This window comes from Coturnix japonica, chromosome 3 (assembly GCF_054131305.1).
Source record: "Coturnix japonica strain WE chromosome 3, WE-NBRP24, whole genome shotgun sequence".
NCBI lineage: Eukaryota > Metazoa > Chordata > Aves > Galliformes > Phasianidae > Coturnix > Coturnix japonica.
Genome location: NC_140665.1, coordinates 67,618,943 through 67,691,031, shown reverse-complemented (window position 1 = coordinate 67,691,031; position 72,089 = coordinate 67,618,943). Strand labels below are relative to the sequence as shown.

General features: G+C 37.4%; 1 long non-coding RNA gene across 3 annotated transcripts; it reads left to right on the top strand.

The window, feature by feature from the left end:
• The first annotated feature begins 13,926 nt into the window (after positions 1 to 13,926).
• Positions 13,927 to 60,877, top strand: LOC146761444 (uncharacterized). 3 transcript variants are annotated; one of them, XR_014944143.1, is made up of 4 exons: positions 13,927 to 13,982; positions 26,926 to 46,752; positions 47,612 to 47,767; positions 60,277 to 60,877. It is a non-coding gene; the product is annotated as an uncharacterized LOC146761444 (long non-coding RNA). The 3 variants fall into 3 exon arrangements; XR_014944144.1 differs by lacking the exon at positions 13,927 to 13,982 and having other exon boundaries at positions 19,186 to 44,787; positions 46,667 to 46,752; XR_014944142.1 differs by lacking the exon at positions 13,927 to 13,982 and having other exon boundaries at positions 19,187 to 46,752.
• Positions 60,878 to 72,089: the final 11,212 nt, after the last annotated feature.

The following is a 72,089-nucleotide window of genomic DNA, read 5'->3' as shown; positions in this document are numbered from 1 at the left end:
ATTTTGTAGCAGAGATGACTGTAGGATGTTTAAAATTGTTCTTTTTTGAAGTATTTGCTATATAAGTAAAATAAAGAAAAAGGAGTAGAAAAGAATCTTGAAGTTTCTAGTTCAAAAATAGAAGCTGTTATTCCATTACTACCTACTCTCTCTGGTTCAGAATGTATAGCTTCGTTCAGTTTTGCATCAGTACTTTTCAGTTTGGCTAAAACTTCAGTGGATATGATGCTGTCTGATACTGAGAGAGCGTAAGAGGATCAAAAATTGGCCTAAGGAGCCAAATTGGATTTGAGATGTTGATTCTTAATCATTTCAATCTCTTCAATCTCACTTCACTTCTAAGTCTTCTGGGGATCTCCAGAGCTGTGATCCATCACCTTCAGAACCTTAGCAATAAGAGCTCACTGAGCTCCTCACAGTTCTTTGCTTGTGGTGCAGCTTTTTTTTGGTATGGCCTTGTTTGGGGTACGTAATGATGTTTCACTGATGGGCTGAGGTGGGAAGGGCCCTCTGGGTCTATCTGGTCCAAACCTTGACCAAGTAGGAATACCCAGGGAAAAGTGTCCTGCCCATATCTGGGTGTCTTTTGAAGCCCTCTAAAGAGGGGATTCTGCCACCCCTCTGGGTAGTTTGTGTTATTGGCTCTGTAACTTGCATAACATAGAAGTGCTGCTTGGTGTTAGGAGGGAACTTCCCGTGTTCCAGTTTGCACCTGTTTCTCTGGTCCAGGCACTGGGTACCACTAATAAGAGCCTTCTCCATTTACATTAATGTTTTTATTTGGATCAGGAGTGTAGTCTTGAACTGAAGCTCTTACTCATGCCTCATTCCCAGCCCTTGTAGAGTATCGTCAAGATGTTCTGTCTGTTTTATTTTGCAAGAAACAAAATCTGAAGCTGAGTTCCTGAAGAACTGCTGGCACGTTCTGGTACTGCAGTGTTCAGCCCATCACAGACTGAGATGCTCTGAAGTAAATCCCTCTAAATTCATGCTCTGCTGGGTTTCCGGCACCAACAGCTCTGAATTGCAGTTCAGCTCCCATTGGGCAGCACTACTTGTCAATGTAAATGCTGCCTAAATGGGCCTGCTTATCCTGTAGATGGGCTAAGGGACTGGAAATAATTTTAAGGGGCAGGTGCTTTGAAGTTGAGCATTGTAGAACTTGGAGTCAGACCACTTCAATTCTTTTTAGATACAGCTCTAAACGCGTGTCTATTGGCATCTACTCATTTGATTCAGTTACTGAGTTTACCAAGCAGAGACATTTGTGATAAGCATGTGGAAGAGAGAAAGGGATTTACAGACTACATTAAAATCTTTCATCAGAGAAAGCATGCTCATTAGTGCAATATTCAATTTAATCTCATCTTTTTCTTCTGCTACTGTACACTGCACTTCTTTCAACACTGATTAGCAGCGAGAAACCTGGCCTGTTTTTTCTTATTTGAGCATCCTGTGTATGGGGGTTGGATCTTAGCTGTGGGTAGACTGGCAGCAAAGCTCTCTGTATTATGTTAATGTTCTCTCTCACAATGTTTTCATTATGAGCATCATTGTTTAGCGTTAATTTCCTGGCTGTTACAAATTATGTCAGAATAAACTGTAACACAAAAGCTTGTCTACTTGATTTCCTTTCCTCAAGAGGGTGCAAAACTGTTCTCAGTTCTGTGTTTTTTTTTCTTTGTGTGTGTGTGAGTGAATTTTCAGATACTACTTCACTGGTCATTTGTATCTAAACAGAATTCTAATTACAAGGGAAAAAAGAATATAATTTTTTATGCTGGCTGTTTGTCCTCAGTCTTCCAAGTGCTGTGCTTATGCTTCTAGAGCTCTCAGTATAAATACGTGGGAGACTTGGGAAGCCACTTGCCAGTTCTAAACAGAGCTGCTAATTTTCCGTATGCGTACCAATAACATATATTTATCTTTATATATATTTCCCAGAAGAAAGCATATTCCTTGCTCTTATAGGTAGCAAAACCACAGAGATCATCACGGCTAAATTGCAAAGGTCATCAGCTCTTGAGCACATAGTAAATGCAGACTCTTGTCTTGCTAAAGATGTTCAATAGGCATTTGGGAAAAGTAGCTGTTAAACACAGAGTTTTTCACAGCTTCAGAGTGCTTACTCATCCATGAATGCAAACATAGTAACAGACAATAAAACAGGGTCTGAGAAGGACTGCTGCATGTTTTTACAGAATAATAGGGAAAGTGGAGTTGAAAGCTCTCAGTTTCCAAGCTGTCATGAAAAGGTATGGCTCTTTTATTACTTCCTTTTTTTTTTTTTTTGGTAGTATAAGCCAAGATTCATCCCCAAACTTAGTTCTACTCCATTGATTTAGTAACTCGGAAGTTATTTTATAAAAGCTATTTTGTTAGATATATATCTATTTTTTTTTCCCGTGCCTTGACCCTTTTGTTTATTCAAGGAGATATTTCAGTTCTTATCTTTTAATACCTTCAGAGCAAAGTACAGTTATAAAGAGCAGCAAGTCGACTGATTGCTACAGAATTCTGTAAGGTAGCTTAATACCATTTTTCCCCAACTTGTGCCTGAATCTTGGACACAGTAATGCACAAATGAATTCTGTCCACACTGACACAAGATGCGGAACATGCCTACCTTACTTTGAAACCTGAATGTTCTTTTATGTGAAGACTCTGGTGTCTTTATTGAGGTCATCAAGCTGTAGCATATTTCTTAGCATGCAACCCTTTTTTTCTTTTACTGTGGCTTTCAAAACCCAAATGTAAGAATATACACAGAATTAACTGGCAGCTGATAGGCTGTTGTGTATACCACATTTTGGACTGCAGTTGAGTATAGTGTTCTGGGAGAGAAGAAAGATTTCCAGTTTTGGCTACTGCTGGGTACAGCTCTGTCTGCCTTGCTGATGTTGCTGTGTATCTGTCAGACATATCAGTCCTGGATGGCAGCACCTCTAGTCTCCCATCCCTGAAGCAGCACGGAGCTGATGCTACAGTTTGCAAATGGCCTTGAGGTAGGCAAACAAAAAGGAGGGGAAAATCAACTTTCTGCTGTTATTTAGCTGACTGAAAGCCTGTTTCCCTTCTGCCCTGACCCCAGGGAAGAGGAGGAGACCTTCATGTCAACAGCTACATTTTAATAGATAGTAGTATGCCTGTTACAATCAATTTGTTTTGCAGAGAGTTCTGTCCTAGCTTGCTAGAACCACTGGATTAAAAACTCTCCATAAAAATAGGCTCTGTGCTGTTCACAATACTTTTATGACTAATAACACCAAATTCACCAATGAGGATCCTCATCTGACTAAAGGTGAAAGAATTTAGCTTATGATATTGGAATAGAATAACGTATTTTCAGAGAGATTGTTATTTAATAGAGATCAGCGGTGATGTGTCACAATACAAATTGGTTGTTTTTGTATTTTTCTATTTAAGTAATTGAGGATTCCAACTGAGCTCTGCAGTCTAAGTGCAGAACAGGGCTTTACTTGTTCATTGATGTCCCTAGCCTGTTGCTCATCTGGGTGGTATCCTCACTGTTCTGTATCTCTGTGTATGTCTGCAATGACTAGGTAAAACTGGTTGAACTAAAATTTCAGTGCAACACATCTAAAAATTATGTTCATATGTGAAGGGAGGGACCAATGGGGAGTGAGTAATGTGGTTTGGCATAAGAGCAGTACATTGCCATGGATGTGTGCCACTTTGATACCTGAAAGTGTGAACAATGTGGTGGGTAAGTATATGACTTAAGTAAAAAAAATGGTGTGTTAGGCTGTTATTGAGCTGGTGTAGACTATTGATCAATTAGTCATTTAACAAAACTATGCCTGAAGTGCTTAAACTATGCCTTAAGAGCTTTTAGCTCATAGCCATGGAAAAAAAAATACTTGGCTGCGCATAACTTCATAGTGCAAAACTACCTTACAGTTTATTATCCAAATCTTGGTGCACTGAAGAAATGATAGAGGGAATCATTTAAAAATAAGACAGGGGAGGTTTAGGTTAGAAATTAGGAGGAAGTTTTTCATACAGAGGGTGGTGATGCACTGGAACAGGTTGCCCAAGGAGGTTGTGGATGCCCCCTCCCCGGAGCAACCTGGTCTGGAGGCTGGTGACCCTGCACATGGCAGAGAGGTTGAAAATGGATGATCACTGTGGTCCTTTTCAACCCAGGCCATTCTATGATTCTGTGACTCAGGGCATTCAGGCAAGAATGTCAGATTTACTGGCTCCTTCTAATTTGTCATCCAAGGAGGCTCGGTGAATACACTAAAGCCAGCTTGGAGAAAGCAGAAAAATTGCTACACACCATCTTCTTTTTCATACGAGAAACTGAGAGGAAGATTTCAATTAAGGGTGAAGAGAGGTGCATGTGGAAGTTTCTCTGTTAGTCTGTGGTTGATAAGTTTTCCTCTTCAGTGGCTTACCTGAAAACAGAGGTACAACATGAGCTGAAATTCTAAAAACATTAGTGCTACAAGTCATGGTTTTCCTTTAAAGAAGGGATGTCATGTTGCAGTACTGTGCGTGCTGTCCATCCTTGCTGGCACCTGTGTCCTAGTGAAGCAGGCCGACTGACTTGTGAGCAGGCACACAGCCAGCAGAACAGATGGGGGTGAGTGAAGTCAGCCAAGAGACCATGCACTAGCTCTGCATCAAGTGTGATAGCTGACGGCAGGATTCCCAGACAGAAATGTCCAAATGTCTCCTACTAATCTCTTATTCACATGCAAGTACAAGGCAAAGATCAAAACAAATTTCTTTACTGAGACCAGGAAAGTAGAAATAGAAAGCTGTGAGAAGTTTTTTCTATGTGGTTTAGATCAGCAGTGTAGCTGTAGTGTGTGAATTAATGTGTTGAAAAATGAGCCATCACTGCCTTTTCTAACACCACCGGCAAAATTAGGCAGGCAGAGGAAGGGCAAACAGTCGTTGAGGAGATGTAGTCAAGGTCAGAGGGTACCACTTGTGCTGTAATAATTTATAGAGCCTGGTTTCCTGGTTCTCTGTCTTTTGCCTTGGGTATATACCAGCGAAACAAGAGCAATCTCTTAGCACTCCTCTTAATAAGATGATCTTTATTTAATGCCTTCAGCAACGAGGACAGAGTTGTGTTTGTAACAATGATTTTAAACCAATTTGATAACTAAACAGCAGTGTAAACCAGTTGAATTATCACACAAATTGTTGAAAATGAGGATCTGGATAAATTACCACCATGAATGAAAAATAGAAGCGCAGTCTATATTAAGGGTTTCTAGTAACTTGTCAGACTTGCTTGATGTATCCTACCATAGTAGTGTCATTTGAAGAGTAACATAATAAAGACATAACAGGCATAAAGAAAAATCTTATTTACCTCTTGGAAAACTACACAAATGGTGGTCAGCATTTCTTCTCTGATTGTCTTTCCAAGGGCTAAAGCAGAGACATTAAAAGCTCCTCAAATACAAAATGGGTTTCTGGGAACTGGGATCTTGCCCCTGTGTTTTTGTATATTCTTGTAAATGTGTCAATTGTGTAAAAGTCGGAGTAAGAGGGCAGACTGAGGCATGCCTGACAAACAACACAGTCAGGGCTATGAAGCTTCAGAGCAGCTGTGGCTCCCCCTGCATCACGTACTGGGGAATGGCTGGAGAGATGACTAGTACCAGTACTTCACCAGGCAGATGGTCAGGCAAAGGCCAGAGCCCTCTGTCCCTCACTCCCCTGCTTCTTCCAGCTCCCAGATGCAAGTTGAATTGGCAAGGGAGCTGCTATAATTTGCTGCTGGTATAGACCAGCAACAAATTACTTCCCTGAGGAACAAGCAGGAGTAGGGAAGAGCATCTCTGAGGCATAAGGCCTCCAGGATGATTTCTCTTGCATCACCTATCTCTCAGGGCTGTGCTCAGAGGCACAAACTTCACTGTGGAGGATACATCTGAGGCCACCAGAGAGTAAAAAACCTCTCTCCCACCTCCAGAATTTCCTCTTCTGAAGGGTAATCAGTGTAGATAGATGTCAACTTGATTACACTTGAAAACCCAAACCGTATTGGTATGTGTCTTTGACCTCAGTTACATAGAGAGACACTCACGATACCTTTAGCTAAGGAGACTTGCTTCTGCTTGCTTGTCTCTTTTTTGCATTTCTATGTTTTCAGGAACTGTGGATGTTAGGGGCCGTCTTCCAACAGTGCCGTCTATGTGACTAATGGCAAAGTAAAGTGTTACTCAACATGAATACCACGGGCAAGTCAGAGGGGCTGTATTCAGATAGGCAGCCAAAATTCCAAAGACCCTAATAGTGAGCCCTTTACTCACAATGTAGACTTATCTTTGTGCCATATATTTCACAGGAAATCCTTTTGCCTACAACTATCTGGAAGATACTTTCATTTGTACTTTAACACAGCTGGACTTAAGGATAGAAGAGCACATTTTCCCACAGTATCACCAAGGTATCTGGAATTTCTCTGTTACAGAATCACTGATTAATTTATGCATCCATGGTGTATTTGTATCCCCATTGGGAAAGAGCATTCAAAAATTCCCAACTGAATGGACAACAGGCAGTGGTATTAGTCTAAGAAAACATAGGGAACCCACAGTGTAGTTATCCAAATCCCAGATAGGCACCCTACACTTTTCAGAGTCAGTGGAGAGAAATATGAACTTCTAGGTATGATTTATTTTGTCTTGCTTGAGATATCAAAATTATATCAGATGAATCTCTTCTTTAAAGTGACATCGATAGCAAAAAAAGTTTAGAGAGATGAGCTTAGATATTCACACTGTAGATGTTTAAACAGGAATTCTGTGTGAGGACATTAAGGGCTGCAGAAGGATGTAAGTGTTTACAGCATTAACGTGGATACTGAGAATGCTTTTTTTAGTTGCCACTTCTCCTTGGAGATACCAAGAGTTGCCAGGGACCAGATCTGCAGACTTGCTGGAGGCAGGCATGTCTGTCTGTGAGGCACCTTGACTCCCAGTGACATCCTCTGCCCAAGGCTTTCCCTGTTCAAATGAGGAAAAACAAAAAACATCAGCCAAGAAGGAGTGCAGATCCAAAACATTACAAAGTATAAACAAAACCACAAAAACTGCCTCAAAATTGAGAAAGAGGATGTTTTTTAAAATTAAAAAAATTTATGGATTGACTGAAAATTCCTCAAAAGTAGCACTTTTGGATGATCCTTTAATAAAAAAAAATATTTTCCCTTTGTAAGGCAAAGTTAATAATTTCTACATATACTGACCATACTGTATCACTGCTACAATGGTTTTTGATGCTTGAACACACATCTGTGTCTGTATGCTTATCTGTATAAATATATCTGTATAAATATATTAGCATACAGTATTTGCAGATATTTCCAATTTCTAAACACATTATAAATGATAAGAAGGACAGTAATGTTTTATTGTTTGAGGCCAGCAATTCCAATTAATCATAGACAAATACCAAAGCTTGGAGAGGCATGTTTAATGGTCTTATCTTTCCCACTGGTAAAGTATGGAACAGAGAAAAAAGGAAAAATATGTTACAATATCTTGACCATGTGGCTATTGCTGTTTCCAGTCTCCAGATCTTTTCTTAACAATCCTCCTGAAACCTTCCTGAAGCTTTTGCTGGCTTTTAATTAAAAATACCGTCAAATGGATGGTAGGACTCAGATTCACAGTAGTAATGTGATGTATAATTCCTTTTAGAATCCATTCAATCTTTTAGACACTCAGCAGAGAGTCTAAGCGATATGTTCCTTATATATGTTTCAGCTGCAATATAATTTCTCCTTTTTATTTGTCTGTTTGAGAGCTATGCTGATGGGGGACGATAAGGGAATGTTTTTGAGCTCTGGCTGAACTTGCTTTTGTCTTTGGAAGCACGTATTGTCCATGTTGGCACAATTGCCTTTCCAGATAGCGCTCCCTGTGGAATGAGATGCATACTTCAAGCATTGGGAGGCAGATGCGGTCCTCAAATTTCATCATTTGAAGAACTGTCTTGAGTGGATCTGCCTGAAAGTTGCTTTCTTACAACAAGTCGGAAGGAAGCTGAGGCTTCTGGGTCTTTTTCTTCCCCAGGTCACAGGAGCAAACACAATACAGAAATGGAATCAAACCCACAATTCCTGAAACTCGTCTTTTCCATGTGTGGGTGACTTCCTCCTTCTCCCCGTGAATTTGCTAGGCCAAGCAAATCTTTACTTGAGATGGATGAAGCAAAATCCTCGTGGGTTTGGTGCTTCCTGACCAGTGTTTCAGGGAAGGAAAACTTTCTGTCTGCTTCTTTTTTCCTTTTTTTTTAAAGTCCTGATTGAATATTTAGCCAGACTAGGAAAAAAAAACACATGTATTTTTTTTTCAACAGTTCTGATTTAAAGATGAAATTCTCATGAGAAAACTGATAGAAGTTTTTAAGAATTTCCGTAAAAACCTAACTTTGGTGGAAATCTTATTGTACAGAGATTTTCTATGTGAAATCTCAAGAGCAGCTTGAGCTAGTGAGAAAATAATTTCATTAATGCTGTTTTAAGGCATTTACATTATATTTATTAATGTATTTACATTATAAAAATATATTATTATAAATATTTATATTTATATTGTATTATTCAAATGTATTAATACTGCATTTTTATGTCTTAATTACCAAAATCTTTACCTACTAGACTCCAAATGCTGCTGTTGTGCATAATGTACTTGGTGAGGTACAACCATATGTTGCTGAAGTAGCAGTAACGTGTGCAGTGATTTTGATCCAGTGGAAGCCTAGGGGTTCTTCTCTTCCCTCTTGTATGCTGATTATTTCTGCCAGGCCTAGAGTAATCTGTGCAAGAGCGTGGGGGCCATGGCTTGGTGACAGGCTGTACATGCAAATAGATGGCTTGCATGATGCTTAGAAAGCTTTTTTCCTGAAGGTGCTGTGCAGCAGTGTCTTTGAGTTGTAGGGGAAGACAGCATGGGGCAGATGGGAAGGGCACAGCCCCATAACACTGTGACTGTGACTGGTTGGTGCACAGCACCCTGTTAATATGGGACTCAGAAATGCTCCTCCATCCCTGTATGCAAGCACATCAAACATGAATTGTGCAAAATATGCCAGAAAAAATGATATTTTCATGGTTTTGTTCTGGAAATGGGCAAGGAATTGTCATGACTCTTGTGAGGAAGAGATACAGTGTGATATCAAATATTGACTTAAAATATTGGCTTTGCCTCCTCTTTTACTACACTTACTTTTTACTACACTTCAAGGTAAAGCATGATTTTTCTGTCTGCCTTCTAACACTGTATAATACGATATAACAGAATTTTCTTCATCTTGAAAAAATATTCCTCTTTCCCTATTCAAATACAGATTACAAACATTAAAATTATCTTCATTGTCATTTCATTGTTAAGCCTATTACATGATTAATTCAAACTATGAAGGTTTGGAGTACAGATGCCTGAAAACCTAACCAGAAAATGAAAAAAAAAAAGAGTCATGTGAAAGTTATATTCAAAGGGACTTGGTAATGTGCTAAGAAATGATACCTGTATAGTCACATGTCTAAAAATATGGAAAAGTGAAATACAGTAATAAGTACAGTACTTACTGGTGGGATCAGTGAGATGCTATTTATATTAATAATTGAAGGATATCTTCTGCTTTGCACTGAAAATTGTATATTTAAGCTGACAGTGAATGACTTCTCACACTAACTATCCTATGTAATAATGTGTTAAAATGGGAAATGAGTTTGTCATGGTCTAGCCAGAAATGAGTGGAATGTAGCACAGGGGAAGCTAGTATTTTATTGAGCGAACTGGGTGGTCATACTGAGTTACTAGGATTTATTCAAAATAACACATCTGAAATGCAGACACACATTATTCTAGTTAATGTACAACACTGAATGCATTCCCATGTAAGATATCTTTGCGTTTCAATGGTTTCTGCTACTCACTTGATTTTAAAGTGATAGCTATTGTTATGTAGAACAGTTCCCAGCTGAGAAAAATGTTCTTTCTCAGCTGTGATGATCATGTACTACGCAACCTTTTGATTTTACCTGAACTAAAATATTAGGTCTTGGAGCTATGTATATGTTCCTTGTGAGCACATATGTGCACACGCATGCATGGGTACTGGCACTGTGACCCAATGCAAACACCACAGGCGCACGCACATACATAAGAAGAGAAAATTATTTTCCTTGTGCTTATTTTCTTGGCACTTGCAGTTTGGTTAGATGTGAGATAGATGAAACATTTGCATCTTCTATCTGCATAATGAGTTCTACACAAAATGATTGCAGCTAATGCAAAAGACAGGGTGGCATGTTTTCAGTTTTAATGGGGACACTCAGAAAACTTCCAATCTTTCTTGACATTTCTTATAGCAAAATAAATGTGGTCTAGGTTGGAGTGTCTATTATGAAAATAAGAGAAGAGCGAGTCAATTATATTTCAATGACTGAATAGCCAGGGGTCCTCATTAAAATGATCAGAAAGGCTGCAGTGTTGCTTTCCTGTATGTAGTCACTGATTAAGTTGTATAAGAATGACATGGCCTTTTTGGGAGAAAAGCAGAGTATGCTGTGGTATCTAGCCAGCCAGCCAGAAACCGTTGACACTTACAAAAGTGAGATGCGCGCTCCATCAAGAAAGGGAAGTTACTACTTATGGGGTCATGGACTCCTGATGTATTTAAAAATAGTTGTGGCTGTTTTACTGGGCGCAGCCGTAGAAAGCTTTGAATTTGCACTAGGTTGTATGAAAATGCCTGCGGTATGGTGGTGATATGGTATGTTTTCCTTTCCGCTGGCTTCGATGAAGTATACTTAGCTTAACAGAATAGTATTATTATTGCAATCTTTGTGCACTCGAACCTTTAAGCAATATTTTAGTTATCAGTTCATTACTATTCATTTCTCAGAATTTAAATTCTTCTTATTTGCCAATTATTTTTTTGGTATAAAATGTTAGGAGAAAAAGGCTCAGTAATTTTTTTCCCAGAAGAGACTGTATCCTGAAACAGTAAAACAAATGTATATATTTGCTTAATCCTCCTGAGGGTCTGCAGTCCAAGGAAATGTAGTATTGCCTGAGATCTGCTAATCCTGGATCAAATAGCCATGGATTTTTAAAAAATATATTTTCCATTTCATATTAGACATTGTGTAATCACTTTGAAATAATCCTTGTGCTATAAAAATAATTATTTAGTACAATTTCATCCCAAAAAGGATAATTGTCAGGAGTACTGTTATAAAAAGATATACCCCATTTTATTTACTGGAAAATGATGTGGAATGTTAATGTTTTCTATTTAATCGCAATACTCAGCAGAACATCACACGTGTTAATTAAGCAGTCACTATTTAAGTCTTCTCTCCATTTAAATAAATTACATCACTAGTAGTTTCTGATTTCAGATGTCATAATGATCTTTTTGTTATTATTACAGTGAAACAGTTTGATGCTGTGGTGTTTACTTTCTTACATAAAATGAGGTGGAAGTATACCTCAACATTATCTTTTTACTGTCTGGTCCATGTAAATAACTCTAATGTAATAAATTGAACCAAACATAAAATCTCTGCTATTGTATAACTGCAAGTACTAGTTAATCTAAGCTTGTATTTTAAGTCAAATCACATTACAGAGTCCTCCGTCATTAGTAATGATGTTTCATTGTGAATTAGGACAATTTTAGTTTTCTATTACAATCCAATTGTATTTTGATGAAAGGATTTTCAGTCTCAAGAAGGCCAATAGTCAGAGACACTGTAAGCAAAATATAGTAATGTACTGGATGCTTAAATCTAATGTACTTTACTAAATTTAGCAAATAGAGAAGATAAATAATGATGCTTTTAATTTGCAGTTCAGGGAGTTGGTGACGGGCAAGGGGAAACTGCAAGTGTTTACAGTATGTAATAAAATAAAGTGTAATTTTGCCAATTATTGTGTACAAGAGGCATCTTCTTTAAGAGTTTTTCATTGTTTATATACATACATAGAATCTGAGCAGGAATCAGTGTCTCTGCCTCATTCGGTACTTATGAACATAGGAATTTTATTATCTTCCATACAGTCTCTGTTGTATTCTGACAGAAAGTTTAAAGTGCTGTGGAATTTACCCAGTCATTATTTTTTTCTTGGTAGATGCAGAATCTCATTGAATTAAAAACAATTTGATTTATTTTTCTTCTTACCAATTATGAGTATATATTTGATTTTTCTAAATCGTTTGTAACAGAAATAAGATTAATAAACATGAACTAATTGATACTGCTGCTTGTTTTTAAGAAGAGATTATTATTGGTGTTAGTACTGTGAGTAAGGATGCAGCAATGTGATGCTAAATACTTGAATTTGGTCCAAAACATTCAGATTTCTTTTTTCTCAGTGTTTTAGAAGCTAGTCTAATTTATCTTCTCAGCAATAGGTAACAGTGAAGTTGTATAGTGTTTCTTTAGAAACTAAGTAGAACTATTTTTTCTGTAGTAGTATACCTTAAGAAAAAAAACCAACAAAAACCAACAAAAACCCCAATATAAATACTCCCAAATCAAACCTTCAGAAAGTTCTGAAAGGAGTAAAATTTGAGATTTCTTAAGGTACTTTGGTTTTGTGCATAGTATGTGCAGATGAGAGTAAATTAAAATTATTCTTTAAAGTGGTCAGGGAGATATTTTTGAAACCCTGCCATTGTTCTAATTCACTTCAATAGATTTATGATGGATGTTTCAACAACAACAAAAACCTCCCACGAAACACTTAAAAAAAAAAAAAAGTAAACAAGTTAGGTAATATGGGTCTTGAAAAATAATATAGTGACTGTCCTCTGTAAGTAAATCAAGAGTGGTAGATAATATCAGGCTTTTCAGCTGACTAATACATTCTTCCAGACTACTTCCATTCATCTGAAACAGCATCTCAGAGTTGATGTTTCTGACAGGAAGCATCTTCCGTGAGGATAGGTATGACTGTACTCTGGATGTAGAAGTTTTAAGAGCGATTCACTGTCTTTTGGAGTCAGAATTTCTTATGTACCTACTCAGCTCTCTGTCGTCATGTATGAAAGAAAGAGATATTTGTGGGAAAAATTTTGTGTTGTTATGTGCATCTTTACTTAAACCTTGTCTTTTTCTAGTAAGATAAATGTTACAAAGAATGTCCAGCATAGAAAGTGTGCATTTCATATTTGAGGGTTTAAACAGATTAAGAGATTAGGGGACAAGTTGTTGTATATGAATTCAAATGTAAAATATCCTTACTACAATAATTCACAGGAAAAAAAAAGGCATAAACAGAACAGAAAACCTGTTGTAGATTCAGAATTTGCCAAACATGACCAAATGCCAACAATGAACTCTACTTTAACCAGCCTTTCAACATGTGCATCATCAGAGTAATTGGTCTTTTAGTTGATTTGACTAACTGACAGCTAAGTGACTAATAATTACCTATGGCAGCATTTATATTTTTTGTTTTACACTACAGCATCACATCAATGAATTTATTTTATATATTAACGGCATTTGAATCTTTAGATTGTCATTTAAACAATTATTTATGAAAATATGATTACACATCTGTGTCTGCAATAGAGAGACTTTTAAATTCAATTAAAGTGAGAACAACAGTACAGCTGCCCATTTAATTTTATGGTTAAACTATTCATGAATTATAATAATATATTAATTTTGTCAATTTGTTAGGATATCATTTCTACTTTTTGACAAGCTTTCATCTTTATTTAGCTGAATTTGGGTTCAAGACAGTGCTCACTTAATAACTTATGCTTTATGAACCTCTTCAGGAACATGGTGTTCTCATTACCATCGCAATTTTCTTACGCTGTTATGTTGAGGATCTTTAATACAATGTATTTCCGTATGAATGATATAAATAAAGCAAGGGCATATGTATATATGGTCTTAGCTGAGTAGAAGTGTACTACAAAACCATCTGAGAAGAACATGAACTGGAGAGCTCATTCCAGAGGTAAGCTAAAAAAGAAAGGACTCAGTAAAAGCTAAATCAGTGCAATTGTTTGTTGCTTTGCAAAGTACTTGTTTGGGTACTGTGTTGTGATCTTTACTAAGAAGATGTATTTGTTTATGGAGATAAGGAATACTTCAGTTATGACTGAATTGGAAATAATTATGTGGATAATTGTAAGCAATGTACTCAAATGTCAGCTATTTTGAATTATTTGCTTTAAAACTTCAGATTTCAGTTAAGAAACTAGAAATATTTCACATTAAATATAATATTTTAGTTTCTAATAACAATTATGGCATGTGCCTTTACCTTTCTTAAGCTAGGTATAATATACATTCCACAGAAAAAAAACATAGATTTTTTGCTCTACAGTATAGTGTTACTCCTCTACTCTGACTATTGTCATTCATGGAACTAACGAAACATAACCTTAGCAGTTTCTGGACAACACATCTGAGTGAAAACTCAAATTATTTCTTTCTAAAGACTGATTAAAAAGAATGGTAAACATATTCAAAATTCTGTGCTGCAGCTCTACGACCAATACATATTTTTCATGTTTTTGTAGGTATTTAAGAATGTTATCAGAAGTTTATCATTAGTATTTCATTATACTTGAGATTAAATTATGTTTTAAATACAAATATTATTTAGCTGATGATATTAAAGAAGACAAATGTATTGAAAAGTTGAATCAGTTATTTGGCATAAATGAGAACTATTAGTTATCATGTGTTTCAGTATTACAAGAAAATATGTTAATAAATAGTTGACTGATGAAATTTAGAACATATTAGACCTATAGAAGTATTAAATAAAGGACAAAGACTGTTAAAAGTTGCAGTTACTTAAAGAAGCACTAAAATACATTTATTACATTAAAAATACATACATTTGTATAGTAGTAGACTTGATATATATTCATTCTTTCTCATCTATCCGTAGCTGTTTACTCAAAATTAGAGGAACACTGCTGCTTGAATAAGAGCTTTTCAGACATTAATGTTTTATTTTTCTTTCAAAGCATTTCTAAAGAAGTTTTACTACACTGCTTTTCAAATAAATATTTCTAAAGTCTTATTATACTAAGAATAATGATGATTAATTCCTTTTATATGTAAGCGTAACAGTAGAGAAATATCTCTGATTTTTATTTGGTTAACACATTCACTTGGCCCAATTTGGCATTACTATGTATTTCAGCTCGAGTGAAAACCTCAAGTGTATGTGAATGCAAGCATGTGATTTTTCAATTTATTTCAGGTTAAAAAAAAAAATAAATAAATTCAATATTTCCCACAGATTTGTATAGAAGAGAAATATTATTACACTTTAACCTTCTTTAAGTATTTTCAAAGAAAAACTCATTATAAGATTGCATGAATTAAGGCTAGAGGGAAATGCAGTTTTTGTTGTGTTACCCCATATATGGAATGAGAGAAAAGTGTTCTCCTGTAAGTATACACACATATTTTGGTGGTAAATAATTATCATAACATGTATAAAGCTAGTACAGATAGATAAATCATAAGAAAAAAATCATATGCATTTTTTAAAATGTTATCTTATTGTCCCTAAAATATGAACTACTGGGTATAAATGTATAAATTTTATGTTTTGATAGTCTGAAGGTCAGGAAATTTGATCATGAAATACGTATATTTCTTTCAAGTAATTAATGAAAATATGCTTTTAATGAAGAGATAACAAAAAATGTATCACAGCAAATGGTACCTGACAGCTTAAATTCACTCAGAAAAAACAAACAAACAAAAAAAGGATTGCTGTTGGCTGAAGAGACCATTATAGTAAAAGAAAATCAAATATATAAAATAAAAGTGAGAGATAATATTTGAAATGACACTCAAATAGCTCAGATAATAATGCTTGCTGAAAGTAAGGACACATTTCTGCAGATTTAAAATTTACATTTCTAAGCATATTTATTAATTTTATATTAAAAATCTCATATAGTTTTTTAATCTAGATATATCAACTGCCTTGTTATGGTTCTCATAAAGCTTCCTGGGATAATCAGCAGTCAGATATTTATCTCAGTTTATCTGCTAGCTCCCAGCTGCTTACACAAACACTTCGTGCAAAAATAAGAGAAACATTCAGGATTCCACATTTATATTGAAACAGTATTTACTGAAAATTATGTCACATGTTAATAACATTTCTTTCTCTTCTGCTTCGCATGTATGGAGGACATAAAATAGTTGGATGTATATGGATGTTAAAATGATATATTAGTACTCAGTTCTATGGCTCAGTCTTGCTAAAATTCCTTATAAAATCTCCTACACCTACAAAATAAAGTATAGACTCTGAATTGCAGATCTTGAATATTAATAAATTTGAGGCACCATGAGCAAATGGGTGAGGCAGAATGAAGTGACTAAGAAAGCCTGTGGACATGAAATTCTGCTGTGAAACTTACCTCACGCTGATGTGAACCTTTTAATAGCATCTTGATTAAAAAATAAGAAAGTTTTAAGTGTAATGTAAATGGGCTTTCATCTTGTACACAACTTCAGTGTTAAAAAGTTTTGTCTTTTAAAATGAGATTCTTTAGGGAAGTAGCTGTCTGTTTAGCCTTGAGAAAAGAAGAATGAGAGGGGACCTGATCCAAGTGTATAAATATCTGAAGTGTGGGGGCGAAGTGGTGAAGCCAGACTCTTTTCAGCAGTGTGTGGAGAAAGGACAAGGGGAAATGACCAGAAACTGGAGCATAGGAAGTTCTGCACGAATGTGCACAAGAACTTCTTTATTGTGAGGGTGATGGAGCACTGGAACAGGCTGCCCAGGTGGCTTGTGGAGTCTCCTTCTCTGGAGATATTCAAGACCTGCCTGGATGCCTACCTGTGCGACCTGGTGTAGGGAACCTGCTTTAGCAGGGGGGTTGGACTTCCAACCCCTAAAATTCTGTGATTCTGTGATTTTGTGAACCTCAGAGTGTTTGGCTAAAGGTTGGATTACAGAGGGAATAAGAACACTGCTTTAAAAGAGTTGCAGTTTAAAAGGACCTCACAGGACCAGGTGGTTGAAAACTAGCTGTATGTCCCTGCCTCTTCTTTTTGAAGATCCTTATGTTCAGATTTCTGCAGAGATTTGTTTTATCTTGTTGTTTCTTCACCATCCCAGAAGAAAGCAGGAACTATAATCTAGGTAGGAACCACAGTCTAGGTACCATCTGCAGCATGCCTGTAAAATTCATTCACTGCTAATGCAACTGCTGCTGGTTTGTAGTAGAGAGAAGTGTTCTGAAGAATAAGCTGTGCCTCAGTCCTCAGCTTTTTAACAGTTTCTTTAGTTTTTACTTTTAACACCCTTTTGTGTGAAGCATGTTTGACAATTTGTTAAATGTGACCAGATAAAATGGAAAACTCCCCATGAGAGCAGTTGTTTCTTTAGTCAGCATTTTGTTTATGGGAGTAACCAAGAGCAGGTACAACAGGAAGAGTGTAAGTACAGGGTGATGCTTTTCTCCACATGTTCTCTCAGCTTCAGGAAGCAGATGAAAACCTTCCTTTTTTTTTTCTGACAGCAAGCTAGTAGACGTGCGATCTTCTCTACTTTAGATATAGCAGTATCTGTTATCACAGGGCTAGATTGTTCTAACTGCATCTACAGCTCAACTTGAAGACAAGGCAGAAATCCTGGGGAGTCCAGAAGTTGTTTTCTGCCTTCTGTGTGGCTGAAACCACGGGGAAACTTCTGCTACAGCATGTGCACTGGCTCCAATGTCTGTTGCAGATGCTGCCTGAACTCTGGCTCTGGCTTTCTGTGCAGGCCCTGATCTGAACTCCGAACAATTGGTGCACTTGAAGAACAAGAGGTGCACTTGAAGGTGGCCAAGGAGCTGCACTGTTCTATAGCAGCTCCAAAACTTCTTCATGCAAAGCAGTGGAGCCTCAAAAAAACTTGCTGTCTGAGCTGCAAATCTCTAATGCATGTCTCAACTCATCTGCTGTTTAGGGCATAACAATTCTCTATCAGATCCAAGCAAATATCCATTTAACACTGTTTACTTCAGTCAGATTGTGCCTAGCTGAGAGGATAAGAACAAAGGATATAGCGATACTGCCCCGGGGTATTCTTTCTGCAATTATTTGTAGTCCAGAAAATTCCAGAAACATGGGAATAATGTTTAAGAATAAATGTTAATAGCTCTAAACTGATTTTATTCATGGATTTTTTTCTGGATTATTTTTATTTTTTTAAATTCAAATTCTTGCAGCAGATTTCCGTATCTCAAAGGTACATTGTGTATTACAGCCTTTATTTATTTATTTATTTGATTTTGAATCTACTACTTTTAGTTTCAAAGAAAGAGAAAGAAACACTGCTACAGTCACTTAGACTGTTGGTAATTGAAAAGACTCCAGTCACATTTCTATTTTCTCTTTTTGAGAAGGAAGATCCATCTGTATGTTTATCTGTGCATTTAATATCCTTCTCCGCACCTTCACTTCTGTGCTCTTTCAGCCTGGGACACCATTTATTTAGTGGAAGGATCACGTCTGTTCTGTTTTCTAATCCTTTCTTAATATTTCTCATCTCTCAAACTCCCTTTTTTGAACTGTACTCAGCATTATGCTTCTTTTTCCACAAAACTTTCTGCTATAGCCCAAAGATTCTGCTTTAAAAGTTGTTATCAAGCTTATAACTCATTGCTTTATAAATGAATTTAGATATTTTTTCCCCAGGTTACCCTTGATTTAAACATAACCTCCCTTCTATTTGACTTTCTAGCCTCAAACTATCATAACATCCACACAGTCAAAACTCTCTTTTACACCCCTATACACCTTTGTCATTCAGTAAACACCATCACACCAGAATTGCCCTTTTAAAATATCATACCTGAATATACTAACAACACGGTACTGAACTTTGTTTTAAACACTGGCAGCACTGGCTGAAATTATCTTCTGGATGGCTCCTGGAAGATCTCTACTTACCATGTTCCCTAAATTACTCATTTGATTGAAATCTGTAAAGGCTGGATGAAAAATTGAAACCCTTCATTTTGAATGTGTTCATTCAACAAAGCTTTTAGAACACACTAAACACACTAAGAATCTGGTTACTAGTTTACATACTAATATATACTGAATTATCTAAGTAAAATCTCTAATGTAAAGATTTCTTTGCATAACATATCTTTTAGATTAAGAATTGCTGGAATAAAGGGGAGTATCAAACACTTCTTATTTTTTCATAATTCCCATTAGATTAATAATTTATTTTAAAAAATATTATGTAATTTATATAGCTGAGAAACTTAGCTCAACATTTATAAGGTTATGGTATTGTCTGAATAATCTGTATTCTACATTTCTAAAAGTAGTTTATTCCCTTGCTTTTACATTTGTGATGTGAAAACCATTGTACTTAGCCTTCTTTTATGAAACTAGAAGGCAAAGTGTTTGAATGAAGACTGTATCAAGAAAAAAGAAAACCATGGAAAACTTGAGAGCCATGGAGAAACTTAAGGTAAACCTGAAGCTCTGTGTCTGTGATAACATTATCCTTGTCTGTACAGTGTGTATTACTGGAAATTTTATTCTGTCAAAGAACAGAATGCTTCTGATAAAGCAGTAATCACAAAGCAAAAGAGTAAAATATCCTCCTTCCTGAATTAGGCTAGAGTCAGTTTGTTTAAGACTACTGAACAAAAAGAATGAGAATACTGTTTGGGAAAGCAGCTGTTCTTTCAGTACATCCAGTTGGTACTGCTCTTCCAAAGTATGTCTTACCAGCTATTGCAAAGAAGACTTTTTCCCTTGCACACAGACCCTGTGTCTGAGGTAGTAAGCAAGGTGTGAACAGGTAGTAGTTGAGGTTAGCCCTGGGATGGGCATACATTTGATGTGAGCTTATTTCTCCTGGGCCCCTTGCTATTTGCATCTTTCTGTTGATGCTTGCTTCTAAGTAGAAGCATAAAAAGAGAAACTCAGCTGGTAAAGGTAGTTCAAAGCATGTGGGTTTGCTGATGGAATTCCTGTTCCTGCCAACCATGTGGGAATGAGAGAGAATTGCTCTGTGCACTCTAAGGCTCTTAGCAGCAAAAGAAAAGGACTCTTTGGAAAATAAGATGGCTGAGGTGCATCAACTATGCTATGAAAATATTGGATTTAGACCTTTCCCTAAAGGTCTCGGTTCTCTGTGATTTTCTTCTATATGTTTGTGTGGCTCAAGAGGCTGTATTTATATCTTATTGACACTGCCTACAAAGTGCTCAGTTCTATCAGAAGAAACATTATCTATATGAAAGCATATTCAGTTTCATCCTTTGTAGAACTTCGCGGAGGTACTGAGGAGTCTTTTATATAATTGTGGCAACAACTTCAAAGCTTCCCTGGGGACAGATATTACACTCTTCATGGTATCATGAGTTTCTTCGTTTGCAGTCTCTTGTTTAAAAAAAAAAATAAATACATACTCCTATGTAGCAATCAAATGATTAAGAATTCAGGTAAAAACATCTTATTTGTACTTCTTGATTGCAGCTTCTATTTCAGGATTTTAAACAACCTCACAAACACTGATGGACTGGATTGAATATCAGACTGAATATTATTTTCAGTGTAGTGTTGCCAGGGCTGATTTTTCTAAAAGGAGCATTTGGAAAGCACTCCTGGAAATCTAAAAGTTTTCTGCCAGACCAGCTATGCTGATTCATCTGATAACCAAACCTGATTGCAAAATCAAACAACCCTACACAACCTCAAATTAGATGTGGGTGTTACAGGGGACTCATCACTGAGAAAACTGAGAAAGTGATGCTATATCACACCAAAATTGCTTGAACAGTACCTAGTTGCTCTGACTGTGAATTTTATATTTCAGCTGTGTAAAGATCCTTCCTTTATCCTGTATTTCTGTGAAATAATAGGAACATGTGGTAATACTGAAATTATTCAGAGAAACATTATCTTGGAAAGGCTGGTATTTCCCTGAGGTTAATATAAGGAGATACATCCCTCAGCAGAGAAGTCCTGTGTTGGATACTACTGTCTTCTGCAACTTCTAGCATCAGATGCCGTGTGGGTCCTACAGTCACAGCTCCATGTATTCCATGTTTCACTGGCCCTCAGATAACTGCCAGGTTACTGCAGATATCTGTTAACATGATGCAAAACATCACACATAAAGGGCAGATAAACGAAATTGGCATGTTCTATTGAAAAACCAAGGTGGAATAAATACGACTAAATTGAGTTATCTGGAAGCCAGTGTCTAAGTTAACCTACCTAGCTGGCTCTCCAGTGTCAGACTCTGAATGTCTGCTTCTGTTTAATCAGCCTGTGAAAGTGTCTTTGATATTTGCTCCTGCTTTCTGTATGAAAAGGCTTATATGTAGAAAGAGTCAAGTGGATTTTTTGGAGTCTCAGACAAGTCTCCCTCATTTTGGATGGATTCTGATTCTGTACTTTGTTCTCTTTAAAAAAAAAGTTTTATTTGAAGAGATACTGGGTTTAGGGTCTCCGTTAATGCAGAAAGTTCCATTGTACTCTTGCGGCATAGTCCATTGCAAAACACCTACTATCACTGAAATATTTACAGTATTTTACTTCTTAGTTTGCAGTGATTGTACTCTTTGTGCATTTTCTTTAGTGAACTAGTTGACATCATGCAGTTACCACTACTGTTTTGTCAGAAGCCATGATGCAGAGCATAGACAGAAGAATTCTGTGCTCCAGTTGATCTGACTTAATCAGAACAGGCAAGGAGAAATACCTGACTAAAGGAAACAGGTTGTCAGAAGTGTTCAAGACTCAGGAATATCCATCAGTTTGTGTTGGTACCCAAATGTGGGATACAGCATGTGCAGCTCTTCTGCACATTCTGGCTTTTGTATGTTTATTTCTGTTTAGAAAAAGTTTTAATTTACTTTCTTTTGCTTGTTATCTTTCTTTCCAGATGTCTTTTCTTTAAGATGCTTTAAAATAGCTTTTAAATCTAATTTCCATTCTGGTATAACACTACCTCAGCCAAGAAACAATCTCTGCTTAATTACTCCAGTACTCTAGAGTTGTAAATACTAATACTAAATTTTAAGGATTCAAATTTTTATCCTTGAGGCATGATGACTTTCTCTATCCTGTACACTGTTTTAGGTAGAGAAAGATGAAAGCATTTCCTACAAAGCACTTCAAATAGTAGGTATTGCTCAGACATCATGGTAATTGTCACTTATGTTCTAAGAAATACAAGGAGAAACATATAGGAGTTTTACTCAAATTTCCAGTTACATTTGCTTTGGCCCTCCTTGCAGACATACGCTGTGAAAATAGTAGCTCAGACATCACTGTTTCTCAGTTGAAGTGTGCTTTAATGAATTCTAATTTTTTTTTTTTGTACCAACTTAACTATTTTAGGTCAAAATGAATATGGGAATATTACTGAACATGAGACAAACACATGCCCAGAAAACTAATGAAGTCTGTTCTCAGATTTGCAAGCTATTATTCTCAATTTGCATTTGACTATGATAATACAGTTCCAACTATATCAATGCCTGTCAAGCCATCTTGCTTTACAGTTGATAAAACACTAGCTCCATGTTAAACAAACAGTTAATATAGCCTGGATAATAAGGATTTTTTCTCTGCTTTCCTAAGATGTCCCATCAATGCTTTTCATGGCTGTTTAGCTTGACTAATGACTTCCAAATGACCACAGAAGACAGAAGTCTTCCTGGGTGTCGTGAAGTGTGGGGGATTAATTTCAAAAAGCCTGTCTGAATTGCATTAATGTAACTGTTTGACCTGTGTATATCCCTGGGGCAAAATGTAGTCAAGCAAATGGTAGTAACAATAAACAGGATTTCAGACAGCAATTTTTTTTCCTCTGAAATGAAGTACTGTTAAATTACTTGTTTTATTTCCAAATTCAGAGGTGGAAATTTTGGTTTTGGTTAGGTACAATTTTCTTTCCAAAGCTTCCTGAGAGGGAACACTTTGCAATGTGTTTAGTTGTTGTGTGCATGTAGCACAAGCTCTGTTGACAGCTCTGTTTCATGTGTTCACCTTTATTCTGATGTTTAAACTCTGATTTAATTATTTTTGCATTTAATCTGCTTTATTTTTGGTTATGAAAATAGAGGAAATACAGCCTGAAGGAAGGATTACTATCAGTGTACCAATTTTACACAGAAAGCAAACAAAATCTGTGATTCTAGTGCGTGGCCCTGGAAGTACCACATTAAAGCTCAACATTGTCTGTACTAATTGCCAAGGCATCCCGCAACTTGGCTACAATTGTTTATAATCAAGCTAGGAATGAGAGAAGACATTATGGAGATCTTTGTTATAGTAGATAAAGTTTCAGATGAAGTATACATGCAGTTAAAGCACTGTGAAAATGCAGTATAGTAATTTTCTAGACTGACATTGTAGCATAGAATCACAAAGGTTGGAAAAGACCTCTAAGATCACTCCATCAAACCTATCACCAATATTTCCCACTAAACCATGTCCCTCAGTACAACATCTAAATGCTTCTTGAATGCCTTCAGGGATGGTGAGTCCACCACCTTCTTCAAGAGAGTGGTCAGGCAATGGAATGGGCTGCCAGGGAGACATATTTCCTGGCATCCAAGTTGAATTTTCCCTGGTGCAACTTGGAGCCATTCCCTCTAGTCCTGTTTCTAGTTACACGGGAGAAGAGGTCTTACCCCACCTCTCTACAGCCTCCCTTGTAGAGAGTGATAAGATCATCCATGAGCCTCCTCCAGAATATGGTGAAAAAGTGCAATTTTTTTTTCCCTCTTATTGGTATACCTGAGCTTCAGTAACTTTTTTTTTTTTTTTTTTGGTAATTGTCTGTTTTTTTCCTAGAGTATTAGGCCTAAAATATACTCTTATTTAAATATGGGCTTGAAAAATTGATGTGTTGTTATATACTGGACACTTAAATCTGGTTACTTTGGACTTCCTTTCTAAGGCTGTGTTCTTAATGTCAAGTTTTCAATATTAAATATAGATTAATTTTGTCAATTGTGATGTTGACAAATTTAATTGACCGTAATTGTCAAAATTGCTGGTCATTAATTTATTCTCAGATTTTCTGTGTGAAAATAAAAACCTGCAAATGTGCCATTGTCAATTATGGTCCATTTGAAGTGACCTAATTAGCGTTGTGTGATGAACCAACACATGGAAAAGCAAATGGGGGGGGGAGACACAGTAGGGGGATAATTGAATGTGACATAAATGCTAATATTGACTTTATACCATTTGAGTAATTAAAATACTAGGCAATATGAAGAGCTTAATTTTGTTTTGTGTTTCTCATTTGCTAGAATGTATTAGAAGAATATTCTATTTGGGGGGGAAAAAAAGTATGAATCAAAATGCTAAAACAGAAGTGGTACCCTGCTATCACTTGGCAACGGGTAATCTGGCCCATGTTCTCCATCATTCTGAATGACTTTCTTATCTTGTGGTTGGTCACACCACTACTTAAGATCATCATGTAGTTTCTGGAAAGAAGATGGATGCAGACCTATTTTGCACAAGTGAGTAGACATCAAGAGAGCATGAAAACCAAAAGCTGTGTCATGCTACCACATCATCTTAAAATTAATGCTATGATCCTTATGATTTTATACCGGTAGACAGTGGTAAATTCTCAAAATCTTTAAAGTTTATCATTAAGTCTTGGAGCACTGTCACTGGGTGTGCCAGACAATCTTTGGTTTCTTCTCATTCTGTGAAGCAGGCAAAGCAGGAAGTCTTTATGGAAACCATTCTGCTAAAAGAAAAAAAAATCCAGATTATTTTCATCATGTTTGTATGAAATCAGGCAAAAATTCCTTAAGATCCTTTTCAATATAAGTATTCACAGCAAAATATCACTGTTATCCTTCAATGTTTTGGTGATGAACTTGCATCTTATGTTTGAGACTTGGTATGCATATGTGGTGTCATCTAAAAGGATCCATCAGTTTGTGGACTTAAATGATTTGATGTACAAAATCACATGCTCATGTAACTGGTCTTTTTTTCTGCACCTTTATCCCTGCTACAAATTTTGAAGACTAAATTGTTTCTTCTGCCTAACACACATAGTTGTCATATCTCTGATACTACAAAGCTGGAATCATTTATTCTGCAAAAGGTTTTTCAGATAACTAATTATAACATCAAGTGGGGTGGTGCTCAAAATAGAATGAATGAGAAATAATGAGGAAAATGAATCCAGTAATTATTTAAAGTAGTGGGTGTTAGCTTCTCCTCTGATCCTATGGTGGCAGTTGCCATGAGTATCTTCAAAGTAACAATACGCATCCAGACATTGAGGACATTTTTATTCTCCTATTCACGTTTTACTGCATTACAAAAATCCAGTAGATTTGGTCTGTTTTTCAATTATACTAGCCTCTTATGAGTAGTGTAGAGCTCTCTGTACTGTTGTACTGGTCAACAAAAGACAATGATTAAATTCTAAAAAAGCATTAGATGAAACTGCTACTACAATGGGCATCGGTAATCAGAGGCATAATCACTTTCTGCTGGGAATCTGTAGCTGTAAAATGAACAGAAATACATGTTCAGCTTTGAAGTCCATTTTCATGCGAGGATCAAATAGCTTTGTCAGATTTATTCCTCAGAGTTTTGAAGTGTAAATGTAAATCCATTCAATGACAAGAAATTGTTTACTGTATCTCTATGGAGTGGGCATGTGTTTGGAAAAAGTATGCTTAACAAAATTATTTCTGATGATTACAACTAGAATTTTGGGTGTGCACCTTTTTAATATGAAGAAAAGGGCACAAAGATGATTGCTTTGCAGTTATTTGGTAGGATGGCATTGCACTGTTGCTCCCAGGATTTCCAGTGCAGCAGTATGTATTTGATTTGTTGACTTCATTGGAAGATAGAGTGTGCCTTTATAAGTTCAGGTCCCAGCACCCTGTGGATTATTGCACTGTGGACTCCTACAACTTTCTCAGCTCCCTAGCTTGAATGAAGGGCGTGTATTTCCAGCATAGTCCTTCATATGCAGTATATGTAAGTAGCTTTCATGAAGCCAGAACAGGAGACAAAGCCATGGTGGTGAAACAGAACTATTAGAAAGTTGCAGTGGACACTTGTTACTTGAAGTCAATGGAAAAAAACTGGGTTTGGTGAATTTATGTTTGTTTTCTTTTCCCCTTAAATTGCCAAATATTCATGTTTGCATTTTCAAAATGTGACATGTTTCTTGGTTTGGAATATTTTCTCATTTTAAGAATAAAATTTCAGCAATAAAAAGGCTGTTAAAACATTTTTGAAGTAAAGGTACTTCAGTTTATGCTAGCCAATATTTCATAATATTTTATCTGTGAAAACAATAATTTGGAATTTTTTAATGCTTAAAATGGGAAATTATTTTCTGATTCATGAAGTGGTTTTGTCAAGAGGACAGTCACAGTGTCGGGTAACATTTTTTATGTCTGTGTCTAGTGACAAAATGTAGGCACATAAGATGTTTTAATGTGAAAACAAATTGAAAATGAATTTACAGTGGAGATGGAGAATGCTTGGTGGTGGAGTGGGTATACCAATATGGAGTTTAGGCACATAAATTGCAACTGTTCTTGACGTCTTATTTATGTTATATCCCTCCATATCAAAGAGATATCATATACCTCCTTAAGGATTAAAAAAGAATTTCCCACTCAACCATCTTAATAAAAATCCCCTCCTCCCCATTATGAACAGATAAAAACACTGGACTTGCTTGCAGGTGTTTCCATGAAAGGGTTACTGTGTTACGCGTTCTGAATAAAATGATCATGAAAATGACTGTGTAGCATGGAAGGGAATAGTAAAACGCTGTTAACTTCTTACCAAATAAACTCTGTTGCAAACAATTATAGAGCAGGCAAATGTTCATAGATTTGTTTTCAGTTGCTGTTTTTTTTTTACATTGTTGTCCTGAACAGCAATGGAGCAGAATGGCCAATTTGCAGGATATCACTTGCTGAACTGAGGAGTGTAATTTCAGTGGAAGCTTTTGCAATATGCTTTTGAATCTAGATATTCAACAAACGATGACTCTGCTAATGATAAAGCAAAGTAAGTACTTTGCCCTCTTACATTTACTATTAATCCTCACTGTTGTGCAATCAAAACATTTTTAGTCAATTTTAGACTCTTGTTTCAACCAGGCAAAGACGTAATCCTGAATTTATTCAAACCATCGTTGCCTAACAAAAATCAACATGAAAACTTTAAAAATAATGAGTTCAAAAAGAATTCCAATTGCTTTCATTCCATGTTTTCAAATGATAAAAACTAACTGCGATGGGAGTTCTAGATACTAATGTAATATAAATAGAAAGATGGACTAGATAAAACCAGCTGAACACTAGTCTGTCCTCAAGACCTAACAGGGAAGTAATAACATGCTTTTGAATGTGTAGCAATGACTTTTGGCAGATATGCCTTATACAATTCCATAACACAGAAAACCATTGAACTTGATTGACTATTTAATCCATTTCTGAAAGAGCATCACTAAGGGGATGCTTATAGTATTAATAGTATTTCTTTTAGGCAGAATGACGCAGTGTTGTCAAAATACTAGTTCTTGCAATGTTGATCACTAGATAGCCTACTCTGCCTAGCTGCACTAGGTATTTTAAAAGTAAAAGCATATGGTAGACCTAGACTGCAGTTTTGCCTTTATTACGTCTGAATTCCCTTTGGTGTTAGTTCAGTCACTTAAATAAAACAACAAAAACATGATTTTACTCTGCTGTGGTTCTTCACTTCCTGAGATTGATATAACTAATTACACTGAAGTCTTATATAAACAACACACGTTAAAACATGTTTGCACATGATCTGTATCTCACCTGAGAAACTATCTTTTTTTAAACAATATATGGCAAAGAAAGACTTACAAAGGGAAGTAGGGATATAGTCAATATATAATGCAAGGTACATTTCGTGTGCCCAAATTCAGTATTGGTTTACCCATACCAGACTGATAAAGTGTCTTGGACATGCTAAAATGCATTTGCAATTCTTTTCCATGTTATAATGTTGGCTCAATCCAACAGATTTTTCTGACCTTTCATACTGGAATTGTGTTGAATTATAGTATCATGCAATTGGCTGAGTTGGAAGGGACCTTTAAAAGTCATCTATTCTAAGTACCCTGTAATGAACAGGAACATCTACAGCTAGGTCAGGTTGAAGCACACAAGCAGAAATCTTGAGATGTTGGAGTAGAAGATCCTTCTCTACAGAGATGTGAATTTATTTCTCTTAGAGATATGCAAATTTGGAAGAGCTTCACCACATTGAATTTCTCCACTTTGCATCTTTTCTAGCAAACAAATATGATCCTAGGCATGGGCCAGCCTGCAGATACTTCAGGAATCTTATCAAAATGCTTTTCAATAGTGAATGGCCTAATTCCTTGCGAGGACTATGAAGCATGGAACATGCCTTTGAAGGACTCAGAATGTGAGAAATCCATTCACTTATTCTCATTCCCAGACTAGTCGCAGATTGGATCCTCTATGTTTGAGGCCTTATAATATCTATGTTATTCTCCATAATTCATTTAGGTTACTTACTATACATCTAAAGCCTTAAAGTTAGGATCTTGGAAAGTAAGAACTGCATTTTGCCTTGTAAAGAGAGAAAGAAGGGCCTGGTACTATGAGTGCTGACTAGAGGGAACTGTGACAGATCAGATTAATCTGCTTGAATTCCAAAGAGAAGTGTGGTTAAGATGTGCTCTTTGTATTTTTCACTGAATTAGAGTGCAAGAACTTGTGGGCTGGGATAAAAATTTGCTAGATAAAACAAAAGCTGTGTGAGTAAGCAAAGCAATGCCGGGAATTCATCCACTGTTTCTCATTGGCAGCCACATCCAGGAAAGTGGGGCTTATAATATGTAATGATTTTTTGGAAAGACAAATGCCATCACTCTGAATGTCCTGTCCTTCCTCCATCTTTCCCCCAAATTTCATTGCTGATCACCATATCATATGCTACAGAACATCCCTTTAAGTCTCTCTGGGTCAGCTGTCCTGGTTGTGTGCACTCACAGCGCTTTCTGCCCCACTCCAGATCCTTGCTATCAGAGCAACAAGAGGATCTGAATCGTCCTTGGTTCTGTGTAAGTACTGCTATGAAGCAGATGAAACATCAGTGCTATATCACCACTGTTTTCATGAAAAAATGTAAAATAAAACACCACATAAGCCTCTGCAAAGAAAATAAACTCCATCTTATCCAAAACCATGACAGACATAAACTTGAAAACTGAGATAAATAGTGCATTGTAATGGCCTTTCAATCACTGATCAAGACTGGCTTGTCTAGAAGAAATATATTTCAGAATGTTGTTGTAGTCTGTAACATGATATGTGCACAGAAAGAGCGTAAATTAAAAGCATGTGGAAAATCTTAACTCTGAATATGTAGTATTTTGAATGACCTTGTGAAGACGCTTTGAGGTGATGCTACTTTATAAACAATATCAGCATCCTTGTAACCTAATTGTCATCTACATTTGCTTCAAAGAAGGGATTTGAGTATTACAGAAGCAAAAATATAAATTTGTTATTCATTTTGTATGATTTAAAAGTCATGTTTCATTTATTCATCCCATTGCTCTGGCATGTTGCTAAGATTTTTTTAAAGACTCAGTGCTATGTGACACTGTCAGTTTTGTCAGTACCCAAGACAAATTGTTCTTTTCTGATCTGCTTGTATCCTTTCATATTAGTTTAGTGGTGTTACATATCTTAGGAACAGCCGCTGATCAAAAATGTCACAAGACACATTCACATGGTGCCCGGGATTAATGAAGTTACTTCCCTAAATAACAGCCATGTGTAATTGATTATTTATATATTTCTTATTTTTCTTTTTCCTTTTTTTCACCTGAGAGGTGACAGCTAAGTGCAGAAAAGGAATGTGAGTCCTTCCAGGAACCTGTCTAACAGGGAGTGATGGGATTCCTCAGCGCCATCAGTGAGGCTGGCACCTCATCAGTTAGTTCATAATTCAGACTTCTTTGATAATGCTAAACACTTCTCTAGTAGCTTTAGTGATACCTTCTTCTATTTCAGGTTAGCTAGGAGAGACCATCTATCCAGTCAGGAAATGAGAGGGCCATTTAGAAAATAGCAATGCAATATAACTGAACAAAATGCTCTTTTTCCCAGGCTCAATGCAGTACTGGTACGGAGTCCTGCAGTGTCTTTCTGATTGGCTACTACAGGGAAATTACACCTGTACATGGTTACATTACCTTCTTGTAGCATATCAGATCTGTTTCTAGGTCTGGTCTTACATTCCTACTGGCCTTCAATGGTCTAGAATACCTGCAGGTCTGGGATAAAGATGCAGCTGAACAACTTCACTGCTCTGGTGCAGTGGGTCATTTACACTAAACTCTGGTGAGCTATGAAAATCATCTCAAACATCACCATACTCTGCTCCAAATGCAGAAGCAACAACTGTCTTTGATTTGCCTTCTCAGCTGTATGGATTCTTCTGTCTGTGTATACCTGTATGACCAAAAGAGACAGAGAAAAAATATGTCTACATTGCACACACTTCTGATCTCCATATGAGGACAACAGGGCTGGGTGGTACCTATTTTTTTCATAAACCTCCAAAATTTTACAAAGTGGCTTTTGTGCTTCAGTCTGCATGCAGGCCTTTGAGCAGATTCCTTAATGCATTCAGCAGAATGACTGCCAAAATATGAAGAAACAGAAGCTCTCTATTTAATTTTCGTAGCATCTCTTTATCTGTACAGACTCCTAGAAGATAATATTAACTTTAAGCAGTGACACCAAACATTTTTCTGCCTTTAGGATGTTTCTTCGTGATTCACTGCTCTTAGTCTCCGTAGCAGCTCAGATAACACAAGTCTTGTGTTTTGCCCTTCCTATTCTTGTATAATATCAACGTATCTATCTATTCCTACCCTAAAGATTTTGAAAGGACCTTCTGTATCTTCCCTTCCAATATTTGGAACTGGAATCTGAAATGTAAGCATGTATGTCTTTAGTATACAAGACATGAAATGTATGAAGGTTGGGATGACCCAGATGATTAGCAGAATATGAAGCATGTGTCCCTGATGGATGGTTATGATATTAATGTTCAGTCAGGCTGCATCCATTCCAGCAAATTTCCCCAGTGCAGGGAGCGAGGTCTCTCAGTGATCCACCACCTTCCCCCTGAAGTTCTGCATCCTCTTATACTGCTTCCGTTTCTGTTAATATCCACGTTGGTGCCCTCCTGCGGGGATGTTTTCCCTGGTTTTCAGCTGGATTATGAGATAGAGACGTGTTGAATAGGACTTCATCCTTTGTCTGCAAGAGTTTGACTGAAAATGCTGAAATAAAAAGAGATGCAGAACACAGCACTATCCTCAAATACACACATCCATAAATAAATACACTTTGAAAAGAAACTGTGGCTCTAATTTTATGATCCTTAACTTACAACTCAAAAGAAGATGACAAGTTTGAAGCAATTTGGAGGAAGGTACATTTCATCTGATACAGCTACATTTTTTTTTTGTGAAATTGTGAACAAAATTCCCAGAAACTACTTTTATCTTAATAAAAGTGGCTATTGTTGACAAGTGGAGCATGTGGTGGAATGAGATTGTTGTCAGTGCAAATGGTGGTTACTGGAGTAGAGCTGTCACTGAGATAAAAATGAGGTGGAAAGGCTTCAGTTGGTGAAAAATGACATTGGTTCAATTGGTTCATTTCAGTGGAAGGGTTGTAGTGGTAGTCCCTAGCTGTCAGTACACACTATTCAGTAGAGTGTGATATAAGATATACTTTTTGTTTGTTGAATATTCTGTTAAGGGTATGGATATTAGCATTAAACTTTTATCCTTCCAGCATTACTAGAGCGTTACTTATTGGACAGTGAAAATAGAGTCTGCAAGTGCTTTAGTTTCTTTGGAATTAGAAATATGAGACATCACTGGAATCCAAGTAATTATTAATGTAGAGATGAAAGGAGTGTGGCACCTTAGAAAACCTTTCAGGCTTATTCTGAATTAGAAGACGGTGGTATTCTGCATTGTGTTCTCCATATAACGCATTTCTGAGTAAGATATTTCTAATTGGACATAACTGGAAGTAAACATCTATACTGCAGCTTGGTGTTCAGTACTGACTGTAGAAGAACACAGATGGTCAGTGAAGGCTGAACTTATAAACAGCTGCTCTCTGCCTCAGCTCTGTCCTCCAGGTGCCTGAAAGTTGTGGATGACTTCACTGTCTAGTGGAGGTAGAAGATAGGCTACAGTGCCTGTTCTTTGAAGGCTGTAATTTTTTTTGCCTGCTTATGTTGGCCTCCAAATAGATCAAAACTCTGTGGGCTTCAAAGAGTAAGATACTGAGAGACACAAAATCTTTACAATTATTTGTTCAGGAATCAGAAATGTGAGGCCAATCTTATGTTTAGATAATGCCTAAATGCTTTTCCATGTTCAGGTACCTTTAAAAAAACCCTTCTCAGAGTGATTGCTTACAGCTTTGGGAAATGAGCTGCGGCAGATCTTTGTTGCAGCATTCTCCAGATGCATTATATTCTGTAATCCTTCTGTATAAATGTGACAGTTTCATTGGAAGAGGGGCAAGTGGAAATTGATAGGAGATGAGATAATTACTACCTTTCTAGGTTTCAGCTTCTGACTTAAGAAAGTTCAAGGGCTGACAGAAACAGTGATTTCAAAGAAAAAAAACCAACAAAAACAAAGAATGTATAGAATACAGGTTTTATCATAGTTGCTGGGGATATTTTCTTATGTTGAACTTTTACTTGCTGGTTTTGATTGAAGGAATTCACTGCAAACTATAAGTGGATAAGTGGTTTCTAAAAAGCTTCTGGGGTTGGTAAGATCGAGATGCACAAAAAATATGCATTGAATATGAGATTTTTTTTCCCCAAATGCCATTCACTGAAATATCACAGCCACTTTACTGCTGCAGGCTATTCACCAGCAGAACTGTTGGTTACGATTGATTTGCTGTTAGACAATCTATCTCTCCAGTAGTACAAACAGAGATCCAAAGAGTAAAATGCTGGTCTGTCAAATACAGAAAATTAATTAAATAACTAGAGGGAGAGCTATTTTCTTTTACAAAAAGAAAAGGATAAAGTGAAAAGACCAAAACAGTCAACCTATGATGATGCTCATTTTGAATGAGATCCTGAGGTAGATGCCCAGGTGTAGGACAAGACTGCTCCCCTGAAAGTGAATTGCACTGTACAAGCAAAACATAGAAGCAGGTGCGGGGGGTGGCTAAGGGTAATTGCAGTGGTGAGAGGAATCTATATATATATAATCTACGATATGGCATAGTATGCTAAGACATTCATCTCACTCATAAATGCCACTGACACCAGCTAGAATTCTTCCAAGAGCAGGAGAAAAATTCTAGGCTTATACTTGGCAGTGTTTCCATGTACATTTATTTACTTTGGTATTGAAAAATAAAAATAAAATGACAGTTAAACACCATAGTTCTAATAGATCACCGTTCCCCAGAGAATTAAAAAAAGATAGTTAAAAAGAATGAAGAATGAGTATAGAATTATCTAAGAGTCTCATCTGTATTGTGGTAACTTCTCTCCTAGAGAGAGAAGGAATGTCACAAAATGTGCAAAACATTCCTCTACGTGCCCTGTTTCATGCATACCAACTAGTCATTTGGAGCAGGTGTTCATGCTGAAGTAGAAAACACACAGTATTTCAGGCATAATCAGAGCTTATAGGACACCTATGAAAGAACACATGCTTTCAGGCACATAAGGGATTCTTCCTTATCTGTGTTTTTGTGACCCTAACTAAACACACTGTAGTGTGTTTAGAAGTAGAATATGTCAACAAAGGATAAAATGGCTGTGCTGACCGATTTACTGGCTGCAGCTATTTGTATCATTGAGATGTTACCACACCTCCATGTTCTCACAGTGTTTCTCAAGCAAAGGAAACCAAAATTACTTTACATGCTCTTCTCAACTGTATGGGGAGAGACCACTCTGTTCACTGGTTTGCAAACCCACCAGCAAAGATCTATTCCATGGAAGGAGGTTGGAAACTATGTAGTAAAGCAAAGTGTCCAGACAGTGTATATTTTCAATCAATCAGAATTGTTGTTTTTCAGTCTTTTATCTTAAAAGGTGCAGTTATCTATGCAATGCAGTTGGGGTGCAATTGTTGCATGTGTGCCAGAGCATAGGCTAAGATGATGAGAGCAACAAGTGTGGTGAAATAAGAGAAACTTCATGCTGGTATGTTGTGATAGATTGGGTAGTTATCCTCAAGTAATGTCTGGCTTGAAAACACCTGATAATGCTGTCTTTCAGGCTGAGATAGATCTCTTTGCTGTTTTTATATTCCAAGGACCATACAGTTTTTCTGAAATGCTGATTGATTAGTTCAGAAATAAAAGTGCAATTTTTATACTACTTTTTTCAGTCTTACTGTTAAGCTCTGGGTAAACTGTTAACATGATTCTCTGCCATTGCATAGTTCTTGTCTTAAACATTTTCCGATCAAAATCCAATTATAATTCATATTTGTTTCCACCAAAGATCATGTTTCTCTGTCACTCTCTGAAGCTTTATCTGCACTTCATTCATTTCCATTTCAGGCACAACTGAAGACCATGGAAATATTACTTGACGTGGAAAAAAGAAGTAGAAAATAACTGAATACTAATTTCTGGTTCAGATCTCTTACCTACTATAACTTCCCAGATGTTTTTTCTGCATTTTCATTCTGGAACTCTTATTTATGTTATAAAACAATTTAATTAAATAGTTAATATAACTTCACTTAGTAGACAGCCAGAAATGAGGTTGAAAGGATGTCTTGTTATCACAGCTGAGCCCAAACTGTAGCAGTGCCGCATTCCTCTCTCCACCACAGGATCTGCTGTGATCTAAGCCTCAGCCCCCCACCCCGCTTCTACCTGTGTCTTTCTGCATTCCTAAAGAAGGCATCAGTTCTCTTTCTGTATTCAGAAGCATCCTACATCCCTGGCCCAGGCTGCTACTGTGATCAATGTCTGTCCACTAAATGGCACATGAGGGGAACCTCCCTGTTCCCTCTTCAGTCTTGTTAAAAAAGCAGTGATGTGGATTGATTATTAGAGATTATTAGAGAGAGAGCTCTCATTCTCTCCCAGCCCCCCCCTCCCTCCCCCCCTTTTTTTTATTGTAAAGAGGAGCCATCTACAAGTTTTCTCGGCCAATTCCCTGAAGTGCTGATAGATGCTTGTCACAAATGAGACCAAACACTCTTGAGCAGGTAAGGCAATAAAAATACAGGCAATGTTTTTCTGCCACAAGTAAAGCAGAGAAAAAGGCCACCGTGCACCAGGGAGAAAGATGAAAGCCATGCCACCTATTAATGGGGATTAGAGTGTATTATAGCATGCATTTCCATCATAACTTGAAAAAAACACCATAAGAAGAAGTGTGGAAATATTTTTTAATACTGTAGTTTCCTGTTAATATTGCTGTTTTCACACATTCATTAGATGTATTATTATTACCCATAATGTGCTTTATGGATGTTAATTTAATGCTTTTTTGTCTTCACAGTTGCTTTGATGTTTTCACAGACCTGCAGATGTGCCACACATTAAAATCCCAAACTCAGGACAGCCCAGAATTAATTAGGAAGACAGGTTGAAAAGCACTGATACTGTTTTAACTGTATTCATATCCTTTCATGCTAATTGCAGGAGTTTTGATACTGTTAAGAGACTTTACATCTGGTTATGAAAGGTCAGAGACAATTGTACACACTGTTGTCTGTTCTGGGATTAGGTGGAAACACGTGTGGCCTTCAGCATACAGCAGTGCAGCCTGGATGCTCACAGGGGTGCAAAGCTTCTGTTGCTTTGCATCTCTTGAGTGGTATCCCTGCTGTCACTGCACCCTTGCTGCTCTATTTGGCTGCCACTTATTTGAGGCCACAGATTCAGATATATATACAGATATATATATATATACAGATATAAGGGTTTTAAAAGTAGCTGTATGATCTTAATGCAGGTACACAGGCAGTTTGGTTGATCTCTTAGAAACAAATGTAAAAGAAGTTGGCTGAAACTCAGTAATGCGTAATCTAAATAATTACAGATATACTTGAGATTGCCCTGTAAAGGTTTTCTGTTCATGCTGCACAGAACTGTATTGCGCATTGTAACTCATGTAAAAGCTGCCTGTACCTTTTAACCACAGGTTCTCCAGCTGGGAAATATACATTCCAGATTGAGTGTGCATAAATCATTTGTAAATGGTTATTACACTATCATTGCTGTCTGCACTGACTGTCTTTTTCTCTGAAAATGCTTCCAGTATTATGACTCCTGCCTGCTATTGCACTGCATACATTCTGTGCCAGCTAGGGTTGTAGGATTTGCAATTGTATGTTTCTGCACAAAAATTGCAAATGTGAAATGTTGTTTTTCCAAAAACACAAATACAGACGTAACACAAACATTTATGTAGTTTCTCAGTGTTCCTGTAAAGAAAAACTTCTCCTCAAACAAACAATGATTTTTTTTCTTAAGTTGTTTTAATGTGTTATTCAGCTGCTGTTTGCAATGTGTGGTTCTTTCATGGAGGCAAACTATTGTGCAGAAACTCATATTCTCTAGTGATAAACAGCTGGAGAGCACAAGCGTTCTTGGGAGAAATACTTAATCCCATTTTATGCCCATTTGCTGTTTAAATTTCACTTTGCAGACTCAAAAACCCCACAGAGCAAGTACTTTCAGAATTAACTCTCCTTTCAGGGAGTTTAATGTAATAGTACTTAAGTAGGCTTTTACAGGCTGAATTGGCTGTTTCAATTTTATGTTTGGCTTCGGCATCCACACGACCGTCTCTCCAGCCTGAAAAGCTCAAATTCCCCACCAGTCACAATCCCTTTGTAACCTATCCCCACAGCAGAGCTCAGCAGCCTTTGGCAGCCAGTTGGATTTTCCCCCTCTGCCAGCTACTCTTTGCAAATCCTTTAAATCAGACCTCTTCCTAGGAGGTCAGAATGAAGTCTGAGGTTTCTTTACAAATTTCATCCAAAAAGGCAAAGCTAAGTGACCTACCCAGCATATTCTGTAAGATATCTACTGACAGGCTAGTTACATGGCTTCTGTGTCTTACCTGTTCCCAGACACTTGTTGCTTCTCCTACCTATTTTCCTGAAATTCCTGAAGGAATACTGCTCCCAGCACTTTTACTTTTGAGGGCATCAGGCTTTGGTTTACTACAGATTGACTGCAGTCTGTTTGCTATTGAGGAAAGAGAATATTTTAGAAGCAGGAAACTTGCTCCACCTGCACAGTACCACTTGATTTTATACTCTGCTACCAGACTGTAGATGTAAAACTACCAATACTACCTAACAACTGCTAAAGTGGTCAGAAGCTAGAAGCCATTCTTCTCAGGAATCTCTGGTGAAGGTCATCACAACAAAGCTATCTTGTATATATTCCTTATCCAGTTTTATGACTTCTTAATTTCTTCCCTGTGCACTGTTCTACCTGCCGACTAGGAATACTCTCCTATCTGCTTTCCCAAAACCCTTCTAGCAGGCTGTGTCTGTAGCCTAGGGATTAAGACTTTTTGGAAATAAATGAGTGCTACAAATGTTCAGTTGCTAAGACTTCAGTGCACCTGTATCTTGGGACTCCTGCTGGTGATGCTGTCACATAAAAGGATGCCACCACCTGTTCTGTCAGCAATCTTGTACTGAGCATATGTCTGACTTCTTTTGTAATGACTTTAAGCAAGACAGAAACCATTTGGTCTACATAATTACCAGGTGAGTGCTGTAATTCAAATTCACCTCATTGAAAGACTGTCAAATAACTGTTTTAGAATGCAAAATCATTCAGGTTAAACCTTGGACAAATTTGGCATGTAATCGTTGGTTCTATATGATTAGGGACAAATGGATCTCCTTAATACCAATGAATGAATAACCAAATTCTCATGAAAAAGGTGCATTTTATTAAAAGTACATTTACTTAAATGTTTAGAGGATGTAGTGTCATTTTGGATCTGATCCACCTACAGAAAAAATTGCTCCGACTGTACAGTAGTTAGACCAGAGCAACAGTGGCTTTTTAAAGAACATGCATGGCATGAATGTCCAAAACAAAATGTGGTACTATCATACAGAGAATACCTTATGATTTTATTTCTTCTACTTCAGGTTATTTCTGATTTTCACTCTATTACATGTATTTTCAGTGCATTAGACAATCTGTAATGAGCAACAAAAATAGTTCAAGTAAGTGAAATTAAGCTTGAAATAGGTATTTCAAAAGCAAGCAGAGAGCTCCATCTGCTGCTGGCTGCGGCACCATTATGTACCTCTGTGGTAATCCTCGATGACTCCCACTGCTTTACAGAGAATGTGAAGGTGTCTTTGTTAATTAAGAATGGGAATGTTATGTGGAAAACAATAATTTTCTTTCTACCAGTCTTTTTATTTTCTTTCCCTCCCCCTATCCCCCCCCCCCCCACCCCCCCCCGTTTTTTGAATTTGCATCCTGAGAGCATTTTCAGCACTTGCATGATATTCTTGCATATTCAAATGCACATTTGCACAAGGAAAAATTTCCTACTTCATCCCGTGACATAAAACCAAAACCTATCTTGGGCTTCTCCATCTCTTCAGTGTATTTCTGTACTTTCTGTTAATGAATGTCTTCTGTAAAACACAGAGCAGACAGCTAAAGCATACAAATTTTGGTGCTCTTTATTCATTTCTCTTTGTCTTTTGATTTCTCAGTAGCTTGCTTGATAGGGACATATTGAGGTCAATGCTGTATTGTGAAGGTTTGTCAGCAGTACTATACTGAGAATCCACTGAATCTTTGAAAGTGTGCTTTTATCCTTCTCATTCTAAAAAGTACTTCACTGCTTCAAAACACTCCTTAGAAATACATGAAATTTATGTACAACAAAACAAACTGCAGATTATGCTATGCTATGAACACACCTACATGCATAGGAAAGGGGTGATCTGAAATTTAGAAACAAGTTGACAAGTTGATAAAGTGTAGATATGATCAAAAAGAACAGAAGGAACGAGAGGAATATATTCATAAAGTCTTTTCAGAGTTGGATTTAACTGTAAGTACTAACTTGAAGTAGAATTTGTGCATTAAGTACTTCTTTATTTATCAGCCATGCTATTCTTTACTCTAATTGCAATGAGTTTTCTCTATTTAAGTTTATGCTGGCCCTCAGTGTAGCATGTGTGATACAGAGTGAACAAGTCAGTACTGAGGTTTCTAGCTTCATGTGCAAACTGGCTCCCACCTGGTCCCAAGGACTGGCTGCCCCTTAGCAGCTGAGTCACACCAAACTATTTTTGGAAGGAATCCTTACACTTGTTTTGGTCCAAAATGAATCCTATTCAAAGCCCTCAGCTTTGTAAGTGGGAATGCCTGGGAGTGCCACTTTTAAAAGACTCTCCTCCTGGGAGACAAAAGACCAGCACAGAAACCATACTAATGTAGTATATAGTAATATAGTATATATGTAGTATATACTCTGCTTCAAAAGTCAGTATTTTATACGTAAGTTGGGCTTTTAAAATCTTCACTTTGTATAATGCATTACAGGGAACACATTAAACTATACGTCAATACCCAGTAGTCTTTTGCATTAAGTTTTGTTGGTAATCATCTTGAGGTGACACATAGGAATATAAGTCTCACTACAGTTGGACACCAACAAATTTGTCCCTGAGCTCAGGCAGCTCAGCCTGCCTTAAAGCACAGTGCAAACATTTTCATCTAGGAGCTTGTCGTAGCAATATATACCTCCTGACATTGAGCACTGGATTATGACAGATCCTGAGGACAAGTGTCTTTATTTACTTGTTTTTCTTGATGCTTCATATATTACTTGTACTGGCAGTGGGATAGAATCCAGTAAATAAGAAATATGGATCTAAAATATGCAACGATACCAACATTGTTAGTTGTCTGCCTCTGTGATGACATGTACTAATTGTAAAAAATGAACAACAGTATGTGAATGAAGTTCACTAAAAGTAGGCAGTTCTACCAGGATGGTAAAAATGTGTGACTTTGCATAGCAATGTACTATACAGCTAGTTAAAAAACACAAACACGCAAACCAAAAAGCAACAACCAGAAGGCAATGATTACAGCTGCAAAAAGATCCTGCAAACAGCAGAAATAGGGAGAAAACTGGTTCCATTTATTTTGGTAATGGAATCATGTAGGAAAAAGAACAACAGTTTGAACAGAGTGTGAGGGAGAGAAGGTGGCTGTTGAGTTTGCCTGCCCTTGGCACTGACCTACAGGCTGCATATTCTCTCGTTTCCTATCTTCCCACTTTTAATCTTCTCAGTTCTTCTCATTCTCAAGGGATAAACCTTGCCCTCCCCAGGACGAAGGGAAGGGTTGAAGGGTCAGCAACTGGTAGCAGAGAAGGAAATGGTTCCCCGTGGACAGATGGAGGCATGTGGCTGTGCTGGTGTGTTCAATGGAATGGGAAAAGGCAGGGAGCAACTGCCACTTGGCCATGGCAGCTACAAGAGCAGTCACAGCTTTGCAAAAGGAACAGAGCGTGGCCCTGTAGCAACACCCAGCAGATGCCTTCACCACTGCCCATCCCAGCTCCTGCTCTTTCCTGGGCCACCCCAGCCCAGGGTACAAGGGCTTGATGGAAAAGGTCTGCAGACCATCAGTTTAATGCATCTGTTTTGAATGGTCTAATTGGTGGAACTGCTTTTAATTCATCATGATAGCATCTCCTGAGATCTTTAAAAAAAAATAAGTAGTTCACTGCTGTGTAAGTTAAGAGCTGGTACTATATTGAGATCATTATGAAGAAGGCTGAGATGGACATCAGTGTTCTAGGAAGCAAACAGTTTTCAACCAGAACCACTCTGATTTCCTGTTACCTGTCACTTCTTAGAGGATCTTGTTAGGTCACTGCTCCTGTGCTGGACTGTGACATTTCCAACTGCATAAACACTGCTTCTGACAGGTGCCAAATTTTGTGTCTGGCCCAAGAAGCCTGATTGTCTGAGTCATGCTAACCTCTGATTGCTTTGAGTTCAGTCTTTATTGTGTCTAGTGGTTAAACGAGGTCTTACAATTAGTACCCTTTGACTTCCTATTAATGTATCCCCATTACCTGCTGCTGATCTCTGTAGTCTGTTGGCAGAGTGACTATTGGCTAGAGCCAGAAAGGGACCTCCAGTGTTTTGACAAAAAAAATAATGGCACAACCCTTGCATGACCGTGCTATTTAACTCTACAAAGAGTAAGGGTAAACTCACTTCCTGAGGCTTCCAGAATGGCAAGGTTCAGAACCCTCAGTGCTAGAGAGAGGTTGGGTATCTCACTGCATCAGGCTGTGTACAACCTTACACTGTGCCCTGCTGCCCCTAAAACCAAAGTGGCAGACTGTCATTATAGTGCCCCTTTCTGAGACAGTATATTTGCCTTGGCAGCAATAAGGTGCCCTCATTAATTAAGAAAACATAAAATAATAGGAAAAACTCTGGATAGATATTCTTCATAATTATTTCTATTATTAGAAGGGTTGTATGCCTTTTTTTTCTGCCATCCTTAATTGCTTTCCTATTGATTCTTTTGATTCCAAAAGGAATGTTACATACAAATCCATACCTTTTCCTTCTATCCTTCACTGTAATTCATGTCAGCTTACATTTTATATGAATAACACACAAGCATAATGATATACCCTCTAGTAAAATGCACACACAAAGCTTTCCAGCACGAGATGTAATCATTTATTAATTCCGATTCTAAGCAGTGATTCTATCCTATAGGCTTCATTAAGCTCCATGACAGCTTTAGGAAGAAAAAAATCCCTCTCAATTTCATATGACACAGAGTGTTCTACAGTTACAAAATTTATACTATGGTTAGAAGAGAAGATGCAGTAACAGAGAATGTTCCGGATCTCAAGTTTGTCTTAAAAACAGAATAATGTGACTGCACTTATGAGTCAACTTGTAACTTGGATGGCTGGAATGTGGCTCACTACTACTCGTATGTCCTTTTCCAATTCTTTCCCCAACGGAGAATGGAAAGAATAATTAAAAATTAATAATTAATGAATGGTGTGTTTCTTCCTACTTGGGATATTCTATGATTAATAATTTGAAGTGTATTATTAAACTGAGGTAATGTTAGATGTTGTTTTTCCCATGAAAAGTTAAAATGTAAGACACTTGCATCTGGGATGTGTGTTTTGAAACTGGGGAATGATTTCTGCAGCCTTCTTCATGAAAAGATGATATTTATTTTTGGAACACTTATGGGTGTAAAGTGTTGTTAGTATTGATGGTAATTCATGTGTACACAGTAATAAACCGAGGAATCATTTCTGATGTGGGAGAAACAAAAGCACCAATAATAGTAATCTTATAGAGTATGGCAATATGAAGGGTATGTATATCCATTGGATTTTATGCAACATTCAGGGAATGCTTTGTGTTTTGTTTGCTTGTTGATTTGTCACAATTGCAAGGAGTTTCAGGAAAAAAAATACATAGGCATGGTTTGTGAAACACACATTTTAATCGACAACCCATTTTTGCATGGCAGCTTCTTTTTTTTGTTAGGCACTAATGTTTCTTATTCTAGACAGAACATAGGATCTTCACTACTGCTTTCTACTCTACATAGTTTTGGGCCACTGTCCTTGCCTTCTTCTGCTTCCTTCATACATAATTCGTCTGCTTTGGCATCTCATGTCTAAGGGAAGCCAGCTTTATTTTCAATCTCAGCAACCTTCAGTTTTGCTCCACAGTTTTGAGTACTTTTAGCTCCTCTTTCACCTTTTTTTTTTTTTTTTTTTTTTTTTAACAAATTCTTCGTTTATGGGTCAGCAAGTTTTTGATGTCCTGAAAGAAGAACTTTATTTTATAAGGATATAGTTGTTTTCTATGAACTGGTTTCAAGGTTGAACAGACAGGACCAGCTTTGCTGCCTTTAGGATCTGTTTCACTTAACCACCTGCAGACACCTCACTGTGCTTCAGGTGCCTTACAGTATTCTGTCAGCTTCCAGTTGCTACTCTGGAAGACTGCACATATCCTCAGGGTCCTGAGGCATAAGGATGTCTCAGATAACCTCGTGCATTTTGAATGGCACCAGATGTCTAATTTTCTGCAGCTGAATAAAGCCTTAAATGTCTTCACTTTTCTTTGGGGCTGAAACTGCTATTGAAAATGTAATGTTGCTGCCCTTCTTTGTCAGTCTCCTATGAGTTGCAGAATGGACATAGCAGCAATCCTCTTATGCAAAGAGAGCTGCTGCAGAGGTCTACCTTCTGACCCTACTATTGCAAGTTACGAAGGACCCACCAAATGTTATCCAAAATCCCATTAGCACAGCTCTCAAGGTCACAGAATCACAGAATATCAAGGGTTGGAAGGGGCCTCTGGAGATAATCTAGTCACCACAGGTCTCTTCAGGATGTCCTGTAAGGAAGTTATTTTTACATCAGCAAGGGACTTTTATTTCTGTATCCCTCCAGAATAGGTAAGTTAGCCTACATTTGTTTTGAAGATGAGTGCATCTTCTGAGTGTAGCATCTTCCCTTCATGGAAGGGAAGGGCATGAGCCTAACATCGTAAAAATACTTCAAATAATAAATTCAGAGAATTACATAATTTATTCTTCTTTATATCTAGAAGACCTGAAGCTTCCTACAATCTGCTTGTAGATATCCTGAGCACAACATACTTCTTAGCTGTTAAAAAATCCCATAACCACTAGCAGGCGATGGTTGTGAAGGAGCCACTTGATCACCAGCTGACACCATGCTTAAGGCCATGTTTGTCTGCAAATGATGTTACTGATGTTATCCTTTCTTGCAGGACTGCATTTGTAGTCAGTTCTGTGGAAACCATCTGCGGATCCCTGGAGGTGCAATTACCCTGTCATGTGAATGTGCTTAGTAGTCACCACCTATCCCAGCTGATATTGCTGTCCCTATTTTACAGGTTGGAAAACCCAAACTATAGAGCAGCTAGTCATCATGATCATGTTTTATCACAGATTATGAGAAGAATAGAAAATGGATCCTTGCCACTCTTCTGTCTGCTCTCTTCTAGCTTCCAGCACAGTGCTTACAATTTCAAACACTTTTATTAACTATATTTACAACTAGCTGTGGGTCCCTGTTCCTTGCGGGACAGTTGGACTAGATGGCCTTTAAAGGTCCCTTCCACCTCTAAGGATTTTATGGTTCTGTGAATTGCTTTTATAACTTTAATGATATTTTTATAAAGTATTTCAAATTATCCTTAAGGGGAAGTTTTCTGTATACAGCCTGCCACAACTGTTACATAAATTCTAACCAGCCTATTGAAAAATTATTGTTAAGACTCTTTATTTTTATTATTGTAAAATAAAGCCCCAAAACAATAAGAATATATGTCAGTCATAGATTTGACCTCAGTAGACTAGAATTACATTTTATAAGTGACAATTATAAGTCTGTTCATTTTGTTTCCGAATTCATTTATCTAGTCTCCATCTGTATTTACTGCAGTAAATTACAGCCCTGATTTGCTGTCTAGTAGCTAATCACCTGCTTTGACTGGCTGATGTTCTTCTAGCAGGCGTTAAATGCAATTTTATCTTTAAAGTCCCATATGTTGGCTAAACACTCAATTATGTGCAGGATAATGGATTGTTCCAGAGAGACCCAGTGCTGTAATTCATTGGAGACAGTCTTTTAAGATCACAGTGCATGTAAGTACTGATTACTTTTACTTTACTCTTAATGACTAGGGTTTTTTTTTGTAATATTACAGGATTCAGCAAGAAACTGTTAGGCATAAAAGCCTTATAGTTGAAGCCATGAAAAAACTACAGATAGCAATAAAAACAGTACAATTCAAAGGTCCTCCAAAAATGTGCTTTAAGTGTTGAATCAAGATTTCTATTCCCGTAAAAACAGTCAAAATAAAACAAAATTAATTAACAAACAGCATAAAACAAGGGCAGACTCCAAAATCAGTGGCATTCAATGAAGGTAACTTAGTTTGCTGTTCTATCTTCATGCAATTCTGAGTATTTTAAGCTTTCTATATTTTATCTACCTATCTACACAAAGATTGAAAACAGATAATAAGCAATCTGATGGATTACAACTGTTTCTTGTTCTTTCCAATTGTGCTTAGTCTTTTCCACTCTAAGAAAGTGTCTCACTTGCAGATTTTGATGGTACTGTATTTTCATTGTGCAGTAAAACAAATGTGCATTTGAAAACTATGTATTGCACATGGAAAAGTACTGCATATTCAGTATCTATATACACACTCATATATTGAAGTGATTGAATGGAAACTAAACAAAGTGTTTAAACTGACCCAAATTATTTTTCTTTAAGGAAGTTCTGCTGAAATTTTTGAGACTCTAATTCAAAACTTGAAATCAGAACAAAAATTTAAAATAGAATTTCCACTGTGGAAACACAGTGTTCTACACTGTAATGAATGGTCAATTATTTGATTATTTGTGTCTGTGAAAAAAGTGTATTCAGCTTCAAAACTGTGGAAGTATTTCTGCTCCCCTCTAATTGGTTAAGGCTATTTTTCCCCCATTGCTTACTCATAGTCTTGACAGTCCCCCATTATTAGAACAGCTAATCTTTAGAATATTTTTAGAATGTTATGTAACTTAAAAGCTATTCATGCTGATCCTGACAAACAGAAGTGTGCCATTAACCTCATTCTGTGGCTGAAAATTTGAGGCACCCAGTGACCAGAAGATCATCATAAATGCTTTTGTCTCATCTTTTCACTGTTTCATAGAATCATAGAAAGGCTTGGGCTGGAAGGGATCTTCAAGATCATCTAGTTCCAGTCCCCCTGCTATAGGCAGGGACACCTCCCTCTAGACCAGGCTGCTCAAAGCCCTGTCCCTGGCCTTGAGTGCTCCCAGGGAGAGGACATTCACAACCTCACTGGGCAACCTGTTCCAGGGTCTCATGACCCTCACAGTAAAGAAATTCCTCCTAACATTTAGTCAAAATCTACCGGCTTCCAGTTTAAGGCCATTTCTCCTCATCCTGTTGGTACATGCCCTCATAAAAACTCCATCCCCCCTCCCCCCGCCCAGCTTTCCTGTAGGCCCCCTGCACTGAAAGGCTGCTATAAGGCCCCCTAGTGCTTTTTCTTCTGAAGAGAGCCTCCCTTCTTCCTTGTCATGTCATTCTTGTCTCTTTCTGAGTATAAAATAAATCCGTACATGCTTGATAAAATAAATAATCATTTCTTATATTGTAGTTTCTTCAAGCAGGAGAATCCAAAAAGTATTTACAAGGTTCCAGTGAGCAAGCTACCAGAAACTGCCTTTGCAGTGCTGTAGAGAAAAAGAACCTATAGCTACAGAAGCAAGGCAGTGGCAATGAGAAGAAAGGGATTCAGGTTATCTTGGTGTTGGGTGTGGCACAAAAAACATAATATAACAATTTATATGGAATATAAATAAGAGAGAGAAAAATTATTAAATATCTTTATTTATTTTACTGGGGTAGCTGAGAAGATCAATGTATTTGGTTGATAAATACAAAATTCAGGAAGCATTTCTTAGTAAGAAGGACCAGTAAAGTTGGCTTATAATCCAGGAAATTAAAACTGACAAGAATTAATGACTGGAGACTGAAACCGGGCAAACTACCTTCAGGAGTAACACAGAATGTCAGCTATGAGAGTAAGTAAAACTGAAGCAAACTAATAAAAAATCATTGGATTCTCCACCATCTTAATTTTTATGCAGTAGTGTCTTAAGAACTGCTCTTCAGAAAAGTAATTTACTACCTATAGTCAATTTTATTTAACTTAGAAAGCTTTAGTTATTTTTTACTCTGCTGTGTATCCTTCTGTTGTTTTTTGTTACTTATACATAATGTTATAATGAAAGGCAGAAAATGATAGTGTTGTACTGAAAAGGTTGTCAAAATACTTATGCAAGGCAAAAAAAACAAACAACCAACAACCCTATAAAAATACTGTATGGGAAGTTGTATACATCTTAAAGACTTCCTCTGAGGAATGAGATGTCTTGAAGTTAAATTTGCATCAGCAACTGCCAAAATGTTCCTTAAGTCCATGTGTTGAAGCTAAATCTCATTACAAATTTTCCATGTGCTACCAATCTACACTGATTAGAGATTAATCTGGGATAATTGAGATAACTGGTTACATTCAGAAATTCCGAAACCAAAGTGAAGGAAAAAAGGAAAATAGCACTGAAATTTATCCAAAAAGAATTATTCAAATTTAGGAACTGTGGTTGCAAATTAGTGGGCTTGAAATATGAATGGCTTGATTTTACAAGGATTTATGTTAAAGATTTTTTTGCTTCAAAGAGTACTACAAATTACAAGTCAGTCACAACAGCAGGAACTTCTCAGAATGGTTCCTAGTTGTGTTTCTATTTATTAAAATGACATATATAAATATCAGGACATGCAATACCCCTTTGACTTATATATCCTTGTATAAAGAATATAGAAGGCATTCTATTAAGGCACTCTCTAGTGACTGGATGTTGATTTTTTTTTTCCAAGAGGAAAAATCAGTGTGCATCTAGAAAGCACCAGAACGTCATGTCCTGACTTCAGCCAAGACCAGATCCTTAAGAAGAAACGTGTAAGATCAATCCTTTTATGTTCACTTCAGACTGCAAGATTTTTTAATGAAATGCCTCATTTGTACTTTTCCAGGTGAGCCCTTCTTTCAGACATTTCTCTCATTAGCTTTTAAGTCCTTTTATTCTTTTGGAATATGAACTGTCTGCGTTTGTAATGAGCGGTTCGGCCAAACTGCAGGTGTGAAAAATAAAAGGCAAAAAAATAAGATAGCTGCAACATCATGAAGAGTGCAGTCAACTCAGAAGGACACTTAGCTGCATAAGGATGTTGTGCAATATTTCAGTACCTTAAGACAATAAAATGTGCTTGTGAGATTCCTTTCCACTGTTTGATGATGTTTTATACTAGTTAATTGTGTTGTTGAGATTAAATGAACAGAGGAGGCATGTTTTCTTGGAATTACAGCAATATATATATTATTTCCTTGACATTATTTAGGATTTTTGGAGTTACATGTTAAAGCAAAATTGTGCATCAGCAGAATTAGTGCTGGAAATGTTACAGGTCTTTGTAACCACCACTATGTTATCAAGTCATGATGAAAATAAGTCAGGAAGATGGCTTCAGTAATTGGTCACAGGGACCAACATCCCAACATTTTATGTCTATAAAAAGCCTTTGTGTACAGGATACATTGCCCCAAGCTGGTATTGCTGTGTAATTTTTGCAGATTTAAATTCTTGCATTGACAGGTTTTTCTGAAGTACTGCACTTTTGATGCTAAGCACTGCAGAAACTCCTGTAGAAAAAGGCTAGGGAAAGAAACAGGCAGGCATGACAGAGAAAACTGAAGACAGCAGAGCCTAATGGAGCACAAAATGAATTTTCTCTGCCAGGGGCAGCATTTGGCAAGAAGGAAAATCTGTGACTATTTTGAGGCTATGGAGTTTGGGACCTTTAGGGCTCTGTTTTACTATCAAAAGAAGTCGCCTTCCCCAATTACACTAAATATTTCAACCAACTAGTTAACACCAAGTGACAGTAGAAATGAAGACAAAAAGCAAAATACTAATACAGAAGAAACAAAAAAGAACTCGATTGCAGCAGCCAGACTTGCAAAAAATACAACAGAAGAAAGCTTCAGAAATTTCCAGTAGCTATACCTACTGACTAAATTCTAGGAAATCTGAGGCTATAATGGGCATTCCAAATATGTACTAAGTAATTAGCAGTATGATAAGATTTAGGAAACATGAAGGATGGTTGAAGCTTTAGGTAGTACTAGAAAGAGAACTATAAAAAGTGAGGAGGAAAAGGGGAGAATAGAATGTGGAGGCGTAGAGACAGGGAGAAAAGAGGCTTGTGGCATACAGACTGTCAAGGGAACAGACTTGGAGCCTGGCAGCAGAAGGAAAGGAGGCAAAGAAGTTATAAGGAATAAAAATATAAGTAGTAAAGAACAGAAGAAAAAAAGAATGAATAAATGAGATATACATATTTACTTTTTCTTTGAAAACTGAGTTTCCATGCAGAATTGTAAGTATCATAAAAGCAAATCCTCAGTGATTTTGCATGGAAAAAAATAATATAAAGCAGTGTTGCTTTTTTACTGGTCATAGATATAATTGGCCTTAAATGCTTTGTTTTGGGTGGAGATTTGGACCTGAGAGAGCTGCTAACACCAGCTCTTCTGTTTTATCTGTAAGTAATTTTAGAAGTTATCCCATTTATCCTTTTGCTGTCTTTCAGAAACTCATTTCCTAAGGGACTAAATTCAAGTGTGTACTGACAGGCAAAGTTTTAAGGATCTGGCTACTGTTATCACTGTATTGTGACTTTAACATATGTAGGGCACAATGAATAGCACATATGAATAGTACTAATAGTAATAATAGTACTAATGTCAATGACAGTTCCCAATATCCTGATGTTTCATGAAAACACTCTCAATATAGAGCATATATAGAAATGCAAGAAAGTTTTTATAAAATTAGTTAAATCTCTTCCAAGACTACAAGTATATATTTTTGTTACTGCAATATAGCATTGCTTGGCATCATTATGAAGCCTTCATAGCTAGCTGCGAGACTTATTATGTGTTTATCATAATGTTTATTTTTTACATAACAGTATGATTCATACTGTAGTAATTACTATTTATTTATTTTCCTCCTTGGGAAAATGATAAATTAGAGACACTTTCATTTGTAAAACTGTTGTTTGCTACTGCTGTGTATTGGGGTGCTGGTGGGCTGGGCTGTGGGGAGCTGTCTGTGGCAACCTTAGGGCAGGGGCTGATGGCCCCAGGGGGTGGATGTGGGGACTTGGGCTCTGTAGAGTCAGGGAGACTGGGCAGGGACAACCACAACGGGCAGTGCCTGGAGGCACAATGTTTATGTGCAGAGTGGCAAATTTGGCCCATCTATGGAGGATTCTAGCATTTTCAGATTAGCAGCTTGCTGTTCTGGGTGGTTCATAAAGACTGACAGCAACCAGTTTCACCCTGTAGTTTAGTTGTTTTTAAATTGTTCTCTGCCCAACTGCACAAGAAGACAGTGATAGAAAGGAAAACCTAATATATTATAAACAAATAACATATATCTATAAACAAACATAAAATGTTTTTTATCCCTGGGGAAGAGATGAGCAACTCCAGTCTAATAAGATGCTATGAAACACCGGAGACAGAAGAAATAAGAAAGCACAAACAATTTTGGTATATTTAGGCTTTATACGTCCAACCATGTGCTTGTTTCATTTGTTATACGTTCACTCTGACTTCTAATTATATATCTGTTTGCCAGAAACAACCTTGCCAGAAACAACTCTCCTTTCTCTCTTCTCCCAAGGACAGAAGCAGTAGGTACAGGGCTTGTGGCATCAGACAACGTGCCAGTTAAACTCAGCTGGCCACCGGGTGTCACTGTTTGACAGAAATCTACTTTTGTAGCCTAAAATTTCTGTATATTTCATTGGCTTATGTGCTAGAAGTTGCAGATTTTGTTCCAAATTTGTTTTCCTCATCTAGACCCTCAGAGAATGGACTTTTAAAAGAACATTTTTGTGCATGCTGATTTTGTGTTGAATGGGTTTTTGAAAATACTTTTGGGCTTGTAAAAGCAAAAGGAGGGAAAAAATGATAAAATCATGGTACATCCTGAACATTTGAGAGATACTGTAGTGCAAGAAAATGTCAGTAAGACTTATTTTCCAACACTTGTCCAACACTCCAAACTGCAGGGTACATATCCTTCCGTTCCTCTATGAAGGAAAAACAGAGTTCAATGAATTGGCAAAATATGTTCCTTCTAAGTTTTCAACTTGGAATTTAGATTTGTAATATTTTTCAGTCCAACATAAAACCAACTGAAGCTTCTGGCTAAATTTAAGGGGGGAAAAAAAAGTCAGAACTGATGAATTCACTTCACTAAACTGAAATTGGACAGAAGTGTACAACAATTCATCTTTAAAGAAAATCTTATTTCAAGAAACTTAAGCTTAAGTGCACTGGTGCCTTTGAGAAAGAACAGTTCACTTAAGAAAGTGAATACTTTGGTACAACTTCAGACTCTCTTACCTAGATAATGAAAATAGAAAACCAACTGTATTTTCTTTCCTAGTAGGTTATGTAACTGAGTGCCATTCTCCATAATGAACAACTGAGAAATATAATCAGTTAACTAAGAAAACAAAAATGGTAATAAGCCAGAAAAGGAGGATAAATTGAACCCAGGGAAATAGGAAAATGAAGACAGTACCTCAGTGATATGGACATTCTGAGTGGAGTAAAATCATTGAGTGTGATAGAGATCAAAGGATTTATTGCCTCCTGTCTAATAGAAATAGAGGGATTTATTGCCCCCAAAACCTGTGGCTTCCAGAAGAATGTACTTACCCCAGTGTCTGCTAAATGTGGATAAATTCCTTCCCTCACAAGCTCTCTAAAATGTGGAAAGATTTACTTCCTTCTGAATGGTCTGCCTCAAATAAGCAGCTACAAAGTATGCTACAGATGGTGCGTTTTCCTTCTCTTTATGGAGAAAATTTCAGAGAAGGGGCCTAAAATCAAATAAACATTTTATTCTGATTTAAAAAAAAATAAAAGCAACTTAGGGAAGAAAGTCAGAAGTTATGAATCTTAACGGGCTGTTCAGAAAGAGTTCTGAGATATTATTCAAATACAGTGTCATAAAGCAATCTACTATAATGATTCTAAAGCAAGATTACGAGATATGCAGGTATTTAATTTTATCTTGAATTTTACAATATACTGAAATAATTGCAAAAAGTAGCTGTGGTGACCTAACGGCATTAACAAGGCAAGATTCATAGGGATTTAATGCCTTCGTTGGCCTCCTCACAGCACTGGAAAATCAGGCAAACATTCAGGCACCAAAGATCTACTTCTGAACTAAAAGAAACAGCAAACATCAAGCAATAGTGCTACAGCTTCTATTACAAACACGTAAAAAAAGTTTCGTGTGACCAAAAGAAAGTCTACATTTTTCCAACTACATCATTGGGCCAATAAAAGATATTTACTCTGCCCGTAAATCTTTCCTTGCTATCATGAAAATGTTAGAATATGTTTAAAGCTTTCAGATGTTGCTGGTTGTTATGTAATAAAGAAGTTGATTATACATAAAATACTGCTTATGTGGAATAGCAGTTGGGTTCAAAGTATCTGTAACTTCAGAGACTATGAGGATAAATGAGAGCTTCACCAAAAAATAGAAGCTGAAGCTGAGCATGCCTCCAGCTAAGCAGTTGTGTCTGCTCTCTGGCTTTCCAAATCAATTCCCAGCTGCAAGTGTTATTAAAGGCCAGAAAGGTGGAAATGCCCAGCACAGGCACTTGGCCAGGATTTTTCTCCCTCTTAAACTCAAATCTTGTTACAACAATACTGAAGCTGTGGTGGTGGTGTTCACTGGAAGCAGTTCCATGCTAGGAAGCATAGCTGGCAGAATGGTTTCAGGGATGATATGCTTTGAGTGTCTGACTCAGGCCTGAGCTTGACAAATCTGCATGGCATCTCTAAGATTGTACTTACCTACTTTCTCCTCTGAGAGTTTAATAAAAAGAAACCATAAAAAGAGCTTGTACTAAAACATTAGATATTCTCTGGGACAGCGGGAAACTAAGGGAAAATGGTGCTCTAAATATCACAAACAGTGACTGCTCATAGGCAGTAAAATGGGTCAAGGAAGAGGGAAAAGGATGAAGTGAGTTTGAACTTCAGGGTAATGCATATGAAAACTATGACTGAATTTAGTAGGAGAGCAGTAGACAGGAAAGGACAAAACATTGTATGTGGCCCTTCCACATGTCAGGTAAGTGTGTCTGAGGTGGGTATCACCTTCCCAAGCATTAGCTCCTTTCTCATTTAGAAAGAAAAAGTATTTTAACTTTCAGAAGAATGCAAGGGCTGAGAAATTGATTTCCTGCTTGGCTCTAATCTGCAATATATAGGCCACTTTCACAGATACAATAACAAGTAGTGTGACACTACTTGAGTAAGTGGAGACTATCAGGTATGGACAAATATGCACAGCACTATGCTGCAGCAGCACAGGCAAACAGAAAAAAATGCATTTAACAGGGACTAGAACAGCCAAGCAGGTTTCCCTCTTAGTATGTGTGTTTGTGTGTGTGTTTGTATATATATGTATATATATACTTAAGGGAAATACACTTCCTTTGAAAAGTATTGCTGGTTTTCCTTACTAAAAAGCATCATGGTGCCTAGATCTTCCTCTTCTTTCCTTCTTCCTTGTGTGTTTGTGAAGTCTGACTTTCCTGTGAAAAGCATACATTAGATTAAAAATTATATTGAGAGGGACAAAACTGTAGGCTTCAGCAAATTAGCAAATGAATCAAAAAGATCTTCGTAGTGGTAATTTATCCTGCTAGACTTGTAGACACAGCTACAAGAGCTGTGGTTCCCACAGCTGTTAAGAACTTAGCATAGGCATTGCAGAGATACCCTGCAGTGTAAATAGAGCCAAGGAGCAGTGGGAGGGTGCTGGCTCATTTTGCTCAGGGAGGTGTATCGTCTGCAGTGAGCTTAAATCCCATTTCACTTTCATTTGCTGCCAGTCTGAACTTCTATGAACTATTCTGCATAGATAGTACCCCAAGCTACAAAGAGCACATTTTGGGTACATGATATTCCTTAGTTCTCCACGTCTTGCTGTATTCACTTTTGACAGATAAAAATGAGAGAAGTGATGCAATGAAGGAACACTCAGATAAGCAATGACTAGTGTTTCTCATCTGACTCATTTGTTCACACTTGAAGGTGGACTTGTAATATTGAAAATTCCACCATTGTCTGGAAAATTCACAAAATTCTGGAGCCTGCAGTTGTGCGTGTGGTGTGTTGGGCCCCATTGGCAGCCAAACGTGGGGGGAACAGGAAGAACAGGAGTGAGAGAGATTGTAGTGAAGATAAGGACAGGGAGATCATAGAATCATAGAGTGGTTTGGTGTGGAAGGGGCCTGAAGGTTAATCTGCTCCAACCCCCTCACACCACCAAAGTTGCTAACCACTAGACTGAGTACTAGATCATACTTCCCTCATCCAACCTGGCAATCCCCTGCCCCTGGGGATGGGGCATTCACAACCTCTCTGGGCAGCCTGTTCCAGCACCTCACCACTCTCCTAGTAAAAAATGTCCCCTTAACGTCTAATCTAAATCTTCCTTCCATTAGTTTGAAACTGTTCTCCACTTTTCCTCCCCCTTTTTCTATTTCAACTTCACTCCAGGCTCCCATAGGCTTTTGCTGTAGGTTGCACTCCATCCTTTCACAGAGGCTACAGGCGTTGTGATCATCTCAAAGTGGACCCTCCTTCCTTCTCACTCTTTTCCTTTCCTCCGAGGAATATCTACTCTGGCATATTGTTTTCTTTCTTATCCTCTTCTTGCTCGTCCTTTGGTCTTAACTTTCCTTTTGCATTTTTTACACATAAACATGTTTCCTTGAGGCACTGCCATCTTTATTACTGGGCCCATCTGTGTCCCTGGCAGCATCTGGGTGCAGACACCCAACAGATGCCACCACTATGTGCCTTGTTAAGTGTTGAGAAGGCTCCTTTAATCACACATGACTCAAATACTCAGGAAGAACATGGGGGGAATTTTAATAGGGGCTAGAAAGCAGTACCCTTACCTTGCTGTAGGAGCAGCCTTGCCCCCATGTTTCACATCATCCGTGGCTCTCAGGTTTGTATCAGTGAGATTGCATCTGATGAGATCACAGCAATGGGTGGCTTTGGCCTGTGATCTGTTAGAGAAAATAATGTCACAATCAGCCTTTTCTTTTTTTTTTTCTTTTTTTGCTTTTATTGCTTTCCTTTGATCTCTTGACAAGCTCAGTTATTTATTTTCCACAAGCACAGAGCTCCTGAAACCCATTAGGCACTTAGTAGTGACGAGATTCTCAGCTGTCTGCCTCCATTTCAGCCTGCCGCTGCTCCCTGGCAGCTCCTTGCCCAGGGCAGACCTTGGCCCTGGCTCTTGGAAGGGAACTGCTCTGCGGGCACTGGTGTTACAGGTCACAGCCGCTGCAGCCAGAGCAGGCTGCACAAAGCTGTCCCAGGGTGGCACTGAGAAAAGGACAGGAATGTTTGAAAGCAGGTGGGTCCTCTCTGTGTGCTTTTGAAAACTGCACTCTAGTCACTTGCCCTTGCATTTGCATTTCTACCTTTTGTAAGCACTAAGCATACAGCTGCTGGGTGATGGCAACACCTTGATTCAGACTTTAAATAAAAATCTAATTCGGGAAAAAATGCTTCAAAATAAGCACTTGGAGTTGACTTCAAGCTGCAATGCAGCACTAAAAAGAGCATATTAGGGAGAGATTTTCTTTTGGAAATCTACATTACACACGTATGTTTACTGTCTACACAGATTACTGCTATTGTGTTGCAGTGCTTACATTTATACATATACATACAGACACTTAGATGTTTCTAACCAGAGCAATGCAGAAACTGAATTTCAATGTAGACTAGTTTTCAGCTCAAGAAGCAAAAGTGACTTCTTTAAACTAATTTTTGAGTGATAGAATATTTTAAAAAATACATTTCTCTGAGCCTTTGTGAACACACTAGAATATTTTGATGACAACTGTAGACCAAATGGCAAGGTCCTGTTACAAGGAATTCATCACAGATGTAGTCCTCAGGCCAAATTATGACCGAAAGAAGACTGAAAATAAAATGTTAAGAAACAGCTGATATGTTTTAATTTATGAAATGCAAACTGGGTATGATTGGTAGGTTCTGACATATTTTTACTTGCTAGTAGCACTGTGGGGAAATGCGGGAGCCATCAGTGAAAACTTTCAGCTCCCATCCCCCTCCCCTTTGGCAGATGTTGACCATCATTTCTCAATCAGGTCCACTTCTTGAGCCTGTCAGTGAGCTTCAAAACTTTACTCCAGATGGCTGTTGAAGTCGGGAACGATGACTGCAAGCTGCATATTAAATACATGAGTTCCTTTCACAAAGGTTGAGCCTGCAAATCTATGCAGCCTTGTTTTTCCTGGGAGGCACAAGTGAGAGGATGCAGTTAAGGCAGGGAGGAGGCAGGAGGAAGGGTAGAGGAACAGGACAGTCTCAGTAATGGCATGCTAAACCCATGAAAGTGAAAGGATTTTCATTGATTTCTGTGGGATTTCGAGCAGCTTGTTTGACTTAGTCTACTTAAGACCAGGGCAGACTTCAGGGTGTGCAGATTCCCTTTCCTCAAGTGCATCTCTCAGGCCACTCCACTCCATGGCACACAAGTCTGTATATTGCTGTGTCTATACCAGCTTATCTCTGTTCTTGGGGAGTATTTCCACCTTTTCAGAGCTCTTTAGAAAAGAGAGTATATCTTTTTTGTGCTCCTGTCAGAAAACTTTTGGCACTGAGGGAGTGGCAAGAGCATGCCCTGTATTTTCTCAGGGCTGGTGATTACAACTGCATTTGTGTTTTTGTGAGCTCCTGGTCTCTGGGGCAATGGTGTAAGCCAAGACCAGCTTTTTATCACTATCAACAGGTTTTGTCCCTTAGTAGCTGGTCAACTGAATTAGTCCCTGAGTAATACTGAATGCTGTGGATTAACAATTTCTTCCAACAATTGACTCATCCTGTGGGCCAACAAACCCACAACACCAGGGTGTTCCACATATACTGCATTCAGTGTACATGGGAAACATATGGGTCCTGAGTAACTTAAATACAGCTTCTGTGCAAGAACCATGAGAGTGCTAGAACTTCTCTACTTGATCGCTGGGAGGGATAAGATGGCCTCCTTGTTAAACTATGTCATGCTGTGATGTGTGATGTATAATTTCATTCTGGAGCTACAGTTGCGAGTGCATTATGGTCAGAATTCCCCTTCTCTGAAGGACATGATGTATGATGGGTCTTGGCCATCTCAGGACTTTACCTGATGCTTATAGATGCAAAAGGGATAACAATGTTAGCTGTAAAGTGAAGCATATAGCTATACCACTACTGCACAAGGTGAGAATTAGTTCAATTCATTTCTTGCGTAGCCTTATGACTGTAAGAACATTGTTGTCAAACCTAGTTAACTACAGTGAAATGCAGTGTTGGGACAGTGAGTCTCTGTTTACCCCAGGCACTCCCTGGGGATGCTTTCTGAATATGACAAAATTCCACTGAAACACAGAAAAGAAGTATGAATATGAAGGAAAGCTTACATGTCCAAATGCTTCTCTGCCATGGTATTCTTTTTTCTTTCTCTCTCTCTTTTTTCTCTTTTTTTTTTTTCTTTTTTTTTTTTTTCTATTTCCCCCAGCTGAATCAGTGGAATGTTATTTTTCCTGCAAACCTTTGCTTCATGAAAAATGTATGGCTTCACAACAATCAACTCACATCTGTGTTCCCTGCAGGACAGGCACAACAGTATACAGACACTTTACTGCCCCATATCTTGTATATTATTTATGTTTCTTTCTCTTATTTATAACTATTTATTGTTTGTTATGTATTTCTCCAAGTTAGAAGCTGATTCAAGGGAAAACATTAAAGGGAGACAAGAAAGAGTGACTGTTGGGTCACATTAATATTAAAGAAGTACCCTCAGGAAAACCATGTAGTTTATACAAGTATGAGATTAACTACAGCCTGTGATTGAAGATCTAGATTCTAGATTTAGATTCATTCTCTATTCAACTCAAGCATTCAGGAAGCAGAAAACTCACTATGTCTGGTATTCCTGAGTTGTTACAGATTGACTGAGTGGATCGCAGTGATCCAGGAATATTTTTGTCAAGTTGTTAAAATCTGAGTTAAAAATGGGACTGCATTTCTGCTAAGGTACGGCCTGTGATTCCTTCAGATTTATACTACTGCTCTCCTGGTAATTCTCAACAAGTTCTTTCATTCTAATGAATTCAATATTCTTTTGTATATTCTGGAGTTTGTTGAGCCTTGGCGTAATTTCTTTGTCAGAAATAACAGATAATACATCTATTTGGATCTTGCTGCTAGATCTAAGAGGATGATCTGGAGAAGGAACAGCATTCACAATGGACAAATAACATAAAATCTTTTTTATGTTGCTTGGCACTTCTGAAATTCCCCCCTCCCCAAAGCCTAAGTAGGAAGACAGAGTCACTTGCTACTGTAGAGTGTTACCTGTAGTGAGCTACTGAAAAAAAATGAAGTGAGCATCTGGTAGGGATGAACGCTCTGGTAGGGATGAAGAGGGCTGTCGGTTATCCTGCTAAGTCATTTGGGAGTGACAGCTTGCAGGCTCTCAGGCTATACAGAAGCAGGAGAAAGGAACTCAGGTCTATTAGAAACTGATAACATGTGAGTGAAGGAGAGGGGATGAAGTGCAATCTGCAGTGTTTGAGAGAAGCGAGAGTCCTAAATTTCCAGCCAGGTTGTCTTGTAGTGTCTTCTCCCTGTACCTAATTTATCGTATATCACATACAATTAGAACACATGATACCACAGATGTGCCTCAAAAGAAATACCTATCATTCCTCTCTGACGTGTTCTTATAAAAGACTAGTCCAAAACTTGGCTATCTGCCATACTCACAGCATTCAGGTTGAGGTGTTTGTGATAGGCAGGTGAATTCATTTCAGTACTGTAACAAGCTTAAGTGGGTACCCTGCTTTAGATGTAAACTGAGATTGTGTGCATTTCTGATCTCCCTCAGTTCTTAAAAGACAAAAGGCTTGCTAAGACAAAAGGCAAAAGACAAAATCCCATGTGGATTTGCTCAAAATACAAAGAGAAACACAACTAATGTAAACTAGCAACCACAACAAGGACTTGATGGCTTTAGATTCTAGCAAAAAAACCCAAAACACTTTATCCAGGCTCATGAATTAAATTCACTATGTTCAAAGTAACAATTATTTCTCATTATCTAGAAAACTAACAGTTTCAGCTACTTGCCCAGTATGTTTTTGGCATAATCTAGAATTTAACAAGCTAAAATCTCACAAAATTGGATTAACCAGCTGGCATTTGCCAGTTTAGACCTTACAGTCTAAACTCAGTTTAGACAAAGAAGTCATATGTATCGAGTCTCAATATTATCACAAAACACAAAATTCATCTTTTGTTTTCAGCATAGAATGGTACTATTTGGAGGGATAGCATTTATTTAGTTATTATAGGAAAGACGTTTTAGGCTGCAAAGATGAAAAGATCACATTTTCTCATTTTCTTGTCCAGACCAACTCTGTCCAAAAGGGACAATGCAGCAGAATCTAATGCGACAGAAATTTGTAGTTCAGAAGTTACTTATGTAGCAATAGGAACTTGGGAATAAACCAAGATTAGTGATGAACTTTGAAATATGCATTAAACCTAAATACAGACCACTAAAAAGAAAATAATAAAAAAAAGGAAACAGAAACCTTAACTTCTATGGAGCACAAAAGCACAAATTTTTGGTGATCTCACACTAGATGTGCTGGATGGCACACTGACATCTAGTGGGAAAATACTTTCCTACACGTAAGAGCATTCACTTCTCTGCACATTCACATCATATTAGAAATGTGAATGCAAAAATATCTCATGCACACAGTTCGATGTTGCTCCCAAGTACCCCATTTGCTAACTTTAAAGCTGTGAAGGAAATCTCTACACAAGATAAGCAACTCTATCGTGTGTCTTTTATTTCTTTTATTTTCTTCTTTTCTAAATACGAAGTTCTTCAGATCACTTGCAGTGCTTGTGCATGCAAACGCAGCTAATAGGGACCTCTGGCCCCGAGGCTGAGCACACAGCACCAAGCGCCAGGGTACCCAGCAGATGGAGCACTTTGCTCGTAGAATACCCTGCGAGGGGCCTGCACAAATGGTTTGACTCATGGGTTTACGCCGATGTAAATTATGCTTAGTGTTAGACTTCTGCTATTGCAAAAGTACTGGTGTGTTCTATTTTTATGTTTTTGCTAGACTCTGTATATTTGCAGTGTAATGCGATGATGCTATTTTAATGACACTGGCAAAACCAAATGTGTTGTAAAATCATGTGTTGCTTTTGTACTTTCCAGCAATATATTACTTTAATTTGTTGTCCAGCAACTGGTATCAATGTGTTCTTCTGTTCTCTTTTTTTTTTTTCTTTTTTCTTTTTTTCTTTTCTCTCCCCAAAGCATGAAATCTTGTAACATACTCGGAGCTTTAAAAGTTTGCATATTTTGTGGAACTAAACCATAACTCACTCTTTGGAAGTGAGTCTCTTGTCAGAATTCTGGAGAGGCAAAGACGTTTTGCTGGTGAGACACGTATGTTTTATTTTACTTTTTTTTCTCTTCAAATCGTGCAGATTTTAATGTGGAAATTAAAAGGCTATTCTAAAGCTTTTTATGATAGAAAATAATCCATGTGCCAGCACTGCAAGAGCCTGTGTTGTATTGCTAGATGCATGTAAATTAATGTAGAGCAAAAGGAAGCAAGAAGGGCAGAATATGGCATAGATAAAATCCGGAATAAATTCATATGAGAAAAAAATAAAGAGAAATCATGAAAGGAACATTCATACTAATTTAGTGAGGGGAATGAACAAAATTCAGAGCAATGAGTCTCTATGTAACCCAAAAAGCTTTCCATCTTTCACCCTGCCTAGTGTTCCACTACTGAGAGTCACACTTACTGTCTTTCCACAGTTCCCTAAAGTGCTATCAGCTATGATTACTGCACACAGTGGTTTGTTCTGTAACCTTGAGCCTTGTCCCTTTAACTTTCACTGGAATACAAGCCATTAGAATTGCTGAACTGCTGTCCCAGATCTAGGTACCTAACCTCTACCTCCTCTCCAAAACAAAGCAGTTTCTGAAGCGAAATTTGGATGAGTGAGTTGTAGGTGTGGAAGTTCAAAACGGGGGAAACTGAAAAAAATCCATTTTGTCTTTTCAGCTGTTGCCTATCCTTAGAGCACTGAATTTTGTTAGTGGCACATCTGTGTGTATCCAGAACTGGCCCAGACAGAAATCACCAGAACATCTCATTCAAACACATCTAATCCTAATTAAAAAATTGTTAATCAACTATTAATTAAAATCCAGGTTCATCTTCACTTTGGTTCTCAGTTTGGTTTATTTGCAGCATAAATTGCATATCTGCCCCTAGATCATGGCCCCAGGCAACGTACAACTACAGTCAGTTCTTTTTCAGGTGTTTGGAAAAGGAAATGTTGCCGCTTATTTACACAGTGCTTTTTTCGGTGTGGTGACAGAGCTCTATTAAGAGGAATGTAGAACAGTTAATTGGGCGCCTCAGTACAGAAGGGACATTCAGGTTCTGGAGCAGGTCCAAAGAAGAGCAACAAGGCTTGCGAAGGGCTTAAAGAATATGCCCTATGAGGAGCAGCTGAAAGAACTGGGGCCGTTTAATCTGGGGAAAAGGCGGCTAAGGGGAGACCTTATTGCTCTCTTCTACTATCTGAAAGGTGCTTACAGTGAGAGAGGGGTTGGTCTCTTCTCACTGTTGACAGGTGGCAGGACAAGGGGAAATGGCCTCAAGTTGCATCAGAGTAAGGTTAGGTTGGATATCAGGAAACACTTCTTTACAGAAAAGGTTGTTAAGCACTGGAATAGGGTCCCCAGGGAGGTGGCTGAGTCACTGTCCCTGGATGTGTTTAAGAGCTGTTTGGATGTGGTTCTCAGGGACATGATTTAGCAGAGGGTTGTTGAATTAGGGTAGTATGGTTAGGTTGTGGTTGGACCCGATGATCTTAAAGGTCTTTTCCAACCTGAGCAGTTCTATGATTAATCCAAATGGCGTAGCTTGGCTGTTAGGGCACCCCCTGAGCAAGTACCATGTGTCCCCTCAGGCTATGGGAAGAGCTGATTCCAGGTTCCTCTTCCTAAACAAGTGTTTGAACTTCAAGCCTGGATGATGAAATATCTGTGGAGAGATTTTTAAAACAGAAAAATACTTCTGCTTCTTCCCTTTAATGGCACCAACAAAGCCATTTCTTCAGAGACATTATATTTATTATCAATACCTCTAATAAAAACAGCAGGTTGAGCTGTATCACTAATGTCAGTACTTCTCTGTAGTTAATGCAAAGAATCTGAAAATAAAAGCTTTGCTCTCCAAGTTTCTTTTAATAAATTTGTCCAAATGTAGTCTGCTTAGAAAAATGAATTTAAAAAATCATTAAAAAAAAAAAATTTAATTTGGAAAAATTATATCTGCCCCTCATTCCATACATTGCTTAATAAACTCATCATCAGTAAATAGTTCTGATTTTGCAAATCAGATTTGCTGCTACATACCTATGTAGGTCTCTCCAATAGTATTGTCTTCTATTTATGTTGCCACTGCTAAATCACACCACTCACCACCTCACTGTGCTCCACTGTTTTGTCTTCATAAGACATTCAGGAAGTGTCAGTGAGTGTTGATTGGTGCAATTTTTTCTGCATAAAGGAATTCAATTCCACACCTTTCCTTCGTACTTGCTTCCATGTCAGATGCCATTATGTCACACTTACCCTTTGCTGCCATCTGTTGCACAGTCACAAAACGTAACAGAATATGGGCGGGAAGGTTCAACCTGTACTGGCATACCACCACCATCTGCCTCTGACTTTGTGGGACATCATTATAGAACAGGAGGCATTACTTTTGGAGTAGCCCTCAAAGTAGCCTGGGGATTAAGGCATTTTACTTGAAAGCAAATCAAACACAACATTCTAGAATAGGCATCCACCACCAGGAACTGTTGATATATTTGAGGTCAGTCAACTCAATAACACATGCAAATGCTTCTTTTTTTGTTTGGCTTTCTGCAGCTTCAGCATATGTAGGCATAAAGAGATTTTTGGAAGTTCACCACTGCTATTGAGATTACTTGTGAAAAGCTTTCAAGGGTTCAGATTTGTTGCTTTTTGTTTGTGGTGAATTTTATGAGTTACACTGTGTCTAATCCTACAAGAAAACAGTGTTTGTTCTTGGCAGTTGAATTATCTGATGTTATTGTTTTGTCCTTGTTTCCCAGTATAATTGCCAAGTAAACTGTGCTCAGTGTTTGGTTTCCCCACAAGATGTCCACTTTCTGTTCTACAAAGCAGTTTACTTTATGCATTACAAGCAATAAGCCATATACACCAGTCAATTATAGGGCACCTCCATACCATCAAACTAGCAGTTGCTGTGATTTACACTTAAATTGATAGATTATTTGGTAGAGAAATTTTCAATAGAGTCTCTGAAATTAAGCGAGTATTTAATTCCCCAGGAAAGTTACCAATCTTTCACTCTTGGGAGTCTGAAAAACCTATGCCTGTACAACAAATCCAGTGGTAATATGCAATCCATATGCATGTCAAATCAGTAAGACATTTGAGCCTATGTGAATGTAAACACATATGCCATTCATTTTCCCCTTGACCTTGGGGACCTGTGTTGGAGAAGTACTCTCTAGTTGAGGATGCTGGCTAAAGTATGCCCGAAGTTCAGGTTCACTTCATATGAGATTGCATTGGAACTGCACAGTGAGAAAATCCCTTGGTTTAGAAATGTGTTGGAAGGAAGACAGTGCATGTTTGTTTGTATCCAGGGATGTGGAAAGAGTTCTTTCTTGTCTTTAGCTTTTACAGTCTGGCTTTCCATTGGCAGTACATTTTTAGCAAATTTTTTTTTTTTTTTTTTTTAATTGTCCCATGTTCAAATTTGGTTCCAGAATCTATGGCAAGATAGCAAATTTCTCCAAAATAAAGAAGATTACTTTTTTTCATCCATAGTAATGCAGCGAGGAGGGAAGAGGTTCTCTGCTTGTGTAAGCATAGGAAGTATAACGTTATAAATGTCTGGCTCTTTACACTCTCCAGCTTCTTGTCCACTGTATGTAATAACTAAAGGTGGACTCTTAACAGTAGACCCTGTGAGAGTAATTCATTCATCAGGAAATCTTCAGGCATTGGATGTCATTTTGGGGAGCTAGTGACAGGATAGTTCATATAGTGGCATCTACTCAGTCATGTTCTTCACCTTTCTTGCTCCCCCCCTTTGTCTTTCTACCATCCTATTACTTCTATACACATGTAGAAGGAATTTTGCAAAGGCGTTTCCAAGCACTGTATTTACCATGTGTATGCAGACTGCCTGTGATGCATATGTACCAGTACTCTTTTTCTGTGTGTTTATAATGAATCCATTATGACCGGGAAACACAGCATGTGCTGTATATGTACAGAGTTGTGTCACACTGCTGCACTGATCCATTGTTTTTGGAAACCACTGGGTCTGCTGAGCAGTCATGATGCATTTTTTTCTCAGCATGCAAAATGAATATGGTGGCTTTAGGAATAAGAAGACCTAACACTGACGATCCTATTCTCTGAAGGACGGTTATCATTTGAGGTACATTTTCTTCTCTCAAAACTCTTGAAGAAACAACTCTGGGAGCCGGCAGCTTGGTATTTTATTGGTCATGTCAGTGCAGTTGTTGGAGATCCACAGCTCATCAGTATGGCCTTGCCAGAAAATAATGAATAAATAGCTTTTATTTTGATACTGAATCATAAATCTGTACTGTGAGACCATGGAATGAGAACAGTCTTTTTATGTAGCTCAGAAAATCTCCAGCCCATCATATGGGAAGTTTGAGTACTATTGGAATTCATCCTCTTTGCTCAAGATGTGTGCTCACATCATTCTGTGACTGGCCTCCTGCTGCAGAACGACCTGTGTATGTATGTGCAAGAGTAGGGGAACATTTGGCATTTGCCACATCTGTCTTTAATGTTTTGTCCTAGGTCTCCATGCTGAGTGTTCCCTTGTAATATCTGTGAGGTTTTCAGATCTCTTTTTGAGGAAGACTCTGTCCATGTTTTACTTGTGTAAGGAGGCAAAAAGGGGTGGATAAGTATATGCTTGTGTGCAATATAGAACATTGCGTTAAGGAGAGTTGTTCTACTGCAACCTAAGTCCTACAAGATAATCTGTGCACAGCACTGGAAGTTTGAGCATTCCCCCTCTTTGTGTCTCAGAAATACCAACAGAAACAGAAATTGGCAAATCACTGTTAAATGTGGAGGCAGATTTACTTGCTTCTGTTTTGTGAGTTATGTGTCAGAAAGCTCATGTTCTTTATAGCGTGAACTGTGAGAATAAGCCATTCTAAGAAGAAGGGCTCCATTCAAGGGTATGTGGGTAAATTGTAACAGTCTGTGATACGCAAGAATTTAAACTAGATCACTCAGTTTTTAGTTCTGGTCACAATGTAAGTCACTAGTTGATGTACATAAAACTTAACCTAGAACAATTTCTTCAATGGCTGAATATTTAGACTGCATGTCCATTTGATCATCAAATTGATTACTTGTAGGATCATCAAGGGAACAGATTTGTGCCAAAAGCCAGAATTACTGTTAGCACCTGGGTAATAACAGAAATAGGGCAAAAAGTGTTTAGAAGTCACAGCTCTAAAGTTCTCAGCAACATAGAGTCTATTTGACTCCTGGATTTTCTTTCTCCTGAGTCTTGCTCAGAACTGCAAATTTTTGGTCTTATGTGCTTTTGTCCATTCTTGAGCTAGTCTAAATACGAATTCAACAAGGTGTCTTTCTAACAGAATTGTCTTTCCTCTTTCTCTTTTGGTATTTATATGACACTATAATAAATATATTAAAGAATAAAGGCCAAAGCTAAGCAAGAAAAGTGGTAAGAGAAAACACTGGACAGAACTCTAAATCAGAAAAGCCTATCTGCCTGCATCCTTCCAAATTCTGCTATTTATCTGTTGCACATACACATACACTTGGTGGAACTGGTGAACAGTCTTCTGTCACAAACATGCACACACATACACACTCATGTGCATACATCTTTTTACAAGCAATGAGAAAGTAATCTCTTTCAGTGACTGAAGACTCCTGGTGTTTGTCTGATATCAACATTATGTAAACAGAACTATATGAAGAAAGGTTCCCATATAAGACTTCGGTGTGTTTTTTTTTTGTTTGTTTGTTTTTTTCTCCTATAGTGTTTTTCTGAGCTCCTGGTGCTCTAGAAGTTCTGCTCACCAAATTCTAGAGCAAGCTGACAATTACTGAACTAGGCATATACTTCTTCCTCTCAGCATGAATAGAAGCACAGAGGATCTCATTCTCTTTCACACCTTCTAATCCACAAGACATATGACAAAACAATGAATTACTCTTAGTAAAAGCAGGGCTCTACAGAAGTTACTATTTGCCTAATGATATATATGATTTTTCTCATTTCCTTTGTTATCATTATCTATTATCACCTTAATATCAACTCTACTGCCTCTGTTTTGGCTTCTGCTTGTAAAACAGTCTCTGATCTGTTTACCTTGCCATGCCAGGCTGTGAAGTCCAGCATTTCAGGAGCTGCTTCAAAAGAGGATCAGCAGTTCAAGCGGTTGGAGGGAAATGCACAGAAATATGGATTGTGCTTATCAGTTCTCTTCTGTGTTGAAGTGCATAGAAGGCCAAACTTTGCTTCCTGAGTGCTGAATTGATACAGAGCATTTATCTGAGGATAAGTGGGGGACCTGATCCAGGTCTATAAATATCTGAGGTGTGGGGGGCAAAGTGGGGAGGCCAGACTCTTTTTAGCAGTGTGTGGAGACAGGACAAGGGAAAACAGCCAGAAACTGGAGCACAGGAATTTCTGCATGAATGTGCGCAAGAACTTCTTTATGGTGAGGGTGGCAGAGCACTGGAATTGGCTGCCCTGGGGGGGAAGTGGAGTCTCCTTCTCTGCAGATATTCAAGACCTGTCTGGACGCTGACCTGCGTGACCTGGTATAGGTAACCTGCTTTGGCAGGGGGGTTGGACTCGATTATCTCTGGAGATCCCTTCCAACCCCTGTGATTCTGTGATCTCTATTTAAATATATGAGATTTAAATAGATAATAATATTATTATTTTTTTTTAACAGAAGGTTCAGATATTTCTTCATAAAAATTATCTCTGACTGGTATTTAGATAAAATGCCAGATTTACCCTGAGATACACACACACACACACACACACACACACACACACACACACACATATATATATAATTATTATTATTATTTTCATTTATTTCATACATAGAATAGTTTGTAAGGTTTCAGCAGTCAGTAGGTACACGATGAGGATGAGACTATGCAACAGCCTTGAGGGTGTAGTGGGAGTTGTCTGTCTGAAGTCATTGGGATTAGTTGTGGTTTTTTTTTTTTAGGTGGACATCTAGGGAAGCATCTGACTCAGAATTCATTAAAATTCAGGGTGAGCATTACATTGATTTTTGAATAAGTCCTTAAGCACTTTGCTAAACAGGAGGGCTTGGTACCTGTAATCTGATTTGTAACTCAGGACATTACTACTTGCTGCTATTAAATTCTTACTTGTCATCATGGTCCTCTGATTGGGAGGTCATTATTGCAATTCCGTATCTACTTTTCTGTCCTATCTTGCTCATGCATTGCAAGTTTGTCTAACACATGATTTTCCTATTGCATCTGCGGTCCAACTCACTTAACCAAGAAGTAAGCCTTGCCAAAATCTTGTCTGTACATGAAAAATTGCTTCCATAAAGTCTGAAATAATTACCATCTGTGTCTTCTGAAATTCATACAGGCTACTATTCCTCATTATTCATACTGGACTTTTGATTCTTGTACTTTATGTTTTTATACTGAAATTGTGTATTTTTTTCAGTCTTTAAAAGTGTAGTTTCTTTTGAAAATCATTGAACTTTGTAGAAACAATGTCAATCAAATAATCTTTTTGATGTGAGTTTAATTTATTTGAGTTTACTGATCAAAAACTACTGGTCTGGATACATATTTGTGGCATACAAATTCATTTAAACTTTTGGTATCCTTGAGTTACAGAACACAGTAGGGAACATTCCTGAATTTTCAACAGAAAACTTCTAGTACAACATTCTTACTTGTACATATGTATTAAAAGCTGTGCATTTTGCATGTGAACTAAAGCAGCTAGCTTGCCTTACTTATGTGTATCAATATGCATTCAGTGCTAAATACAAGCACTGGATGCAACGTTTGCTAGATAAGCCTAAAGGAATTGGAAATTTCTTGGCTATTCATCTTAGGACAGCTCCTTGCAATTTCTGGGGACACAATGCTAAGTTCCCAGATAGATCGTATCTCCAATCTTTTAAAGAACATTTGCTCTAAGTCATCATACAGTGATTAATAGTCATAAGTAGAAATATATATATAACCTCCCCTATCTAATAAGCAGAAAACAAATGTGGAAGTAATCAAAAGTTTAAGTCATGAAATATAGAAAATTGATAAGGAAAACTACAGAGCTCAGGAAACATACGTGGTTGGCAGGTTTCCCAGGATTGAAAGGATGGGGTTATGAGTTGAAAGAGCCATGGAAGGTGAAACAAAGCTCTGTAGTTCATTAGAAGAGATAAGGGACACTCAAGAAAGACTATAGTGGATAAAACTGCTCCTGAGAGCTGTTAAGAGCAGAAGCTGCAATTATTGCTGACTCATCTCTGATTGTACAAAATATATGGCTGTCTAGATTTAGCATTGCCTTTGCAATCGTGGTCCTCCTGCTTCTCAATTGTTAACATTAATATATCTTTAATTAGAACTAATCCTCTATCTACTGCTCCCAGATGGGTGAGTCTCTGACAAAACTCAGTCATCCAGATATGAGAAGTATGAGTTCTGTATAGGCTTGAGGAGGCTGCCTGGGGAACTGAAAATAGGTGAGAGCAGAATTCATAAAGATGTGGTCAAAGAGTAAGGAATTCTGTTATTGAGATAAAGATCTCTGCTCTGTTCTGCACCATCTCTTCATTTCTTTCACTTCTGAGTTATCCTCAGTAAGGACAACTCTCAAGTAGTCGATGGTTATTATCTTAAATCACTAGTTTATATTTTTGTAGAATATTTTATAGAACAATTAAAACAAGCATATGTATAAATAAAATATTCAAATGTAGTAGCTAAGCTCTGCCTTTCTCAGAATGTTATTTTCTGTTCATTCCCTCTTAGACCTTGTTATCTATTTATTAAATAATAATTATAATTTAATAATTATTAAATATTTGTAATATTTATCTATTACAAATATATCAACAGTGCAAATCTGCAGGTATAACAGTAAAGCAAAGCCTCAAAGAATGGATGTCTATGGCATGCAGATATTTCTAACATTTTGACTTTGTTTCCTGCTGCTGGAGAAAATCCTTAGTTTTTATACACTTGGATTAACATAAAATTGTCAGGCTTATTTATTTATTTATTTATTTTTCTCAGGTCTATCTCAAAGTAAATGAGGTATGTTCCACACCTGTAACTTTTAGTCATAGAGGCTTTAATTGTACGTGATTTGATTATTTTGGCTTCCAGAAAAAAGGGTTTCCAAGTCTATTCAGTTAAGGCTGCTCTGCAGGCTAGACACTAAATCCTTCAAATATTCTGCACTGACCCAGGTAAATTGTTTGCTCTTTGAAGCTGAGGATTCCTTCAACGTAGGTGCTCAGAAGAGTTGTTCCTATAGAGATGTTTCTTTTAGTGCAAGCAGCAGGCATTGTTACCATCAATTCATGCTTAATAGCACTAAGGATTTGTCACCAGTTTTTAAGCACAGGGAAAGATAAATTCCTTCAAGGGGACCTACTTTCTCTTGGCTTTAACTGTGCTTTGGCACTTATTTTATCTAGGTCCCCCTTCCATTTCTTCTGAAAATTAAAAGCTGTAACAACTCTGCATGTACTGTTTTAGCTGGATGCATAAGGAGGCTTCCGGACAAACTATCACAAATTATGACAGCTTCTTTTGAGGAATTACAATCCTTCAATTTACTCTCCTTTTGTGTAGAGAGTAGAAGCATACATATGCTGGTGTTTAATACTCCTGCAGTGGTGGATGTTTAATGAATGAGAAATGAACACAGATCTGTTTTTGCTGATTCTGCAAGGATTGAAGGTGGAAAAAAAGAAGAGAGCAGGAGAATGGTAGATTGGATAGTTTTATTTAATTAGCCAGACTTGACAGGTGGCACTATACTAGCTGCCAAATAAAACATTCAAAAATCAGGGTAAATAGAACATCTGTTATTATAACCATGACCTCTTGTCTGGCTACAGAGTTCTGATGTGAGCTTCCCAAGCTTTTACTAAAGTAGTGCTGGAGGTCCTGTGAGAGGAGGAAAACTCCCAGATGATATATATATATATTTGTTTGTTTTCTTCAGGTTTATGCTTTCTCAAGTCAGGTCACAGTCCTGGATAGGACGCATTTTGTCTGTTTTTTACTTCTAGCTTGATTATAACTTTCCCATATATATATATATATATACACACACACATACACATATATATATATATATATATAATTGATTCCTCAGAGAAGAAAACAAGAGTTGTCTTGCTAACTCCTTCTATTCATTTTATATTTGACTGCCCTATATTATGTATGATATTTATGTTAATATATATCACAGCCATATAATAAATTACTATCTTACATCGTCTGGTATCTATTCCATGGATTATAAATACTACTTCTGATCTCATATGGATAAGAATCTTCAAACACAATGTTGTACTCTTGGAAAATGCTGATTCAACAAAACTAAAAAAGACGCTGCAGGAACATAATGATGGTATAAGTCATATCTCAGAGAAACTTTTTAGATGTGCTGTTCATGTTGGAAACAAATTGTGTCTTTCAGATGTTCCCTTCCTGCTTTTCCTAAGATTCTGTGTATTGCTTTTGGCAATTTACTTTGGCTAATGATTTCAAGATTTAGGAAATGTTAGTGAGCACTGTCCTCAGTTGGCTAACCTTGAACAAGTAATCTTACCTTTTTTTTCCTTTTTCTTCAAAGACAAATTCAGGCAATTACGTTTAACTTTAGATCACAACATTAATTATTTGTGGGCTGCTAAGTTTAAAACTGAAGTATGTTCAGTCCAAATAATGGGACAAATCTTGAGAAACATAATAATAATAATTAAGAAAAAAGAAAAGTGAAGAAAAGCAATTTGGGTTATTTCATAGATGCTGATTTTTAAATTTTTTTTATTTTTATTTTTTAATTGTGCCTGCATGGGGATTGTGTAAAATACGACATCAAAAATAGTGTACCCTAATCAGATGAAGACTCAGAAGCCAGTTGAAGTCCTATACGTCCTTAACTCCACCTGCATCCTCCTAACAGATCTTGTCTCCTTCAGATGCCCTGCCCAACATATGGAATTAAGAACTATGTATAATTGTGTTAGTGGAGTAATGGCCTAGAACTTGTACAGAGGAACTTCTGTATTAACATATTGAAGAATGTCTTCACCATAAGAGTGACAGAGCACTGAAATGGGTTTTCCAGAGAAGTTCTGGATTCTCCTTCTATGGAGATATTCAAGACTTGACTGGATGCCTACCTGTGTGACCTATTATTGGGTACCTGTATTGTCTTGTATTCTCAAGACAAAATTGTATCAGATAACCCTGCAACTTTTTGAACTCTTTCACACTTCTAACACGAACATTTTAAATAATTGGAAAGATTTGTGATGTACTTTATAGAGAAATTCTCAATTTTTAAATATTTTACCATCTTGAGAAGTTTATTAAAAACATTCTTCTCATAGTTATGGGATTTAAAACAAAAAGATTTCTGAAGGTAAAGTTTTATCTGCCTTAGAATAGACCACACATCTTACAGGTGTTTTCTAATGAAATCCTTCCTTTCTTCTGTGTCTCAGTAAATTCTGTTTCAGTCTTTAGCTGTTCACTTTTTTTTAATTTATTTTTATTTTTATTTTTTTTTTGTTGGGGAGGAGGAAGTAGGATGGTAACAGGATGATCCGAATGCCGAATGAGAGGCTTTTGTAACTTATATCATAGCTCTAGGCTGTGTTATCCTACTTGATAGAATGAAGGGCACTTACCTCTAAACAAAAACCATCTGTTTGACCACACAGGTTCTTTAACTTACAAGATAC